Here is a 72089-nt window from a genome sequence, read left to right on the forward strand (position 1 = left end):
ATTTTGAAAAAGATAAGATAAGAAGATATTTTTTTGAAAAGATATGATAGAAATTAGTTTTTGAAAAAGATTTGATTTTTAAAATCACAATTAATGACTTGATTCATAAGAAATCACAAGATATGATTCTAGAACTTAAAGTTTGAATTTTTCTTAACAAGCAAGTAACAAACTTCAAATTTTTGAATCAAAACTTTAATTGATTATGTTATTTTCGAAAATTATGATATAAAATAAGAAAAAGGTTTTTGAAAATTATTTTTCTGGAATTTTCGAAAATAATCATGAATTTTGAAAAAGATTTTGAATTTTGAAAAAGATTTTGAAAAAGATAAGATTTTCAAATTGAAAATTTGATTTGACTCATAAGAAACAACTTGATTTTAAAAATTTTTGAAAAAGTCAATCCAAATTTTCGAATTTGATGAGAGAGAAAAAAAAAGGAAAGATATTTTTTGATTTTTTAAAATTTTTATGAAAAACATGAAAATTATGCAATGCATGAAATTTTTAGATCAAAACATGTGATGCATGCAAGAATGCTATGAATGTCAAGATGAACATCAAGAACATAATTTTGAAAAATTTTAATGCAAAGAAAACATGCAAGACACCAAACTTAGAATTCTTTAATGCTTAGACACTAAGAATTCAAGAATGCATATGAAAAACAATAAAAGACACAAAACAAAAAATCATCAAGATCAAACAAGAAGACTTACCAAGAACAACTTGAAGATCATGAAGAACACTATTAATGCATGATATTTTCGAAAAAATGCAAGATGCATATGCAATTGACACCAAACTTATAACATGACTCAAGACTCAAACAAGAAACACAAAAATATTTTTGATTTTTATGATTTTCTAATTTTTTTGTATTTTTATTTATTATTTTTTTTTCGAAAATTATTGTGAAAAATAAAAATAAGGATTTCAAAATTTTTTATATGAAGCTCCAATCAAAGGGTCAGGCATGGCTTAATAGCCAGCCAAGCTTTAGCATATAATTACATGGACTGGAGTGATTAGTTGAATGCCAATCCCAAAGTAGTTTGGGTATGGCTTTACAGCCAGATAGGCTTCAACATGCTTCATGAAACACTAGAATTCATTCTTCAAAATTCTGAAGAAAAATAATATTTTTGAAAACATTTTTTTTTTCGAAAACAAGTGAGAAAATTTTGAAATATTTTTGAAAAATTTTTGAAAAGAAAACAAAAAGAAAATTACCTAATCTGAGCAACAAGATGAACCGTCAGTTGTCCAAACTCGAACAATCCCCGGCAACGGCGCCAAAAACTTGGTGTTGTTGCCGGATCCAAACTTGGCACTGATGTTACCGGACCAAAAGCTTGCCGAAAACTCAAACAATCCCCGGCAACGGCGCCAAAAACTTGGTGCACGAAATTGTGATCTCTGGTAATGGCTCCAAAAACTTGGTGCTCTAATCTCAATTCATAAATTGTCACAACTTTGATACAACTAACCAGCAAGTGCACTGGGTCGTCCAAGTAATACCTTACGTGAGTAAGGGTCGAATCCCACGGATATTGTTGGTATGAAGCAAGCTATGGTCACCTTGTAAATCTCAGTTAGGCAGATATAAAACAGTGATATAGTTTTCGAATAATGAATAATAAAATAGGGATAGAGATACTTATGTAAATCATTGGTAGGAATTTCAGATAAGCGAATGGAGGTGCTTTTCGTTCCTCTGAACCTCTGCCTTCCTGCTATCTTCATCCAATCAGTCTTACTCCTTTCCATGGCTGGCTTTATGCAAGGGCATCACCGTTGTCAGTGTCTACATCCCCTCCTCTCAGTGAATAATATGCTCACGCACCCTGTCACGGCACGGCTATTCATCTGTCGGTTCCCGATCATGCTGGAATAGGATTCACCCTCCTTTTGCGTCTGTCACTAACGCCCAGCATTCGCGAGTTTGAAGCCCGTCACAGTCATTCAATCATTGAATCCTACTCGGAATACCACAGACAAGGTTTAGACTTTCCGGATTCTCTTGAATGCCGCCATCATTCTAGCTTACACCACGAAGATTCCGGTTAAGAGATCTAAGAGATATTCATTCTAGCTAATTTCATGTAGAACGGAAGTGTTTGTCAGGCACGTGTTCATAGGGGAGATGGTGATGAGCGTCACACATAATCATCACCTTCATCACGTTCTTGGGTGCGAATGGATATCTTAGAAGCGAAATAAGATGAATTGAATAGAAAACAGTAGTACTTGCATTAATCTTTGAGGAACAGCAGAGCTCCACACCTTAATCTATGGAGTGTAGAAACTCTACCGTTAAAAATACATAAGTGAAGGTCCAGGCATGGCCGAGATGGCCAGCCCCCTAAAACGTGATCAAAGGATCATAAGGTAATCCAAAGATGCCTAATACAATAGTAAGAGGTCCTATTTATAGTAAACTAGCTACTAGGGTTTACATAAGTAAGTATTTGATGTATAAATCCACTTCCGGGGCCCACTTGGTGTGTGTTTGGGCTGAGCTTAAGTGTTGCATGTGCAGAGGCCATTTGTGGAGTTGAACGCCAGTTTTTGTGCCAGTTTGGGCGTTCAACTCTGGTTTTGGATCCTTTTCTGGCGCTGGACGCCAGATTTGGGTAGAAAGCTGGCGTTAAACGCCAGTTTACGTCGTCAATTCTTGGCCAAAGTATGGACTATTATATATTGCTGGAAAGCCCTGGATGTCTACTTTCTAACGCAATTAGAAGCGCGCCATTTCGAGTTCTGTAGCTCCAGAAATTCCACTTTGAGTGCAGGGAGGTCAGAATCCAACAGCATCAGCAGTCCTTTTTCAACCTCTGAATCTGATTTCTGCTCAAGTCCCTCAATTTCAGCCAGAAAATACCTGAAATCACAGAAAAACACACAAACTCATAGTAAAGTCCAGAAATGTGAATTTAACACAAAATCTATTAAAAACATCCCTAAAAGTAACTAGATCCTACTAAAAACATACTAAAAACAATGTCAAAAAGCGTATAAATTATCCGCTCATCAGTGGCTAACAAAGGTAATTGAAAGGGTTGGCTTTATTTGGATAAGTGAGCTAAACAAATAATGGCCTCAATCATATGCAAACATATAAATATAATAAACATTGGACATATAGGATGAAACAAAATATAGATTACAATTATAGAGAAGTAAACACACAAGAATAAAATAATTATGGTTAAATAATATAACCATTCATAAAGGCTCAAATCTCACAGGTTGTGTGTTCTTTAGCTCAAAAATCATGTTCCAAATACAACTTCAAGCAAATTTAACATATAAGTTTTAATTAAAATTAGTGAAATTTTGTTCCAAAGATAGGGTCTTAGAAGAAACTTATTGTCTTTTCAATCAAGCAGAACATGCATGCAACTAATCTATTACTATGCAATTTATCCTATTCTACAAAAGAAAAACTAACTAAATATCCTAATTTATTGGTGCTAGGGAAGAAAAATTACCTCCGGAAGTCAGGTACTGACCTACCTCCCTACACTTAAGGCTTTGCACCGTCCTCGGTGCCATCTGTCAGGAGCAAAGGTGGGCTGGTAGTAGTATCTCCACAGTCGGGACCATCATGGCTCCCTGTGCTGGTAAAGAAAGTGGAGTCCGGGGTGTCTGAGTCCTTGAATTTTCCCATAATCAGCTCCTTGAGGTATGTGAATCGGCACTTGTTACGGCGCTCTCTCAGCTTAGCTTTCCGTTCCTGCCGATCCAACTTTTTAAGTATCTGATGGAGCAGTTGGGCTGTTGTAGGTGCTTGTGGTGTTAAAGAAGGAATATCTTCAACTGGTTCAGTAGGCTGGATAATAGTGGCTGCTGGAGGTCTAAGGTACTTCCCGTTAGGGACATACTGATCATCCCGTGGAAGCATGGCTTTGGTGTCCCCAGCTTTGTAAGAGACTCCGGCTGCTGAGACAAGATCTGAGACCAGGGCGGGAAAAGGTAAGTTGCCTGCAATTTGTACGTGTCCCATGGCATTCCGGATATGTCTTGGTAGATTCAGAGGTTGGTCTGTAAGGATGCACCATAGTAGAACGGCCATGTCCGCAGTGAAGGAGGATTCGTGAGTGCTCAGAAAGACGTAATGGGACATGATCTGTGCCCATACGCGAGCCTCCAAGGTAAGTGCTGAAGCCAAAATTCCCTTAGGGCGGGTACGATGGTATCCGTAGATCCATCTGTTGCCAGGTAGTGTGATAACTCTGAGAACGGCATCCCAGTCAAATTGGTACATCTGGCGCTTGAGTGCGGCTTCTTGAAAGGCATCCAATCCTTCTGGAACAGGGGGAAGACCTAGAGCTTTTTGAATGGCTTATTCAGTAATTGGGACTTGCTTCTAACGGACATAGATAGACTGCAGGGTTGGCAGGTGGAAGTTGGAGTAGAATTCGACTACCCAAGAAAGATTGACCTGCCTTGGCTATCTCTGTAGGAAACCCCATTGTCTTCGGGCAATTTGCGGCTCAACAAAGGTAGCAATATTGGGCGGGAGGAGAAGAAGGTATTCGTTATTGTAACTCCTTTCAGCCAGGATGGGAACATCTTCTCACAGTTGCGATTGGGGAATCGCGTAGTGTCCTTTGCTGGGAAGGCTTTTTCTTTATCATCAACCTTTATGATCCTCTTAATATTCTTTGTTGAGGGATTTACCGCAGTTGAAGAGGGTTCTGCCACTAATGCTCTCTTTGTTCCTCTTCTTGCTGGTTGTTTGGGGGTAGCTTTCTCCTTTCCTTTCTTGGTGGCCATCCTGAAAAAGGGAAGAGAAAGTAAATTAAATTTAAAGGGGTGAAGCAAGGAAGAGGGTGATGTAAGTGATAATCAATGCACAATAAAGAAGAATGACGTTAACACATGGTTCGGATTACATGTGAAAAGTTCATCAATGGAAATATAGCAAGTGCATGTAGGACAATGAAATGCAAGAGGTTTATTGGCATGCAGGCAAAGGCATGAGTAGCATAGATCAAGCATTCAATGTCCAATTTAAATATGTTATCACTCGTAACTAACCATCACATTTGTATTGACAATTAAATTCAATGAATAAAATATTAAAGGAAATTTGTGAAAAGCAAGCATTGAATATTAGAGTAGAAAAATGTAAAGAAGTTCATAATGCCATATGGGCCTTTTCACAAACACATAGCATGCATGTAGAAGAAGCTCTTGAAAATAAGAATTTGAACATGCAAGTAATCCCTTAAAAAGCAAAATATAATTGTCACACAAATTTACAACAATCCACAAGCATATAATAATAAATAATGACTCACATAAATTGATAACACCAAGTAAAAAGGAGAAAGAAAGAAAAAGAAAATATGAATAATGAAGGTAAAAAGAAAAGAAAAGAAGATGGCATATAAAAATAAGAAGAATAATAGAAAAGTAAGGAGGGAAGGAGAAAGAAAAACCTTGTTAATGGGGGTGAGAGAGAAAAAAGTGAGAAAGAAGGAAGAAGGGAGGAAGGGAAGGAGAAGAAATAAGGAGGGAAAAGAGAAAATAGGATTTGGGGAGAAAAAGATAAGATAGTTGGCAAATTAGGGGGGCTGTGCAGCATAAGCGACGCGGTCGCGTGGGGCACGTGGTCGCGCGACTTGCGCTGAACTGACCGCGTGACCCGTTTTAGGCTAATGGCGCAAGGGTAGCCTCGCACTGGCACAACTCTCCGTTCAAAATCATATTAGTGCCAAATTTTAAGTGACGCGATCGCGTGGGGCATGCAATCGCGTGAGTGGGCTTTAGAATGATATGACGCGGTCGCGTGGGTCACACGGCCGCGTGGGAAGGATTATGCGTTCAGCACCAATTCAGCACCACTATCGCACAACTTTCGGTCGTGCACCCTTTTTACGTCGAAATCCAGGTCACGCGGCCGCGTGGTGCACGCGGTTGCGTGGGAGGTTATTATTCCTATATGACACGATCGCGTCAGTGACGCGGTCGCGTGGGACAATTTGTGCTATTGGCACACCTCCAGCCACGCTCTCGCGTGACTCTCTATTAAATTTATTATTCTCTCCCACACCTACGACGCGGATGCGTCAATGAGGCAGTCGCGTCGTGTGAATTTTTTTTTAATTAAAATAAAAGTATGGAAATGTAGATGCACGAAATGTACTAATGAAGAGAAGAGTTATTGAATAAGAAAACTAAAAATAAAGAAAAGAATGATCATACCATGGTGGGTTGTCTCCCACCTAGCACTTTGCTTTAACGTCCGTAAGTTGGACGCTCCACTAGCTCAGTCTTCGGCTATGTGGGGATCTTCCAAGAGGAAGATCTCAAGCTCCTTGTTTTTCTTCAGCTTCTCGCCATGGTACAGCTTTAAACGATGTCCATTAACTTTGATAAGTTCAGAGTTTGAAGGATGGCTTAGATGATAAACTCCGTACGGTTCGGCCTTCTGTACTCTGTATGGACCTTCCCATCTTGATCTCAACTTTCCTGGCATGAGCCTCAGTCGAGATTTATAAAGGAGGACTAAGTCCCCAGGTTGGAACTCTTTCCTCTTGATGTGCTGATCATGTACAGCCTTCATCTTCTCCTTGTATAGTCTTGAGTTCTCATAAGCTTCTAGGTAAAGGCTTTCCAGTTCCTGCAGTTGCAACTTCCTTTCAGCTCTGGCTTTTTCAATTCCCATGTTGCATTCCTTTACTGTCCAGAAGGCTTTGTACTCTACTTCAACAGAGAGATGACAAGCTTTTCCATAAACTAAGCGGAAAGGACTCATCCCAATGGGTGTTTTGTATGCTGTTCTGTATGCCCAGAGTGCATCTTGTAGCCTGGTGCTCCAGTCTCTTCTATGAGGTTTGACTATCTTCTGCAAGATACGCTTTATCTCTCTATTTGACACCTCGACTTGCCCATTAGTCTGAGGATGGTAGGCTGTTGCAACTTTATGAATTATCCCATGCTTCTTCATTAGTCCTGTTAGTCTCCTGTTACAAAAATGGATGCCTTGATCGCTCACGATTGCTCGTGGTGATCAAAAGCGACAAATAATATGGTTTCTCACAAAGGAAACAATAGTGTTAGCATCATCAATGCAGGTAGGAATTGCTTCCACCCATTTGGAAATGTAATCCACAACTAACAATATATAGAAATAACCATTAGAATTTGGAAATGGACCCATGAAGTCAATGCCCCAAACAAAAAAATTTCACAGAAAAGCATAATTTGTTGAGGCATCTCATCCTTTCTGGATATATTACCAAATTTCTGGCATGAAAAACAAGATCTACAAAATTCAGCAGTGTCCTTAAAAAGAGTAGGCCACCAGAATCCACAGTCTAAGATTTTTCTAGCAGTTCTTTGAGGGCCAAAATGTCCTCCACTCTCAGATGAGTGACAGGCCTCTAAGATGGACTGGAATTCTGATTGAGGCACACACCGTCTAATTACCTGGTCAGCACCACATCTCCATAAATAAGGGTCATCCCATATATAATATTTAGACTCACTTTTCAGCTTGTCTCTTTGATGCTTAGAAAAGTTCGGAGAAAAAGTGCGGCTAACTAGATAATTAGCTACAGGTGCATACCAAGGGACTATCTCAGATACTACTTGCAGGTTATCAAATAGGAAGTTATCAGCTATAGAAGTGGAGTCATCTGTAATATGTTCAAGGCGACTCAGGTGGTCTGCCACTAAATTCTGGTTACCACTCCTGTCCTTAATTTCCAAATCAAATTCTTGTAATAGCAGTATCCAACGTATAAGCCTTGGTTTGGACTCCTTTTTAGCTAATAAATACTTTAGAGCTGCGTGGTCTGAATACACCACTACTTTAGTACCAAGTAAATAGGCTCAGAATTTATCCAGAGCGAAAACAATAGCAAGAAGCTCTTTCTCAGTAGTAGTGTAATTCGACTGAGCGGCATTTAAGGTTTTAGACGCGTAAGCAATAACAAAAGGATCCTTACCTTCGCGCTGAGCCAGTGCTGCTCCTACGGCATGGTTGGAAGCATCACACATTATTTCAAATGGTTGGCTCCAGTCTGGTCCTCTCACAATTGGAGCTTGAGTCAGGGTGGTTTTCAGCTTATCAAACGCTTGTTTGCAATTTTCACTGAACTCGAACTCAATATCTTTCTGCAGTAGCCTGGATAAGGGAAGTGCTACCTTACTGAAGTCCTTAATGAACCTCCTGTAAAAACCTGCATGGCCAAGAAAAGAACGGACCTCCCTCACAGAAGAGGGGTAAGGTAAACTAGAAATAACATCCACCTTTGCTGGATCTACAGAAATGCCTGTGTTAGACACAACATGTCCTAGTACAATCCCTTGTTTAACCATAAAGTGACATTTTTCAAAATTTAATACCAGGTTTGTACTGACACATCTATCTAATACTCTAGATAATCCATCTAAGCAAAGGCTAAAGGAATCGCCATAAACACTAAAATAATCCATAAAAACCTACATACAGTCCTCAATAAGATCAGAGAAAAGACTCATCATGCACCTCTAGAAAGTAGCTGGTGCATTGCACAAGCCAAAGGGCATTCTCTTGTAAGCATAAGTCCCAAAAGAACATGTAAAAGTAGTCTTTTCCTGATCCTCAGGAGCTATATGAATCTGGAAATAACCTATGTAACCATCTAAAAAATAATAATGCGATTTACCTGACAGTCGATCCAGCATTTGATCAATGAATGGAAGAGGATAGTGATCCTTACGAGTTGCTTGGTTGAGGCGTCTGTAGTCAATGCAGACCCTCCAGGCGTTCTGAACTCTGGTTGTCAGGACTCTCCATGCTCATTCTTCACTGTAGTGGCTCCAGACTTCTTTGGCACCACTTGTACTGGGCTTACCCATTCACTGTCTGAGATGGGATAGATGATATCTGCCTCTAGTAGTCTGGTCACTTCCTTTTTGACAACCTCTAGGAGAGTGGGGTTCAGTCTTCTCTGGGGTTGACGGACAGGTCTTACTCCCTCTTCAAAAAATATCCTATGCTCACAGACTTGAGGATTTATGCCTACTATGTCTGCCAAACTCTACCCAATTGCCTTCTTGTGCCTCCTCAGCACACCAAGTAGCTACTCTTCCTGTTGAAAAGTGAGTTCCCTTGCAATGATAACCAGAAACTTCTGCCCGTCTTCAAGGTAAGCATATTTGAGGTGTGGAGGAAGGGGTTTTAATTCTAACTTCTGATCATGGTCAGGCTTGAGGTTGTCTGGAGCTGGTAACAGTGGTAAGGAACTGTCATTGTCCTCTGAGAATGTCCCCACACTTGGACCTTGTCCTGTGTGCTTCTCTTCAAATTCCTCCTGATGGACTTCAGCCACGGTTTCATCTATAATGTCACACTTGAGGATAGAGTGATCCTCTGGTGGGTGCTTCATAACTCCGTTCAGATTGAAAATCACTACTCGGCCATCTATTTCAAAAGAGTATGTTCCTGAAAAAGCATCTAATTTAAACTTTGAGGTCTTCAGTAATGGTCTTCCGAGTAAGATTGATGATGGCTTATCTGAGGCATTCTGGGGCATCTCCAGGATATAAAAATCAATGGGAAATGTGAGCCCCTTAATGCCCATTAATACATCTTCAGCAACTCCAGCCATTGTAATAATGTTTTTATCTGCTAACACAAAATGAGCTGTCGACCTTTTTAAGGGAGGGAGCCTCAAAATATCATATATAGACAAAGGCATTATACTTACACATGCTCCTAAATCACACATGCAATCAGAAATTATCACACCACCAATAGTACAATTAACTATACAAGGACCTGGGTCACTACACTTTTCAGGTAAACCTCCCATTAAAGCAGATATAGAACTTCCTAAAGGAATAGTTTCTAATTCATTAATTTTGTCTTTATGTCTACATAAATCTTTTAGAAACTTTGCATACTTAGGTACCTGTTGAATAACATCAAATAGAGGAACAGTTACCTCAACCTTTTTGAATATCTCTACCATTTTGGGATCAGGTTCCAGCTGCTTCCAGGGCTTCCTTGCAAGTTGTGGAAATGGAATAGGAGTGGTGTCTTCTGCAGTGTCTGCGCCTTTTAGTGCTTCCTCTCGTGGTTGCACTTCTTCTTTTTCAGCCATGTCCTGTATGTCCTCTTCCTCTTCAACATCTTTTATTTCCACTACCTCTTCAGCTGAGGCGTGTTCTGGTGGGTTTGGCTCCTCCTGGTTCCTCTCCTGCAGTGTGGTTCCGGACCTTAGGGTGATGGCATTAATACCACCCTTGGGATTAGGTAATGGTTGAGAGGAAATTCCACTGGAGCTCAAAGGTTGGTTATTGGAGTTGTTCATTGATCCAATCTGGGAGACAAGAGCCTGCAAAGTAGCGGTCAGACCATTTAGAGTTGCATTAATGTTATTTTTCATGGTCTGCTGTCTCCAATCAATAGATTGTAGTAAGTCATCATTAGCAGATGAAGAAGGATAGGTAAATTGAGAGGTCTGCTGTAGGGCATTCTGTGGTCCTTGGGATTGCCTTAGGTGAGGTGCTCTGTAAGGCTGATTCTGATTCTGCTACCTGTTGTTGTTGTTATTCCACCTCTGATTTTCCTAATTATCTCTGCCTCCTCTGTTGTTGTTGTTCCTCCAATTCTGGTTAGAATTGTCTTGCCATCCATGGTTGTAATTGGCACCTTGATTGTACCCTTGGTTGGGGCGGTCATAGAAGTTATGTGTGGCTGCCACGGTGTTGTCTTCCTGCTGGAGCTGCGGACATTCATCAGTATAGTGGCTATAATTAGTGCAGATTCCACAAACTCTCTGTGGGACTAACTGTTGGTTTTGCTGTGGTGGAGAAGGTTGAGCTTGCTGAACTTGTTGTTGATTCAATTGCATCTGCTTCAGCAAGTTAGTCATTTCACAGATACTCTGAGTTAAAGCAGCAGTCTCTCTGCTAGAGGATACTTCTGCAACGGCTTTTGCACGGCCTTGTTTCTGCCTGTGATTTCTAGTAGATTCAGCTAAGTCACTGATCAATTGCCATGCCTCATCAGTGGTCTTGTACTTTTTCATAGACCCATTGCTAGCACTTTCCAATGTGGTCTTATCTTGGGGCCTCATACCCTGTGTGACATAACCGAGTAACACTATCTTGTCAATCATATGGTGGGGGCAAACTTCCAGAAGGTTATTGAAGCGCTCCCAGTACTCATAAAGAGTTTCAGAGTCATCCTGAACAATCATGGAAATGTCTTTCCTCAGTTTATCAGTAACTTCAGCTGGAAAGAAATTTTCCAAGAATTCTCTTCTCAGTGTATCCCAGTTGGATACAATTACTGCTGGTTGAGTGTAGTACCACTCTCTTGCCTTCCCCTCAAGAGAAAATGGGAAAGATTTCATCAAAATTAAAGTTTCATCTGCACCATCACGCCTGACAGTAGAACAGGCTGCCTGAAAATCCCTCAGGTGCTTGATAGGCTCTTGAGCAGGTAAGCCATGAAACTTGGGCATCAAATTGAGCAGTGCAGTCTTTATTTCAAATTCTGTAGCCACCGCTGGGTGATGCGCTTGAAATGGTTGCATTGTAAAATCAGGGGCTCCAGCCTCCTGGATAGTAACTCTCCTAGTTGCTGCCATGTTATCTGCACGTAGAACAACCAAATCAGTAGAATGGGGGCTGGTTTCTTTCTCAAGTGACGTTTCAGATCCGCCCTCAGAGAGGACTAACCGACGCCGAGTTTGCCTTACTTGGAAAACCAGTCGAACCGGTGGTTAACCGGTAGAATCGGCCAATTTTTTGAAGGGTTTCTAGTTCGAAAATAAACCCTCCAAAATTGTACCGTTTTGTCTTTAGGAAAAAAAAAGAAGAAAATCCTAAATCCCTTTCATCACCCGTAACCCAGTCACAGTCAAACACACTCCTCTCCTCTCCTGTCCTCTCTGAAACTAAACCAAAATTTTGAAATTGAGAGAAGCCACCGTAGCCCACAATCGCGTAGCCACCGCATCAACGGTTTTAACCGCTGCAGCCTCACAGCCCCACAGCACCGCGTCGTTGTCATCGTCAAGCTCGCTCTCTCTGTGTTTGCCAGTGTCACCTCCCCTATCGTTGCCGTCGCTCGCCTTTCTTCTCGCCACCAGTAAGCACTGTCACTTGGATTTTGATAATACTTGGATGTCGATAATACTAAGTTTGCACTTCTCAGCCATCTCCTCGTCGTCTATTTGCTAGTTTAGGGTTTAGTAATTGATTTTGATAATACTTGTTATTTGTTAGTAATTGATTTGCTAGATTCTGATTTTGTTAATAATTAGATTTTGCTAAATTTTTTTGTTGAGGTTATTGATTTATGTCTGTTCATGATTTTGTTAATAATTGGATTCTGCTAAATTTGTATGCATATTGCTATACTTAATTGCTATACTAATTTATTTACTATGATTAATCACTTTCACTGCGACGGAGATTGAAGTTAAGAAAATTTAAGTTAGTTATACATCACACGATGACTTTCTTTAGGAATTTTCTAAATGATAATGTCTTCTATAGCGTCATTAAAGATAAAGACGAAGAACAGAATGTTGATAGAGTACTTATTTCTGTAGGTAATGATTGTGTGGATGAAACGTCCGGTGAGGAGGAATTAGATATGAATATAGTGGCACAATACCAGAGTGATGGTGAGCCAGATTGGACAAATTAAAGTTTGTTATAGTAGAACATTATGGTCACTATGTGCATTTTGGTTGTTTTTAGTTATGAACTTTTATGTTTGAAGTTGTTTGTGAACTTCTAATATTAAATTATAGATAATTTATTATGTGAAATTGTGAAATATTGAATTTTATTAAGTTAGAAATTATTAAATTTATATATTTGAAATTATATATAGGTTTTTTAATAATTTTATTTAATATTTAATTAAATCGGTTGAACCCTAGTAGAACTCCAGTCGAACTAGTGAACCAGTAAACCAGTGACCTCATCCATTTATTTTACCGGTCCTATTCTTGCAACCTTGGTTTTTGTTGAGGATTGGGTATTTTGACTGCTTGTTCAATAATGGTGGCGGAAATTGGCGAATTAAGAATGATTATAAAATATGCGTTGCAAGTATAGTTCTCAACCAACCAGAAATCCGCTTATCAATTTAGAAGGGTGTCACAGAAATTAAAATTAAAATACTGGGAGTATGAATCGCAGGTCGTCTCCCAACGAGTTGCAGAAAAGTTTGCTATTTTATTAATCAGATGTTTTCAAAAAGGTTTGAGTTGAATGGCAGAAAATTAAATTAGAGAATTTATATAAATTTAAATAAAAGCCTTGACTAGGAGTTGATTAGATGGAAGCCCTATTCTTGTTGGAGTACTCTCAAGATTAATTGACAATTGAGGGTTATTATGTTTAGTTGCCCCTTACTAAGTAAGGGAAAGTTAAACAAGTTGGAATGCTGTTTCTATCCACAAGTTCCAATCCGCTCTTGGGAGGATTGGTGTTAGTGACTAGAGAGCAATCCAACAATAAACCCAATTGCAATTTTTCTCTTGAGCATTCCAACTCAAGGGTTCCTTTCAATCAACTCCCCATCAAGTTAGGGAACTACTCGCTCATTGTAAATGTAAAATTCATAACATAAGAAAGGGAATTAAAGAAAGACATGATAAATAATGATCAAAAGATTAATCAAAAATAAAAGTAACTCTTGTATTAATAAATGCTAAAATAATCCAATAGTAAAATTAAGTAAATTAAGGAACATGGAAGAGTAAAAGACAAGTAAAGAGAACGAACTAGAATGTTGAAGTCTTGATGAGGCAATAACTCTTCTCAATATCCCAATGCAAAAACAATGAAAATAACAAATCCTAAAAACTATGAATGTGTAGAGAGAAAACCTAGAGGAGAGGAAAACTAGATCTAAAAACTAAAAACTATGCGGAATGAATGTTGTTCTTGATTTCTGCATGTTCTCTGGCTCTAGTTTGCTTTTCTGGGCCGAAAACTGGGTCAAAATAAGGCCCGAAATCGCCCCCAGCGATTCTGCAGATTATGCAGATCGCGCATGTCACGCGGACGCGTCATTCAGGCGGACGCATCATTCGGCGTTTCGCTTTGCCACGCGGGCGCGTCATCCACGCCTCCGCGTCACTTGTGCAGTTTCCAATTCGCGCGGCCGCGTCATCCATGCGGCCGCGTCATTGCGATTTCCTCTCTTCCGCGCGGTCACGTCATCCATGCGGCCGCGTCGCTTCTCGCTGGTCATCTCCTCAATTTCTTGTGTTCCTTCCATTTTTTGCAAGCTTCCTTTCCAATCTCTAACTCATTCATGCCCTATAAAGCCTAAAACACTTAACACACAGATCACGGCATCGAATGGAATAAAGGAGAAATAAAATACATAATTAAAAGTCTCTAGGAAGCAAGTTTTCAATCATGTAATAAATTTAGGAAGAAAATATAAATGCATGCTTATTTAATGAATAAGTGGGTAAAGATCATGATAAAACCACACAATTAAATGCAATATAAACCATAAAATAGTGGTTTATCATTCAAATCTGAACTAATTTCGGTTCATATCTTAGTTCATTTTGCTTCTAAAAATTCATACAAAAAGTTTTGATTTAAAATCAGGATGAACCTTAATTCAAAATGAAACAAACCAAAATTTTTAAATGATTGCAACATACCATCCATATTCAAAAACAAGTTAATTTGGGTTCAGTTCTTTGTTTATTTCGGTTCATATGAATAAATTTCTTTCAATTGTAGGAACATGTTGATGCTTTCAGGTATGAATATGATCCAACCATTCTCTTGGACAAGATAAATAAATTGAGAGACAAAGTCATCGAGGGATTTGAAGGCATAAGAATCTCAAAGCCATCTACTGCCAATGCAGCCCAACCATTTCAAACAAATAAATCAAAAGAAATTTAAGAAAATATATGTATATATATATATATATATATATATATATATATATAGAGTTCAAGAATGTCAATAGAAATTCCTTACAATTTAGAAGATTGAACGTATTTACTTTCTATATCCCCAGATGAGAATCTCCAAAAAGGAGTTAAGAGGATCACATTGAATAGATTGAATGTATTTATCAAACCTCAACAGTGGCAAAAACACAAATAAACCAAAATTTCGTCACAAATGAACCAAAAGGTATTCTAATAAACACAAACTATTTACCACAACACAATTGCAGAAGTTGATTTAAAAAACAAAAAAGTGACTATTCAATAAAACATAACACAAATCAGAAAATTAACCCTCATTTTCATCAAAGGGGAGAGTAAAATATAAATGAACCAAAATTTGTTTTACTAAATACCGAAACTTCTATCATAGTGTGTCATGTGCTCTCCAGGATAATTCATATCTTATGCATCATAAAGGCTAAAGCTTAGCTGAATCATTAATCCACCATCTAAAAAGTTCAACTGCAAAAGAAGTAAATCATATATTAGCAAATGTACTAACATGCACAAACACATTTTTGCCTAATCAAAAGCAAATCAATGTTACCTCACTTAGAGCTGCTTTTTATTTTTCTTTAATGCATTTGCGATCCTTTTTTTCGTATTCGATCCTAGTCTATTCTTGGGACGTCTTCTTGTCATAACACATGGGAGATTCTGAAGATTGTTAACTGGTGCACGAAACTGGCTCCGCAGAATTCGCACAGATAGAGCGGCAAGTATACCGGGTTGTCCAAGTAATACCTCAGGTGAGTGAGGATCGATCCCACAGAGATTTTTGGTTTGAACAAGCAGGGGATACCTTGCAGATCTTTGTTAGGCAGATAGAAAATATAGTTTGTCACGAAAAAAGCATAAAACAGATAAATAACTAAATGTTACTGGATAGAAAAGAAATCAATGGCGATAGAACGGTTGAGGCTTCGGACATGCTTTGTCTTTCCGGATAAACTTTTCTTGCTGTTTTCTTCAATAACTTTCTGATTCCTTTAATGGCAGCCGTAAGTGATTAACTCATGTCCTCTCATCGAGTTAACCTCCTCCACTGCAGCAATCCAACACGTTGAGATGACTCATGTCCTCTCATCAAGCCACCTCTAGGTTTCTCACTGTAGCAGAAGATGAAGCTCTAAGCAATCCACTTCCCTTCGCGATCTTACTCAAGGTGCCACAGATAAGGCATATCTTCTGGATCAGAAAGTGCTGCTTCTCTGACTCTAGCCTTAGCGCCACAGAGACCTCACGCACTCATAGTCAACGGGATTTCATGTCACATATCCAAAGTTGCTCATATGCTACATTGGAATCCGCAATGCAATCTCTGGCTTTAGTTCAATGCTATCCGGGTCAGGAATCGCACGGAACCCATGTAGAACAAGGGTGATTGTCACGGGTCACCCTCAATTCATAAGATGAAGAATGAGGTTCCATAAGAGAATAGAATTAGACATATTGAATTAGAACAGTAATATTATTGATCCATGAAACTCAGCAAAGCTCCTAACCTTAACCTTAGGATGTTAGTGACTCATACTGTACATAATGTTCGAATGGGCAAAGATCTAAAAGTCCCTTAACAATGGTGATCTTTGTTATTTTTATACTAGTCTGCTAACTAAGAATTACTGATAATCCACTTCTGAGTCCCACTTGGTGAGTGTTTGGGCTGAACTTGAGTGTCTCCCATGAGCTAGTACCCCTTAGGGGCATTGAACGCTGGCTAGGGACTCCATTCTGGGCGTTGGACGCCAGCTGCTCCCCTGTGGGTGCTAGACGCCAAGAATGGGGCTGGTGGCTGGCGTTGAACGCCAATTTTAGGCCTTCATTTCCAAACCAAAGTATGGACTATTATATATTTATGGAAAGCCCTGGATGTTAGCTTTCAATAGCCATTTTGAACGCGCCATTTTGACCTTTGTAGCTCCAAAAAAGCTCCTTGAAGTGCACAAAGGTCAGATCCTAACAGCATCTGCAGTCTTTTCTCTGTCTCTGAATAAGACTTTTGCTCAAGCTCCTCAATTTCAGCCAGAAAATACCTAAAATCACCATAAAACACACAAACTCAAAGTAAAATCCAAAAATGTAAATTTTTCACTGAAACCTATGAAAACATAATAAAACTTAGACAAAACATAATGAAAACTATATGAAAATAATGTCAAAAAACGTATAAAATATCCGGTCATCAGAACACCAAACTTAAACTGTTGCTTGTCCCCAAGAAACCATAAACAAAGAAGGATAAAAAGAAGAGAAGGATGCAATAAATTTCAGAGTTCTCAATGAAGCTCAGTTTCAATTAGATGAGCGGGACTAGTAGCTTTTTGCTTCTAAATAGTTTTGGCTTCTCACTTTCCATTAAAGCTCAGAATAGTTGGCATCTTCAAGAACTTAGAATCCAGATGATACTATTGATTCTCTTAGTTAAGTTCTTTTTCTTGAACACAACTTCTTTAGAGTCTTGGCCGTGACCCTAAGCACTTTGTTTTCCAGTATTACCACCGGATACATAAATGTCATAGACACTTAACTGGGTGAACCCTTTCAGATTGTGATTCAGCTTTGCTAGAATCCCCAGCCAGTGGTGTCTAGAGTTCTTAAGCACACTCTTTGCTTTGGACCACGACTTTAACTGCTCAGTCTCAAGCTTTTCGCCTGACACCTTCACACCACAAGCATATAGTTAGGGAAGCAGCTCATTTAAACTGCCTAGGCTAAGATATTTCTTTTAGGCCCTCTTAACCATTGATACTCAAAGCCTTGGATCCTTGCTCTTACCTTTTGGTTTAAAGAGCTATTGGCTTTTTGCTCTTGCCTTTTAGTTTAAAGAGCTATTGGCATTTTCTGCTTTTTATTTCTTTTTCTACTTTTTTTTTTTTTGCAAAATTTTTTTTTTTGCTTTTTGCTGCTTTTTCTTACTTCAAGAATCAATTTTTGAATTTTTTAGATTATCAATAATACTTCATTTTTATTCTCATTCTTTCAAGAGCTAACATTCTTAACTCCAACATCAACTATGCACTGTTTATTCATACATTCAGAAAACAAAAGCAATGCCACCACATCAAAATAATTGAACAATTCTTAATGTATAACTCAAAATTCATGCATCTTACTTTTCTTTAAATAAAATTTTCTTTTGAGCAAGGTGATAGATGCATGGAATATTTCATAGCTTTAAGACATAAAGATGACCATGCACTAGAAACAGACAATAAAACAAAATATATGAAAAACAGAAACAATTAACCTAGGCAACAGGGGAGTAAAGGGAACGAATCCACCTTAGTGATGGCGGCTACTACTCCTTCTGGAGGATCCAATGGAGTGCTTGATTTCCTCTATGTCACGCCCATGCCTCTGTTGTTCTTCCCTCATAACTCTTTGTTCTTCCCTCATGACTCTTTGATCTTCTCTTATGTCATGGAGGATGGTGGAATGCTCTTGATGTCCCATCCTTAGTTGATCCATGTTGGAGCTCAATTCTCCTAGAGAAGTGTGCAATTGGTCCCAATAGTCTTGGGGAGAAAAATGCATCCCTTGAGGCATCTCAGGGATTTCTTGTTGAGGCAGCCCTACATGCTCTTGCTGTGGTCCAATTGCTGGCTCTCTAATTTGCTTCATCCTCTTCTTGGTGATGGGCTTGTGCTCCTCAATAGAAATGTCTCCTTCTATGACAATTCCAGCTGAATTGCATAGATGACAGATAAGGTGGGGGAATGCCAACCTTGCTAAGGGGGAAGGCTTTTCAGCTTTCTTGTATAATTCTTAAGGTATTACCTCATGTACCTCCACCTTACTTCCAATCATGATGCAATGAATCATGATGTCTCTGTCAATGGTCACTTCTGACCGATTGCTAGTAGGAATGATAGATCATTGGATAAATTCCAACCATCCTCTAGCTACGGGCTTGAGGTCAAGCCTTCTCAGTTAGATAGGCTTGCCTTGAGAATCCCTCTTCCACTAAGCTCCTTCCACACAAATTTCTGAAAGGACCTGGTCCAGCCTCTGGTCAAAGTTGACTCTCCTAGTGTAAGGATGTGGGTCTCCTTGCATCAGTGACAAATGGAGTGCCAACCTTACACTCTCCGGGCTGAAATCCAAGAGACGCCCTCGGACCATGGTATGCCAATTTTTGGGACTTGGGTTCATACTTGTATCATGGTTTTTCGTGACCCATGCATTGGCATAGAACTCTTATACCATCAAGATCCCAACCTCTAGGATAGTATTGGTTAGGGCTTCCCAACCTCTCCTCCAAATTTCTCTTCGGATCTCTGGGAACTTATTCTTTTTGAGCCTAAAGGGGACTTCAGGAATCACCCTCTTCTTTGCCACTACTTCATAGAAGTGGTCTTGATGAGCTTTGGTGATGAATCTCTCTATCTCCCAAGATTTGGAGGTGGAAGCAACAGCTTTCCCTTTCCTCTTTCTAAAGGATTCTCCGACTTTGGGTGCCATAAGTGTGAATGGAAAGAAAAATGCAAGGCTTTTCCAACAACAAACTTAAAAGCTTTGCTAGTCCTCGAGCAAAATATGAAAAAAAAAGGGCAGAAAAGAGTAGAAGAAGAAGAGAATTGAGGAGATGGAGAAGGATAGTGGATTCGGTCAAGTGTGGCTCTAGTGTATGAATAGTGTGTGTATGAAGGGTAGGAAGAAGGGGTATTTATAGGAGTGGGATAGGTTGGGTTTAAATGAATGGGTGGGAATTGGATGGAAAATTTTGAATTTGAAGTGGGTGGGGGTTGGTGGAAGTTATGATGGTTTTGTGAAGTGATATGGATGTGATTGGGTTAGGGTTTATAGAGAAGAATATGTGGGGAAGAGAGAGAAGAAGGTGGGGTAGGTGGAGATTCTGTGGGACCCACTGATCCTGAGGGGCTAGGAAATTCAAGTTCCCTGCCCCCTTGTGGGCGTTGAACGTCTAGCTCTTGCTTCTGGTTGGCATTCAACGCTAGCTATATGCCTCTCATTGGGCATTGAACGCCCTTGAGGGACCTCCTTCCTGGCGTTCAACGCCAGGTCTGTGCCTATGTTGGGGCGTTGAATGCCCAGGTTCTAACCCCTGACTGGCGTTCAACGCCAGCAATGTGCTCCCTGGCTGGTGTTCAGCGCTAGCAATGTGTTCCCTAGCTAGCGTTCAGCACCAGCAATGTGCTCCCTGGCTAGCGTTCAACGCCAGCAAGGTTTCTGCTCCAGGGTGTTCTGTTTCCAGCTCTAATTATTTCTGTTTCTGTTCTAACCACTGCACATGATCATAAACTTAAACAAATATGAAAATTAAACTGAAATAAATTAGATAAACTTAATGAAAAATAAGAAAACATTAATTATTAATGGGTTGCCTCCCAACAAGCGCTTCTTTAACGTCACTAGCTTGACGGTTAGCTCCTTATGGAGATGGATAAGGGCTCAGAATTTTGCACCTTACAGTGAACTTCTTGCCCGTACTATCATGGATAAGTTTCACATGTTCCAGAGACAGGATCTTGTTCACAATGTGTGGAATGACTGGATTGTCTGTGAAGACAACTCTCATGCCAGGTGAGAGGCCTTTAATGGGGATTTTCTTATCCCTCTAGCCTTTAGGTACGTTCTTCTTAGTACCTTTGTACTCAGTGCTTGATAATGGTTGCCCAACACCAAACTTAGAATTGGTGTCTAGGGACTCTATATAACTTTGCACTGAGAGAGAGGGTTGGAACACTAACTGTTGCACAACTGTTTCTTTGTTGTTAGCGGAAGAGTTAGGGTTAGGCATCTTGAACAAGATGTGGTCCTCCCATAACTGTAGAATCAGCTCTCCCATTGCTACATCAATAATGACATTGGCAGTGGCTAGGAAGGGTCTTCTAAGGATGATGGATTCATCATCTTCCTCCCCACTATCCAAGATTATGAAATCTGCAGGGATGTAAAGGTTCTCAACCTTTACTAAGACATCTTCTACACGACCATAAGCCTTTTTCATTGACCTGTCTGCCATCTCTAGTGAGATTCTTGCAGCTTGTACCTTAAAGATTCCCAACTTCTCCATTACAGAGAGTGGCATAAGGTTTATGCTTGACCCTAGGTCACACAGAGCCTTATCAAAGGTAACGCTGCCTATGGTACAGAGAATCAGGAAGCGTCCGAAATCCGGCAGCTTCTGAGATAGTTTTTGCTAAACCAAGGCATTGAGTTCCTTGGTGAGCACTGGAGGTTCTTCTTCCAATGGCTCTGTGCCAAACAACTTGGCATTCAGCTTCATTAGAATTCCTAGGTACCGAGCAACTTGCTCTTCCGTAGTTTCCTCTTCCTTATTAGAGGAAGAGTACTCTTCAGATTCTATAATCTTCAACCAAGCATTTAAGGGAACTTTAATGGGCTCCTCATGAACCTTGGGTTCCATCAGTTCTTTAATAGGGAAGTTCTCAGTGGGCTGAGGGTTGCCAACTATCCCTATTGTGGCATTCAATGCTAGGACTTGTGTTTCTTTGGGCGTTGAACGCCCATCATGGATATCTTCACTGGCATTCAACGCTAGCTTTTGTGCTGCCTTGGGAATTGAATGCCCATTAAGGTGCTCCTTACTGGCGTTCAACGCTAGTGATGGTGGCTGTTTCGGTGTTGAACGCAACCTTACTGGCATTCAACGCCAATGATGGTGGCTTTTTGGGCGTTGAATGCCCAGTAACGTCTTCCTTACTGCCGTTCAACGCCAGTGATGGTGCCTCCTTGGGCGTTAAACGTCCAGTAAAGCCTTCCTTACTGGCGTTTAACAGTAGCTCATCCCCTTCAGGTTCGGCCTCTATCTCTACAGTAATGGCCTTGCACTTTTCTCTTGGATTCACTTCAGTGTTACTGGGAACATTGTTAGGAGGGGTCTCAAGGATTCTCTTGCTCAGCTGACCAACTTATACCTCCAGATTTCTGATGGAGGACCTAGTTTCTGTTATGAAACTGTGAGTGGTCTTAGAGAGCTCAGAGACAATGGTTGCTAAGTCAGAAAGGCTCTGCTTAGAAGTCTCCATCTGCTGCTGAAAAGATGGGAATGGTGGTCTATTGTTGAACCTATTCTGGGTTCATCCACCTTGATTATTGTTGAAGCCTTGCTGAGGCTTCTGTTGATCCTTCCATGAAAGGTTAGGATGATTTCTCCATGATGAGTTGTAGGTATTTTCATAGGGTTCTCCCATGTAATTCACCTCTTCCATCATGGGTTGATCTAGATCATAGGCATCTATTTTATAGGAGGTGTCTTGAGTGCTGCTAGCTACAGCTTGCACTCCAGTCAAGTGCTGAGAGATCATATTGAACTGTTGGGTCAATATCTTGTTCTGAGCCAGTATGGCATTCAGAGTGTCAACTTCTAGGACTCCTTTCTTCTGAGCTAACCCATGGTTCATAGGGTTTCTCTCAGAAGTATACATGAATTAGTTGTTTGCAACCATTTCAATGAGTTCCTGTGCCTCTTCAGGCGTTTTCTTCTAGTGGAGTGATCCACCAGCAGAATGATCCAAGGACATATTGGATATCTCAGATAGACCATCATAGAAAATTCTTAGGATAGACCATTCTGAGAGCATGTTAGGAGGACATCTTCTGATCAGTTGCTAGTATCTTTTCCAAGCTTTATAGAGGGATTCACCCTCTTTTTGTCTGAAGGTTTGTACTTCCACCCTAAGCTTGCTCAGTTTTTGAGGTGAAAAAAACTTGGCCAAGAAAGCATTGACAAGCTTTTCCCAAGAGTCTAGGCTTTCTTTGGGTTGAGAATCCAACCACATCCTAGCTTTGTCTCTAACAGGAAAAGGGAAAAGCATAAGTCTGTAGACCTCAGGATCTACTCCATTGGTCTTAATAGTATCACAGATTTGCAAGAATTCAGATAGAAACTGATATGGATCTTCCAGTAGAAGTCCATGGAACTTGCAATTCTGTTGGATTAGAGAGACTAACTGAGGCTTAAACTCAAAGTTATTAGCTCTAATGGCAGGTATGGAGATACTTCTGCCAGAGGTCAGAAGTTGGTGCAATGAAGTCACCAAGAACCTTCTTTGCATCTCCTCCATCGTTCTATTCGGCTGCCATGTCTGTATTCTCTGTTTTTTGTTCGAAAAGTTTTGTGAGATTTCCTCCGGAGTATTGTGCTTTAACTTGTTGTAAACGCCACCATAGGATCCTCTCAGGTTCAGGATTAGGATCAAAGAGAGTTTTTTTATCTCTGTTCCTGCTCATAAATAAGAAAAAGAAAATAAGAAAGAAGAAGAATGGGAGCTCTATGTCAAAGAATAGAGGACTCCCTGTGAGATGTGAAGAAGAAAGAAGAATGAATATGGAGAGAAGAGAAGAAGAATTCGAATAAAGGGGGTAAAGAACTTGAAAATTAGAATAAAAAAAGAGAAACTAGAATTAAAATATTTTTGTTTTTATTTTATTTATTAATGAAATTCAAAAATAAAAGCTAATTAACTAAAAAAATTTGAAAATTGAATGATGAATTTCGAAAAAAAAAAGAGAGAAAAAGAGAAGAGAAGTTTTCGAAAATAGGAGAGAGAAGAATTAGTTAGGAAGTTTTAAAGAAGATAGAAAGAGAAAACAAATAATTAATTAAGAAAGATTTGAAAATAAGATAAGATAGAAGATTAGAAAAAGATTTAATTTTGAAATTTAAAATTAGAAAAGGTAAGATAAGAATTTGAAAAGATTTGAAAAAGATTTGATTTTGAATTTTGAAATTGAAACAAGATAAGATAAAGATTTGAAAATAAATTTGAAAAGATAAGATATGATGAAGATTTGAAAAAGATTTAGTTTTTGAAATTTGAAATTTTAAATTTTAAATTTGAATTTGAGTTTTAAAATTTGAATTTTGAAATAAGATAAGATAAGATTTTTGAATTTTAAAGAAAGATAAAAAGATAAGATAGTGATTTGAAAAAGATATGATTTTTGAAAATATTTGAAGTTAAGATAAGATAAGATAATAATTTTGAAATTAAAATTTTGAAATCTTTTTGGAATTTTTGAAAATTATTTTGAATAAAGATAGAAAAGATATTTTTTTATTTTTTGAATTAATGAAGAAAGAGAAAAACAACCAAAAGATACCAAATTTAAAATTTTTAGATCAAAAGAGTACTAATTTTTGAAAATTAAGAAAACAAACATCAAAAGATAACAAACTTAAAACTTTAAAGATCAAGACAAGAAAAGAAACAAGAACAACTTGAATACCAAGAAAGAACACTAAGAACAATTTGAAAATTCAAAGGAAACAAAGAACATACAAAGGACACCAAACTTAAGAATTGACACTAGACTCAAACAAAAGACACTATTTTTGAAAATATTTTTGAAAAGAAAGCAAGAAAATTCGAAACTTTAACAAGAACAAAAACAAAAGATTCAAACAAAAGATAAAGATTAATAAAGAAAACAAAAGGTTTTGAAAAATTTTTGAAAAGAAAACAAAAGACTCAAAACAAAAGTAAAAAGTACCTAATCTAAGCAACAAGATAATCCGATTGTTTGTCAAATCCGAACAATCCCTGGCAATGGTGCGAAAAACTCGGTGCACGAAACTGGCTCCGCAGAATTCGGACAGATAGACCGGCAAGTATACCGGGTCGTCCAAGTAATACATCAGGTGAGTGAGGGTCGATCCCAAGGAGATTGTTGGTTTGAGCAAGCAGTGGATACCTTGCAGATCTTAGTTAGGCGGATAGAAAATCTAGCTTTTCACAAAAAACGCATAAAACAGATAAATAACTAAACGTTACTAGATAGATAAGAAATCAATGGTGATAGAACAGTTGAGGCTTCGGAGATGCTTTGTCTTTCTGGATTAACTTTTCTTACTATATTCTTCAATAACTTTCTGATTCCTTCAATGGCAGTCGTAAGTGATTAACTCATGTCCTTTCATCGAGTTAACCTCCTCCACTACAGCAATCAACCACGTTGAGATGACTCATGTCCTCTCATCAAGCCACCTCTAGGTTTCTCACTGTAGCAAAAAATGAAGTTCTAAGCAATCCACTTCCCTTCGCGATCCTACTCAAGGTGCCACAGATAAGGCAGATCTTCAGAAAGTGCTGCTTCTCTGACTCTAGCCTTAGCACCACAGAGACCCCACGTACTCAGTCAATGGGATTTCATGTCACATATCGAAAGTTTCTCAGATGCTCTATTGGAATCCGCAATGCAATCTCTAGCTTTAGTTCAACGCTATCCGGGTCAAGAATCACACGGAACCCATGTAGAACAAAGGTGATTGTCACGGGTCACCCTCAATTCATAAGATGAAGAACGAGGTTCCATAAGAAAATAGAATCAGACATATTGAATTAGAACAGTAATATTATTGATCCATGAAACATAGCAGAGCTCCTAACCATAACCTTAGGAGGTTAGTGACTAATACTGTACATAATGTTTGAATGGGAAAAGATCTAAAAGTCCCTTAACAATGGTGATCTTTGTTATATTTATATTAGTCTGCTAACTAAGAATTACAGAAAATAAGATAAACTAGTCTTGTAGTGCAAAAATCCACTTCTAGGGCCCACTTGGTGAGTGTTTGGGCTGAACTTGAGTGTCTCCCACGAGCTAGTACCCCTTAGGGGCATAGAACGTTGGCTAGGGACTCCATCCTGGGCGTTGGACGCCAGCTGCTCCCCTATGGGCGCTGGACGCCAGGAATGGGGGTGGTGGCTAGCGTTGAACGCCAGTTTTGGGCCTTCATTTCCAAAGCAAAGTATGGAGTATTATATATTTCTGGAAAGTCCTAGATGTTAGCTTTCCATAGCCATTGTGAACGTGCCATTTGGACCTCTTTAGCTCCAGAAAAGCTCCTTCAAGTGCACAGAGGTCAAATCTTAACAGAATCTGTAATCCTTTCTCTGTCTCTGAATCAGACTTTTGCTCAAGCTCCTCAATTTCAGCCAGAAAATACCTGAAATCACCATAAAAGACACAAACTCAAAGTAGAATAAAAAAATGTGAATTTTGCACTAAAACCTATGAAAACATAATAAAACTTAGACAAAACATAATGAAAACTATATGAAAATGATGCCAAAAAGCGTATAAAATATCCGCTCATCATTAACATAATTCAACGTAGCATCTTCATGAGATAACGAATATTTACCTTTACTTTTCGCTTAGTATTCTTGCATCTCAGCCATTTATTATCAAAAGCGTGGTGCAAAATTCCAGTGAACTCCTTAGATTTTGATGCAAATTCACAAATATTGTGCAGGCGAAACACCAAATCATCAAATCTCTTGCTTCTTGGCTCCAATAAAGGCTCATCTTGGCTGCTCTTGATATTTGTGTGCCTCCTCTTTACATTCTTACTCCAGCGTTACAATATATATTTCGGTGCCACTTTATCTACTCGCTCAAAGCTTAAGGCACTCAAAGAATGACGGCACAATATATCCCTTGACTCAAACAATAAGCACTAGCATTTTACTTTGTATGATATTGCATCATATGTAACAACAAACTTGTTGAACCTTGAGTTAGAAACCTGTTCTACAATTTCATATGTTGTAAACCTAGAGTAGACTGCGTTGATCTTGTGATGCCATTCACCTTTATTCATGAATATACACATGTTGAAATTGAGCATTTATTGATGATTTTATTGCACACGATATGACAGTATAAAAATCTGCAATATCAAATTCTCTCTCTTTTTGCTCTCTGCTTCCTAGGCAATTATCATATTGCTTCACAAATTGAGTTAAGGAGCTATTGCATGTAATAAACTTGTTAAAAAAAATGCATGCTCTCACTTCTTTGTGTGCTTCTCATCCTAGTCCAAACGTGGTGATAAACTAAAATCCATAAATGACGATCTTCAAATAACTCTGCAAATGAACCGAAATCAGACACAAAATGAACTGAAAGTTATACCCATTTTCACCAAAAAAATAACATCAATTAATTCGAATGAAAACACCATTACCTGAAAGCCACTTATTGCCTCCAACATCATACTTCATGTGAAAATCATTCCAATTTCTGTCAAATGCATTTTTTATAAATGAGTTATAAACAACATGACTGATCTCTTGTTCAATTTCTCTGTGTCTCTTGTAGCCATTTAATTTATGTGGAATCTTCATAATATGCCAAATACACCACCTGTGAATTGTTGTTGGCCTACAGGTCTCAATAGTCCTTTTGCATCGATGCACATTAATCGATAAGAATCTCTTTTGGTCATTTCCTCCAATGCAATGAAGCCAATATTCAAATCACCATTTGAATGACTGAATATTCTTATTTTTCATCAAAGCACATCCAAGAAGTGTCGACTGACTATGGTGATTCACACCCACAAAATAACCAAAAACCAAATTGTACTTGCAATGGACATCAAAAAGGGAAATCCGTTATGAACCGAAACTAATTATGCGCATGAACCGAATACTATATCACAATGAACCGAAATTAGAATGGCAAAAATTACCTGTTTGTGTTGTAAGTTGTATCAAATGAAATATCTCAAAAATACTCATCCACAACTTTGCTTCTTACATCAACCTAAAATGCATTTTCGATAGAGTGATAAACTTCAAAATTAAGCTAAAAAAGTTTTGATTCTTCTCTTTTATTTTTAATAAGTATTTCCTAAATTCATTAGCATCATCTTGTTTAGAAACATTATGTACTTTCCTTGTAATATAATTTCTCACATCATTTTCAATAAAACTTAGTCCATGATGACCACCCATTACTGCTACAAATGACTGATATGTTTTACTCGGTCTAATTCTGGCTTCCTCATTATTTTCAATGGTACGATGCACAAACATACTTAGCTCGCTGTGTTGTTTAAGCATCTCTATTCGATCTGGACAGCAAGGATGTGAATGATTCAGAACAACTTTAGAAATGATCCAAAGACCAACGTCCTTCAATATATGTACGTAAATCCTGGCTGGACAGTTTATTCCTGCTGAGGGGTTTGTCTTCAGAGTTGGAGATATCTTGAATTTCCATTTCCCCTCTCTACTACATGTAATATTGATTCTTAATTTCATCTCTTTTCCGAGTAGTGTTCCTTATTTTCATAGAGAAACAAGCAAGTTTGGAATAATCTTTGTAAAGCTTTCAGCTTCTTCAAGTGTCTTGAAAGTCATCCCAATCTTTGGGACAAATTGTTCATCGACAACACACCTGGATTGCAAAATGAACCGAAATATTATTATAAAAATACCATTGTGTAATAACAAATAAAGCAAAAATTGTGCATTCTATAAATTCAGAAATTCTTGCATTCTATCTAAATTCAAATTCATAAACAACACTGATTTTAGCAAAGAAGGATAAAATTATTCATAATCACTTTATTCAATTGCATTCTATTCCATTCAATTCAAAATTGTTGAAGAATGAACCGAAATATTATCATAACAACACCATTGTATAATAACAAATGAATCGAAAATTGTGTTCATAAACAACACTGATTTTAGCAAAGAAGAATGAAATTATTCATTATCAGTTTATTCAATTGCATTAGATATCATTCCATTCCATTTAATTCAAAATTGTTGAAGAATGAAATTAGATAAAATTAAGAACGATCCAAGCCTCGTCCACTTGATTCGATTCTGAAGAATAATCCAAATCACTCTCATTAAGAACTTGAATCATTCATTGTTTTGGAACACCAGTCGATTTAAAAAAAACAAATGCAGATCGAAGCCAGAAGAAAAAGAATAAAATTAGAGGAAAACACAACGAAATGGAAGAAGAAAACAAAAATCTAAAGAGAAAGAGACAATAATCAGACAAAATCACAGAGAAGTCAAAGAAGAAGAAAATGTTTACGTTGATGAGGAACGAAAAAAGAAAGATTTACATTAAATCTGTTATAAGTGGCATGGCAGATGACTCTAAATCACTTGGTTAAATTTGATTAGTAAAATCACATGAATACAGAGCATTATTGATTTTTTATTATATTAGAACCCAGTTAAATACAAAACACATACATATTAAATGATTATTGAATAAATATCGTATCTAAAATATATCCAACGACAATTTAACAAAATCTCTGTCAATCATAGTACATTATTGTTTTCTATCAAGGTCAAAGGTCAAAGTTGTAGGACCAAGCACACTTGTGAAGTGTTAATGAATTACATCATGAAGGAAGTGTCTCAACATTTGACAAGATATTACACTAATTATATGTAGTTTGTGTGAACCACTATTGCTGTTATTTAGATTTATATACATTGAAGGAGTATATCTCCAAGAAGCACTTAATATACCACATTCTTCCTCTACACTACAAGAACCTCATCATTCACGAAACTTTCTGATGGTACACTACTCAGTCTTCAGCATGGTCTAAAATATGTTGGCAATAAAATAGCATGCAACAAAATCAACTTTTGTTCCAATCTTGATACACTGGCAAGCTTCCAAGTTTGAATTAATTACCAGATACCTGAAACAGCCAACAGAGTTAAAAACTACAGGGAAATGAGAATCTCACAAGAATCGATAAATATTCAACCTGAACTAGTGTGATAATGCGAGTTATGTCTTTTGTTTGTTTGTTTTTTTACTTTAGTGTGTTTCTTTTTTCCCTCAACACTTACAGATATCATTGGTGTAGCTCCAAGTATTCAAACACATCAACAGAATTAGTTTCATTTTAGTTAGTTTCATTTTAATAATTTTAATATAGTTCCCTTTCTAAGTAAATAACCTATGCAGCATGTTATCCAATCAAAACCAAATAAACAAAAATAATTACAATAAGCAAGAATGCTATTCAAACAATTAAGTTCAAGGAAATGATTTTACTAATCTATTTAATGCATAAACATATTCCAATTCTCGGCCTCATCAATCACGTTAATTTTGAGAAACCACTTGAAGTTTTTCCAGTCCCTTGTTGCACTTTTTGGCATGGAAAAGCAAAAGCAATCAATACACTTTGTTTTGGAACAAATAGAAAACACAAACCAATTCCTTGCACAACATGGGCAAAGTTTAATTTTTGTATCCTACTTAGAATGAATACATCACAGCCTAATTTTAATGAGGAAAGCGTGTCCACCTTTATCTATCTACAATTATGAATTTGTTAGCATATGACATACCGTGTAGCTAAAACAGGATAAAAAGTTTCTTGAAGAACATAACTTGCATTCGGTAAAGCTATTGACAATTTGACATAACAATCATAACTAGCTAGAATGCATTGATTATACAAAATACATACCAATAAAGTTGAGGAAGGTATAAGTGATCATCTATTTGAATGATTTTGATTCCGAGCCTTGACCTGTAACACCACAATGAATTGATTGAAAGACAAGATTCAACTAAGGTCCATTACTCCTCTAGTTGCCAAAACAGATTGAGATAGATGCATGAATAAAATCCCATCCCACATGATAACACATCTAGCATAGTCCTTCCCCGGATTCTGTGCTAACGCAAGATGCTTGTACACCGGGCTGCTCTTTTTTTATTGCTCTTTATCTTCTCACTCAACTAATACACTTAAAATAACCGTCTAAAAAAGTTAGTCAGCAGACCTAAACAGGAAATACAATTTTCATCTGATATAGTGTCTCCCAACACATCTCTTGAATCTCCCATATCTACAAATCACCTAGAGCAATTTCCACCTTCTTGTGCGAACCGAATAGAAGCAGAATAAATTAAGTGAACTAAAGCTTCATCAAATTCTTCAAGATCACTAGAATCTCGTAATTGACGATATGAAGGAGCCATGAAATTCGCTGCAATGTCAACCAACTTCCACAAAGAGAGATTGTATGCCATTTTGATTATCCTAGCAGACAAGTGCCTGGCAGAATCAAGGCAAGACACAATCACATTCCAACTAGCTTCCTGAATACTTTCCAACATCCAAAACTCAGCAAGCCAATTAAGTTCCACATATGGTTGCAGATTGAATAGCTTTCCTTCATCATCCATATTATCCCACAAACATCCAGCGGGAGGATTTGGCAGATTATTGGAATAAAACCACTGTACTAGTTTGATCAATGCTTCCCAGCTAATAGCAACCTTGATGACTTGTGAATGACTGCAAAAATAATTAGAGATTGAAGACAAACCGCAAGGGAAACACAGAATAAATGAAAATGATAAAGGCAACAAAAATTATAGCAACCTGAGAAGGCTCATACAGATTCTTATTAGAAACCGAAAAAAATCCTTGCATAATCGGCCATGAAGCCCTAAACATGAAAACTTGAGAGTTCAAATGCACTTAGAATATATGTACATAATGCAAAAAGTGACAACACTGGACATGATTCCCAAATAAGTCACTTCCAACCAATTCTGGTATAAAATTATTTATAACTTTACAATCAAGAACATGCATCTTCCTGTATCAAACACTATTATATTAGAAAATATTTGTGTGGAGAATAGTTGCACAGAGGCAGGGCCTTAACCAGTATATAAACACCGAACAGTTTACATCAAGTCATCAACCTTTGCCCACTTAGAATGACATGAAAGCATACAATCACATCTTCCCTTATGATAGAAACCCAAGGGGTACTAAGGGATTTTATTAAAGTCTTCAAAGAGGAGACAATATGCTGCGAAGATAGAGAAGGATCTGCAGCAGCATCAAATGCGGACCACAGCTTCCTCACTCAGTATGTAACCGCTGCACTGTGATATTTGGGAAGCAGGGAATATCGGGGGAAAAATTCACTGTTCTTTTCCAGGAAAAAATTGAGTTAGACCTGAGCATACACTATGCTCTCGTTCTTTCTTTCACCATTAACTTCTGTTTTTGACTTTTTCCCTCGATTGGTCATCTTTTTTAAACACGCATTCATATACATTTTTTGGTTGTTAGCTTAATGATTATTTCCATTTACCAATTCTATTATATGATCATGTATTTCAATGTTCATGAGTTCCAGCCTCAATAAGGCAAAGGAGCAAACCACAGAACTTAATTTAAATACCGGGATGTAATTTTTACAATTTGCATATTAGAAAAGCTTTAAAGTAAAAGAAATATAAACTCTCAAATTCCAGATTATATAGGAGAGCAATTTGATAATCACCTCTCTTGCATTCCTGATCGGAATAAACCTTGTAAATATTCACAGCCAGACTGCAATATAACTTTGTGAACATGCGAATGTGGCACTGAGTTAGAACAAAAATTGCATGTCCACCCAACGAGTTCATTTGTTTCAGCTTCTAATATGACATCCCTGAAAAGAGAAATCGATATAATTAAAATTCCTCTTCAAAACTCATTTGAAACAAATATTAGCAACATCTAAGTTAGGAATGACTGTTTAGCAAGTTCAAATTAATGACTATTTTTATTATCCTATGTCAAACTATTTAAAGGATTATTGCCCTTTCAGTAACAGAATATCCATTAGAAGTTGTAATATATAGAATGAACAACAAAATATCTATATCAACTTAAAAAAAAATGAAAATTTGAGATAAATAAAGATTGAAATAGACATAAGAAAAAGAAAACACAAGATTACACCAATCACATGCTATTCTAAATGTACATAAGAAGCTGATCAAGAAGCAAACCATACGAAAAACAACTTCCAACAGAATTGAGAGCTGAAGTAAGATTCAAGCTGGGGAAAGGTGTGCCCCACTCAGGACATTGTCTATAGAGTAGTTGCAGAAAGGGCTGCAGATTGCAGCGTTTAGCAAGAATTTTCAACTTTTTTACCATATCTTCCTCTGCCTGCAAGCATCCGAAGTAAACATATTCCAACAACAGCACCAATGCTTCATAATCAACGTGAGCAGATAAACGAACCTCTCTCATAGTCTCTCCATATTTATCTGTTCCCTCTTTACAATTCTTGCTACTAGTCAAGATTTCACGAGGCAGAAGCGATGGACATCTGACAGCAAGAATAACACCATTAACATTGACAGAAGCCCCATTTGCCACAATGAGTCGCAAATCCGCATATTCTTCCTGATTAAGGGATTTCCCAATCCATTTTGCTAATTCATTAGGGAAACCATAACATCCAAAATAGCTTAGAATATATGAAGCATACCATCTCACTCCAGGACTTAAACAGGTGCTACTACAAGTCTCATGAAGCTTGTTGAGTAATTGAGCTTTAATGTATGTCACTGCTGTGGTGAATTTCTGAGTATGATCTTGTAAAAGGCTACACTGATGAACAAATGAAGACAAGGCCCACAAACCATAAAAATGGAGCACATTGGAACCTTCCCAATCTTCTTTATCAATGCAGCAACATGACCTTTCATGAAATGATGTAAGCAAATGAGGAGCCATGCTAGGCCTTTCCATATGAATGTCATTACTTAAACATCGTTTGACAATAAGAACAACTGCTTTCATTGCTTTGCTTTCGATGATACATTTTTGATATTCAGGTAAACTTGAAAGAGAATTTAACCCAATCAAGTTAATAACAAGTTGAAGTTTATCGGATGACCCAAAGCTTGCCAGGGACGATGTGTAATCTAGAGTATGTATTAAGCTTTTCAAGCACGGAATACCTATTACTTTCATTCTATCAGATAATACAAGCCTTGCATGTGAAGAAATGTGATTACATGGAGAATAAATCATCATTAATACAGCCCTTGATACTGGTTCACTTTGGAAACTATCATCATCATTTTGACATATTCGGCACCATTTTTGAATTGTGTCAACAAAAGTCAGACTACAGGAAAAGGAGACTCGAATTAGCAAATTTAGAAAGCACAAAAAAAAATCAAGGCATAGTATCAATGCTAACAATCATATTAAAATCTCAAGAAATGATTATAGAAGGAATATAATTTACCATGCACATGTAATTAGTGTGTTGATGTGGAGCTCACTTCCATAGGTATAAGGGTTGAAATTTTCTCCACAATGTATCATAAGGCACCCAAGAATGTCCCACAGATAACTCCTCAGACCAAGATGATAATTAGATTTTAAACCCTTGTTTGCTGTGGATATCTGTTCTTCCAAAGACAAGACATGCTCAGATGGCTTATCTTGAATATTTTCTAGTACAAGATTAAGGAGGACTCTATCAATACCATGTTCCCAAAACCTGATATGATGATCACCATCCCAACGGGTAATTAGACCCAATTGACATGCTTCCAATAATAAGGAACCATGGTTGATCCCTCCCTTTTTGGAACTCAATCCTGTTTCCCTCATCCCACAAATTATGGCATTGACAAGTGCATCACCACACAAATTCCTCATACGTATGAAATTCTCTTGGCATCTCTAAGCATCAAAACTACTTTGTTAGTGACAATACTATATATACTGGAATGTTTATTAGAGAGAATATGAATTATTAGTTTATTACCAATAGACATCGAGCGAGCTTAAACCCCTCTATTCGAACAACCTGAGGGTTTGATTTTTCCATGGCCTGCACAACCATCTCTACAAATACTCCATCTTCTATAAGTTTTTTGGCTACAAAATCGCATAAAGCTGGTAAAACAAATAGTAAATTAGTTTACATAAATAATGGAAGACAATAAAGCAAGCATCATTATACATCAGGGGATGGTTCAGGGATATGTTAATACCTAAAGATGTGTACATCTTTAAAAGTACAAGTTTAATAGAACTATCTGTCACCATGTGCATGTCTGCTAAAGCTTTCATAAGTTTAACATCACTCAAAACAGGGAACCTAGATTGAGGCCACCGCCACAGGATTGTGCTCAATAGTGAACCCATCTGTTCAAAATACTCAATTTTTTTTGCACCACCAGCAAAGTCTTTTATATTTCCAACAATATGAGTGGCAATCCCTGTGTCTTTGAGGGCTTCCATAACTGTCCTCTCACTTGTAGCACTCAAATTAGAGACCACCAAATTCAAGGCATTAGCACAATCTATTGCAACCTCTACTTGGTGCGAAGAGATTAAGGATGATAGGCAACAGACAAGTTCCACTATACGAGATTGCAATAGTGAATTCGGCAAAATACTAACTAACTTCACTGCAACATTTGATGCCATGCTTAATAAGGGACCACTTTTGCCTTCAAGAATACATAATAATGCTCCCAAAACATCAGATACAGATTCCTGAAAAATCATAACACAAGAAATTACTGTTTCATTGTGATTGAATCTCAAACATCAGGCCAAGGTCAACACTGTATAAAGTATAAATCCATCTATGAAAATAAAAACAAAAATAAAAGATATCACGTATATTTAAGAAGTTCAGTAAATTGGCAGAAAATCCAAGTTTATATGTTCATACAATGTATGATTATAGCAAAAGAAAATAAAATTTGCAAGTCCCAAACCTTTACAATAGTATGACGCGTGGCACGTGCATCTCCTGAGATAGAATCAAGAAATGCATTAATTGACCGAAGAACATTCTTCTGCACTTCAATGTTAGCGCATTGCCACTTCCAAGTATTTGTCTTCTCATCAAAATATCTGCCACAATTCACATTTCACACGGCGAAAAATAAATAACTAAATAAAAATTCAGGAACAAATAACAATATTCTAAACAACAACCACTATTTTTAATCCCTTCAGGCAGAATTTAAATGAAGAGCAAACGTCCAAATTGGTCTTCAGAAGAAACGTGGGGCATGAAAATAATTCTTTACGAAGATTTCATAACACTAATTAGGTATTGAAAACACAAAATAGCGAAAAAAGATAGCATGAATAGAACCAGAGATTAACAAAGGAGCTGCGGTTTGAGTTGGAACCTGGTTCCGAGGTTATAGGCACGAAGGAGACGTTGATGGAGGGTTTGGATTTGCACACTGATGGAACGACTGTTGATTGGTTTCATTGTGGAACTGCAATCGTTGATTAAACTATACACACTGTTCTTCGAGTTTGTGTGAAGAACAAAGAAGGGAAGAATACTCAATATTTGGGCCTTTTCGAGAAGCTCAGCGTGCGTTCCGCGTGAGGCCTTACTGGAAGTTGAAACACCGCCATGCCATTCAGGATTTCAGATAAACCGTGGAAATGATTCAAATGAGTCAAATTGCAAACTTCGAAAAATTATATAGAGCCCTGCAGTCTGCATAGGTATGGGATTTTATTTTCAAATAAATAATTTATTTATTTTAATTACTAAAATAAATAATTTGTAGTGTATTTGTTCATTTACATTATATTTATTTAATTTATTTAATAAATGAGATAATTTTAAATGTAATTTGTTTACATCGTAAAATATACGTTTAAATTATTTTTTTTATTATGCAAACGAGATATATGTATTTATAAATAATTAAATATAATTTTTAAAAATAATAAAAAATTAATAATTTAAATTAGACCATATTCTTAAAAATGGATAAATTAATAAATTATTAATATTTTTAAAAATTTGATCTAATTTAAATTATTAATATTTTTTATTATTTTTAAAAATTATATTTAATTATTTATAAATACATATATTTCGTTTACACTGTAACCGAGATAATTTTAAACATATCTCATTTTATAAACGATATATATATATCGTTTATACATTTAAAATTATCTCATTTAAATAAAATAAATAAATATAATATAAATTGATAAATATGCTACAAATTTTTTATTTTAGTAATTAAATTAATTAAATTATTTATTTAAAAACAAAATCCCAGAAGTTCGTGTCCAAATAATACGCATCCAGAGTCCAAATTACATATTCAATGCGATATTAATTTTAAGAATTTACGTCGACAAAAAAATGGATAAACTAATAAAGTGAAATATTAATTAATATTAAATTTAGATTAAATTATAATGTTGGTCTTTATATTTTTATTAGAATTACAAATTGATCTTTATAATTTAAGATTTGTAATTGAATCCCAAATAAAATTAAATTTTGTAATTTAATCCCATCATTCAAACAACATTTAATTTAACAGAATATTTGGTGCTACCAAAAACAAGCAATGTTATGAATTGTTTTGCATTAAGAGTTCTCGTGAAAGTAGACTTGACTACTAAGCTTGCAAAGAGAGAAAAATATGCACATGTTTGTGTTCAGATTAATATTGGGTTGCCGGTAATCAAATATATTATCGTGGAAGGCATGACTCATGAAGTGGAATACGAGAATTTACAATTAATTTGTTCTACTTATACACGGTATGGGCATAATAAATCGTTGTGCATAGAAAAGTTCTCGGAAAGGAAGGATGATTCTTTTAGTAATGGAAAGAATCATGAAGCCCCGACACTAATGCCACACAATGATCATGAAATTCAAAAAAAGGTTGAATTGAAAGCTTGTGATTTGGGTGAGAATTCTCGTGATTTGGACGATAATTAGGAGTTGTTAAAGGGAATGATGCAATTACGGAATTATTGGCTCCTCAAGTGCCTGATGGTCATGCTAATGAGGCGTGCATGAATGATGGAAAGGGCTGGCAACAAGTGCGGCATAAGCTAAAATTTACAATGGACATCCGTCAGATTTGAAGGACTAAGATGGAAAGCAGCACAAGTATGGTTCGAGAAGTCCCAAGGTCCAATTTGTATGGTGATAAAGGAAAATCAATTGACATTAGGATAGGGCAGCGAAAAAAACATGAAATTGTGCTATCTCCATCGCATCGAACTCCTGCACATCATGGAATTTCTCTCCAGAAGCAGCCGCAGCCTTTCTCCCTGCAGAACTCGCCTGGCTGCGCAACAGAGGGAACCTTAGTAGATGGAAGCCTGGCGGATGCAGCGTTAGGGGTCTGATGGTCGCAATTATTGAGGATCAGATTACGCCAGTACCACAGGACAAACCATCTATTGAGGTTGGTGATTCTATTTAGAGTATTATGTTCTTATTTATTCTGTCCCTATTATTTATGGATAGTTTAAATATGATTGTTTAGAACATTAGGAATGCTTCAAATAAGTTAGTCCAGGTGCATTGTAAGGAACTTGTTAGGAAATTTAGACATGTTTTCTTTATTATGGTTGAAACTCACTCCCCTTTTCAGCATTTAAAATTATTTTGAAAAAGGTTGGGGTATCACTCTGTTTGTATAATGGAAGCGGAAGTGCATAAGAGGGTATTTGGTTTCTATCCTCCATGCAAGGTGTTTGTTGTCAGTTCATTGATGCTTTTGATTAGAGTGTCTCTGTTGAGATTCAATTTGATAATTTAATTTGGAGGTGCAGTAGTATTTATGGTAGTCCTCAATTTAATAAAAGGGTTCTCCTTTGGGATTATCTTGTTGCACAATCCATGATTTTTCAAGGACCTTGAATTGTTCTTAATGATTTTAATGAAGTCATATTTTCTCATGAATCTAAGAGTTGTCAATTTTCTCATCAAAGAGCAGACAGGTTTGCTACTTCATTAGGGGATAGCGGTTTGCTTGATTGGAAGACTATTGGGAGACGATTTTCTTGGTACAAGAAGGTAAAAAATTATGTTAACGTAACAAAAAAGCTTGACCGAGTCAGTATAAATAGTGGTTGGTTATCTATCTTTCCAAAGGTTTATGCAGATGTTATAAATAGGCTTCAGTCTGATCATTGCCCTATTTCTGGTGCATTGTAAAGGTCGTCCTCAGGCTAAAGAGAATCGACCTTTCCAATTTGTTGCTGCTTGGGCTACTCATCCCGAGTATAAGGATATTATGAATCAGTCATGGTGGTTTGATAATAGAGGGATTGATGGCAAGCTTTTGGAAGTGCACAAGAATTCTTTAGAGTTTAACTCGAAGGTGTTTGGTAACATTTTTGTTAAGAAATATGAATTAGAGCATGATGAAGAGGATTATGCCGATTCGGAATTTCTCAAAATAAGAATCACTTCGTTGGTAGCATAGTCCAAACCGACAATCTATCCTCTCAAATCAACGTTTGATTTTTCAAATAAAAATAATTAACTGAGAGTAATTCAACCTCGGGTCGTTCTCCCTAGGAATGCAAATTGGGGTATCACACTTTTGGTTGTAAAGAAAAAGGCAGGGGGTGTTTGGAATCAAAGAACGAAATATTAAAAGAACTTAAAAGATAAAAGAACTAACAAATAGTCAAAAAGGAAATCAATGCAATTAAAAGAGAAAATAGGGTCAAAACTTAGTGAAAATGCTTAAATGCATGAAAGGGGCCTTGACTTGGGAATGAGAATTAAGGAATCCTATCATGGCCATAACCACAACTATGATAATTATGATGAGTCAATCTCGCTTCGTCAACCCCTAACATCGAAGAGTTAGTCAAGCAAGCATAATTGACCTTAATCCATAAGTCCTAGCTAACTTACCAATTAACTTGGTAAAAAGCTAGCGTCAATGAAAACAAGAGTCAACTAACTATCCAAGAATTACCACTAAATGTCAGACATTATGACTCTAGTATCCTAAGAACTTATTTCCCAAGCCAAGGTGTGAAAATGTACTCAAAATTACTAAGTGGTATTTTCACAAACACTTGGTGGGCATAAAACCAAAACATGAGAAATTGCAAAGAAAAATAAAAACTATAACTAAACTATTCACAAAATCAACAATAAACATGCAATCAAGCAAATATAAATCATAAAAGACCAAATTCATAAGCAAAAGATTCAAGAAATCAAAATTGCATATATTAACAAGTAACTTGAACTAAGAGAAAAATGTAGCAAAAGTATTGTAATTAAAGAGAAAATTTAGAGTACTTACAATCAAGATGAGCAAAATCCAAGATCGAAACTTAACTATAAAATGCTACAATGGAAATTTAGTAAAACCCTAAGAGAGAATTTTCTACTCTACACTACTCCTACTCCTAAATTATCTATGTATGTAACGAGGCCTCATAAACTAATGTAAACTAATGCCTTCATATGTGATGTTATCCCCTTCATATAGTACTTCAAACCAGCCTTCAGCCTTCTAAAACTAGGTCAAGAGGCCCCCAAAATCGCGAGCCACGTGCCTCATTAATGAAGTCACGCGCTATTACGTGTGCGTACGTACAGATGTGTATGTATGCACACTTGCTAATTTCTTTACTTGTGCGTACGCACACTTGCTGGTTGCTGCACGTGTGCGTACGCACAGGTGGTTGTACGCACGCACACGTCAGTGTGTGCTTCTTGTAAGAACCGCAACTAATCAACCGGTTAATTAAGTGATAATAATGCCCAAATTACGTTCCAAAAAGTTAGAGTGAGAATTTGAGGATTTAAATGTGATTTTTAGACTCAGTAGGTCTTTTTGAGTCTGCCCGGTACTGCACGAGAAAAAGTGAAAACCGTCAAAAACCTTAGAAAAATATTAAAAGTTGAAAACCGGGAGTTAATTTTAAAGGTTTGGCCCGAAGTTGGGCCAAACGGGCAAAATACGCTAACGGGTTGGACCGGGCCCAAGTTGGGCCCAAGTCCAACATATAAAAGGTTCATTTAATGAACCCATGCAGCAACAACACACATTAAATACAACACACACGTCAGAATTGAAAGAGGGAGAGGAGAAGAGATTGAGCACTATTCACTTCAATCTTCTCAAGCTCATATCTTGAGCTACAGAGCTCCGATCGTCGTACTGTTTGTGGCTACGCATTCCTTGTGAAGAGCTCTGCAAGACCTGTATAAGAAATTGGTAAGTAAAGCTCGAAATCCCTTCAGTTCTTCTCCTCAAAATTTTGGTTTTAGGGATTTGGGATTAAGTGAGTTTTTGTGATTTTGGATGTTTAGGTTCACTCTAATCCTTGCTTAGCATTGGATTTTGGTTATCAAAACTGTTGAAAAAGGTAAGAGGCATTAAACCCTTATGAGATTATGTTTATGTTGAACCCTAGGTTGATTTGTGGTGATTTGTATGTATATAGCTTGATTATTGTGAATTTGGGAGCTATTGGAACATATTGGTGCTTGTTGAAGTGGAATTAAAAGCTTGGTTTGGAGTTGAGAGATTTCTTGTGCTCATTTTGGGTTTTGGTGCATATAGGAAATCGGCCAAGGTATGGTTTCGGTTTCCTCTATGTAGTATATAATATTAATGGACACCTAGGCTAGTGACCTATAGGATAGGGTTGGAAATTTATATGTTGTTGACGATTGTTTGGGTTGATGATGTATAATGAATTGATGTTGTTGTTGTGGTTGAATGATGAAGTTGAGATATGATGGATTTGGATGAATGAATATTGTTGATTATTAATTTGAAGCATGGTTGAGTTGATGATAAAAATTGATAGAGATATAATGTTGATTGGTGAATATGTGATATATATGATATTAAGGTTGAGAATAATATGTGAAGGAAAATGTGGAAAGAATGGTGCAAAATGTTATAAAGTGTAGGTTTTGATGAGAAATGGAGTTTTGGAATGGTTCTATTTGGTATTGGTTGGTTTGAGTTGTGAGAATAAGTAATTTGGTAAATTGTACACTTTTGGTAAAGGTTGGTTTTTGGTGAACTTTGTTCGATCATAAATTTTGCCTCAGTTTTCAAAATTGATTGGAATTTGTTTGAAATTAAAGCTTATTGAAAATCCTTCAATTTGATATAAAGTTTGTAAAATTTGGGTTTTTGTAGAGGAAGTTATGATCATTCAAAGTTGGTGTTAAAAATCTGAAATTCTGCAAAGTTGCAGAATTTGGTGAATTCTGGTATGTGCGTACACACAGCCTTGTGTGCGGCGCACACCTCTGCGAGAATTGTGACCTGTGCGCACGCACAGACTTGTGCATATGCACACGCAGAGGAAGGCAATTTGCTTGCAGCGCTAGCACAGCTTGTGCGCGCACACACCAATGAGAAATTGCAACATATGCCTACGCACAGACCTGTGCGCACGCACACGTTGGGGAAGCCAGTCTGTTGGGAGCGCTAGCACGGGTTGTGCGGGTGAACAGACATTATGAATTTTGGCACCTGTGTGTACGCACACTGTAGAGCGTGCACGCGCATAGTCCTGTGAGTACGCACATGCCCTGTTTCTCAAATTTTATTTGTTTTCAACTATTCTACCTTTCCAACAAGGTTGTAAGCTTCTCTAACACCATTTTAGGATTCTTGGGCCTAGTTTTGGACATTTAAAACATTGGGAAAGAATTTAATGGTTTTAGATGATATTATTTGGAAAACTTAGATAATGGAGGCCTAGGTTTCTGGCGTGCTGAGGATGGTTTGATGTCATGTGATGAATGGTTGATGTATAAGATGAGAATTAAGGAACTGTTAAGTTCGGAATAAAAATGTGAATTGACAGTGACTAAGATGAGTCGAGGACTCGAATGTATGATGAGGAATCACTGATGTATTGAAACTATTTTCTAAAAAACCACTGCACTATTATTTTATATTGAGATTATGAGACGCTATGCGCTCGGCAGGGACGACGGTTGGATCTCGCCTGTCGAGGTAGCAGCGGTGGTGTAAGGGCAGTGGTTTGTTCCTCTTGCGTTGAGATGTGAGGTCTGTGGCAAGAGTATCCTGCTTGCATCCCTTTGGATCAATAGAGCGTGCAGGCGCAAATACCTGGACAGTGATCCGAGTACTATATCTTGGGGGTTCCCATATGAGGATTCTGAAGGGCGACGTCTCCATGGAGATGTGTCGGGTTGGCAGTTGAACTGACAATGTGATATCACAGCCAATAGGCAGACATTCATCATATGCATTTGCTATCTATTTGTATGCTTTGACTACTTGAAATGGCTTGCCTATTTGTATAACATGCCTAATTTCTATTTGGATTAATTACCTTATATGTTTCTACTTGTGTTTTACTTGTATTGTATACTACCTGTGTTTTCTACTGGGATTGAGGATGTTCGGAAGGCGGTGGCGATGGGATCGCAAGGAGGATCTGTTGGTGAAGGCTGTGGGACAGTGGTGTTTGGTTAGAGTAAAAATCCCCTAAGATAGAGTACCCTGTTTATTTATGTTAAGATTTGTATAATTATGCTTAATTGTTTTAGTATGCCTTAAGATTGAATCTTGTGATGGATATGAAGTCTAGGATTGGCTTTAGCATCCTGGGGTCTTATATCCTACATCACTGGGCACTGTTACTATACTGAGAATCTCCAGTTCTCATACCATATTTTTGTTGTGTTTTTCAGATGCAGGTCGCAACCCACATCATCGAGTTTTCTAGTTGGTGATAGAAGCGGAGGATCCGGATATCTTTTTGAGTCTTTTTGGCTTATTTTGTATATGTCTCTCACTTTTGTATTTTGTTTTGCATAAAGGCTTGTATTTAAGAGAACAAAACTTGTATAAGCTATTTTTACTGTCAGGTTTCTGTTTGTCTGTATATATGACTAGCCGACATAAACTCCGCGAGTCGTGGCTAGATTCTTATGATATTATACTATTATATTTTTATATATCTTATCTGTATCTTGTGCTCTAAGTTAGTAGCTTCGTAGTACGTTTTGCGCTCTTAAAATCCTATTTTGAGCTATATCGTTCATCGGGCTTCTAGATTATACTATTCTTTCTATATATATCATATGTATGAGCTTAGAACTGTCGTAATCTCTGGTTAACCTCTACTTTACGATGCGAGGTAAAGCTTAGGCTAATTAGGGTATTACATTTCTCCTTTGTTTTCTTCGTGTTCTCCCTTCTTGCATGCTTTCTTCCACTTTTGCCTAGCCATTCTTGCCCTTAGGACCTGAAATCACTCACACAATATATCACGACATCGAATGACATAAAAGTGGAATTAAATTGCTCAATTTGAGCACAAAAATGCATGTTTTCACTTTTAGGTTCAATTTAGGAATAAAACACAAAAGTATGCTATTTTGGTGATTAAGTGTGAGTTTATATGATGAAATCCATCCAATTTAAGTTAAAAATTATCGTCAAATATGAACTCATCAATTCTCCCACACTTAAATAATAGCATGTCCTCATGCTAAACACAAACAAGGAGAATGATCAAAGGGTGACAACTTATTGAATGCAACTATTTATATGCATGCAAGTATACTAAATATTATATATATCTATCTATCTATAATATCCTATTGATTTGGTGAAAACAAACAAACAACTTTCCAAGCAAGAATATAACATATATAGGGCTAAGCAAAGAAATAATTCAATGCAATCAAAATCCAAAAAATTGATTCAACTCATTAAAATGAAGCAACTTGCAAGAATACATGATAAGAAAGGTGGAGACATAGAATTGAGTAATCGAACCCTCACTAGGTGTGTATACACTCTCAACGCTCAGTGCTTAAAGTCAATTCACTCGAGTCTCCTCTAATTATGCTTTCAAGGAATTGCTTTTCATCTAACAATCAACAAACATGTGATGCATGAATGCAATTATCATAAGGACTTCGTAGGGTTGTAATGGGGTTAGGGTTAAGGTAGGACAAATATGGCTAAGTGGACTAAGATTGAATCCTTGATTAGTTTAGGTATCCCACTCAACCTATATCAATCCAAATCACAAACAATGCAACCTAACCTTCCATAACCTCTTTTTACACACATTCATGTATGCTCGTTCATTCATATCACATATACATTCCTTATTCATTTCTTTTCTCTTTGGAAAAACTTTTGTCCCTTTTATAATTGGAATTTTTTTTTAAGAAACCAAAATTTGCATATGGTTTTAGAATTTGTACATGAATGCACCCATTTCAAAATTTCTCAATGCACACCCAAAATTACTCTTAATCTTTCTTCCAAAGCTCCTCCAAAATTCCCCCACTCTTAAATGCAACATATTTCTCAACCTAAACTAATCAAGGATACAAATTAAGGCAAATCATAGTTTTTCACTTAAGGTTGTGATGTGGTGATATAAAAAAACATGGGGGGTAAACAAGGCTCAAAGGAGTTAACAATGGTGAATGCAAGGGTATGGCCATATGGTTAGTGAGTTTTAATTCAAAAATGGCCTCAATCATGCCAAATATATTCAAACATCAACTATTGGAAATAAAAAATCAAGCAAAACCAAGATCACAATCATTAGAATGTGTAACCATTCAAGATAAGCTCAAAATTCACAAGGTATTTTGTTCTATCTCTCTTCTATGTTCCATAAAAATCATTCAAGCAAGTTTAAAAATAATTTTCCAAATCAATTCAATAGAATGCCGTAAAGCAAAATTCTTGGAAATCTTTGTTGTTTTTCACCAAAATTATTTCCTATATGTATGTATATTGTGATGGATGCAATTTCATAAAAAAAATTTCCTAGTTCTTTCCTTAATTTTCAATATGCAAAAACCATTGTGAACAATTAGGACCAAAATTGAACTAGGTACTATGCTATTCACATCATCCAGTTACAACTTCTATTTATAAAATATATACAATGCAAAAGTAAAAATGCCAAATGCAATAACTGGAAATAAACTAAGATATATACCAAAAGAAAATGCAATGCAACAGTAAAAACACTCTAAATATCTACAAGAAACATAAGAAAAGACAACAAAAAATGAAGTGCAAAGTGTTCGAAAAAGAAAATTTACGCCCCAAAAAAAAAATTTGCATGGAGATCGCCAAGTCCAATGCATTCTCGGCATCTCCATCCTTAGTGTCCTCCTCCTTTGCCGGCTCCTTGCCTTCACGGCTCATTGATTGGAAGCAGAAGCTGATGAATTAAAAAATTATTAGAATTGATACGTTGCAAATATAGTTCTTAATTCACCGAAAATCTGCCTATCAATTTAGAAATGTGTCACAAAGAGTTTAAATCAAAATTACTGGGAGTTTTAAGTTCCAGGTCGTCTCCCAACGAGTTGCAGAGAAGGGTGCTATCTTATTAATCAGAGGTTCGAAGAAATTGAGGTAAGTAAATTGGAATATAAACTGAGGAAAATTAAATGATATGAATAAAAGCCTTGATTGGAAATTGATTAGTTAGAATCTCTATCATTGATGGAGTGATTTTTAAGATTGATTTATAATTAACGGTTACTCTGTTTAGTTATCCTTTACTAGGTAAGGGAAAGTCAAACAAGTTGGATTACTAGATCTGTTCACGAGTTACTACCCACTTAGTTCAAAGGGATTGACGTTGGTGACAGGGTAGCAATTCAACAATTAACCCAATTACAAATTTTCTTTCAATCCTTCCAACTCACGAGTTCCTTTTCAATCAATTTCCCATCAAGTAATGAAACTACTCACGCATTGTAAATAATAAATCCATAACACATAAAAGGGAATTAAAAGAAGACATGATTATTGGAATTGAAATTGAATTAAAAAGAAATAATCCTTGCATTAATTAATCATAAAAGTATCTGAATGACAAAATTGAACATAACAAAGAACATGGAAGAATAAAACCAAGTTAAGAGAACAAACTAGAATGATGAAGTCTTGATGAGGAAATAACTCTTCTCAATGTTCCAATGCTAAGGCCAATTGAAAATTAAAATTCTAAAAACTAGAGAGAAAAAAACCTAAGAGAGTGAAAAACTAGATCTAAAACTATTGAATGAATGTGTGTGTTGTTTCTGCATATTCTCTGACTCTAGTCTGCTGTTCCGGGCCGAAAACTGGGCCGAAATAAGGTCCAAAAATCGCCCCCAGCGAATTCTGCAGATTATGCAGATCGCACATGTCACGCGATCGCGTCGTCCATGCGGACGCGTCGCTTGCGCTTTTTTTCTCTCCACGCGTTCGCGTCGTCCACGCTACCGCGTCGCTTGCGCTTTCCAATCCGCGCGGCCGCACAAGCCATGCGGCCGCGTCACTGCGATTTGCGCTTCTTCGCGCGGTCGCGTGAGCCATGCGACCGCGTCACTTCTCGCTGGTTATCTCCTCAAATTCTTGTGTTCCTTCCATTTTTTGCTAGCTTCCTCTCCAATCTCCATCTCATTCATGCCCTATAAAGCCTGAAACACTTGACACACAGATCACGGCATCGAATGGAATAAATGAGAATTAAAATTAAATAATTAAAGACTCTAGGAAGCAATTTTCAAACATGTACTGAATTTAGGAAGGAAATCTAAATGCATGCTAAATTGATGAATAAGTGGGTAAGGATCATGACAAAACCACACAATTAAACACAATATAAACTATAAAATAGTGGTTTATCAACCTCCCCACACTTAAACATTAGCATGTCCTCATGCTAAATTGAAGGAGACAAGGAAATAAGTATGAACATGTAGAAACTCATGAAATGCAATGCAATCCTACATATATAAATAAATGCAACTATATGATTATTGTCCACTTGATCAAAAGTAAATAAGCCCTTCAAAACAATTACAAATCAAATTCCACTAATTCTATCATTATACAATAAAACCGATAAAAGTGCAAGAAGATAGCTTATGAAAGCAGGAAACATGAAAATTCAAGCATTGAACCCTCACTGATAATGTATGTACGCTCTAATATCTAGTGTATAGGGCAATCACTCTATTCTTCTCTAGTCATGTTTTCTAACTTTTGTTTTTCTCCTAACCAATCAACAATAGTTAATATACCAATGCAAACTTCATGAGGTCTTTTCAGGGTTGTAATGGGGCCAAGGTGCAGGTAAGGGTGTACATATGGCTAAGTGAGCTTTATAAATTAAATTTTTAATTAACCTAAGCTCTCACCTAATATACATATATTCTATATACTTTTAAATTCATGCCTAGCTACCCATAATTCCCTTTTTCAACACATACTCATATTTCAACTTTGTATTTTAATTCTATCATATGTGCATTGATCTTTGAATTTTGAATTTAACATTGGGGTAATTTTGTCCCCTTATTTATTTGTTTATCGTTTTTTTTTAATTGAAATAAATAAAGCTTATTAACACACATAAATTTTTCATTCTTATAGTTTCACATGAACAGGTATCCAAATTCCCTTTAAATTTTCATGACATATTCCCTTAACAACTTTTGTTCCCACAATTTTCCATACTTAACTAGCACACACAATTCTATCTTAAGCTAACCAAAGATTCAATTTGGGATATGCAATTGTTTTTCAGCTTGAGGTTAGTAATGTGGTAAAATATAGAACAAATGGGATTTTAAAGGCTCAAAGTGGTTAACAAAGGTAATTGAAAAGGGTAGGCTTGATTTGGATAAGTGAGTTTAAACAAATAATGGCCTCAATCATGTGCAAGCATGTAAATATAATAAATATTGGACATTTAAGATAAAACAAAATATAGATTACAATCATAGAGAAGTAAACACACAAGAATAAAATAATTATGGTTAAATAATGTAACCATACATAAAGGCTCAAATCTTTCACAGGTTGTGTGTTCCTTAGCTCAAACATCATGTTCCAAATACAACTCAAGCAGATTTATCATAAAAATTTTGAAAAATTAGTGAAATTTTATTCCAAAGATAGATTTTTAAAAGAAACTTATTGTCTTTTCAATCAAGTAGAACATGCATGCAACTATTCTAACCTATGCAATTTATTCTATTCTATAAAGGGGAGAAAATCTAACTAAAATATCCTAATTATTGGTGTACAGAGAAGAGAAATTACCTCCGGATGTTAGGTACTAACCGACCTCCCCACACTTAAGGCTTTGCACCGTCCTCGGTGCCATCTGTCAGGAACAGGGGTAGGCTGGTAGCAGTATTTCCATAGTCGGGACTATCATGGCTCCCGGTGCTGGTAAAAGAAGTGGAGTCCAGAGTGTCTGAGTCCTTGAATTTGCCCATGATCAGCTCCTTGAGGTATGTGAATCGGCGCTTGTTACGGCGCTCTCTCATCTTAGCTTTCAGTTCATACCGATCCAATTTTTCAAGTATCTGCTGGAGTAATTTCTCAAATGTAGATGCTTGTGGTGTTGAAGAAGTAATATCTTCAACTGGCTCAGTAGGCTGGCTTGTAGTGGCTGCTGAAAGTCTGAGGTATTTCCCGTTAGGGACATATTGATCATCCCGTGGAAGCATGGCTTTGGTGTCCCCAGCTCTGTAGGAGACTCCGGCTGCTGAGACAAGATCTGAGACCAGGGCGGGAAAAGGTAGGTTGTCCGCGATTTGTACGTGCTCCATGGCATTCCAGATGTGTCTTGAGAGATTCAGAGGTTGGTCTGTAAGGATGCACCATAGTAGAACAGCCATGTCTCCAGTGAAGGAGGACTCATGAGTGCTCGGAAAGACGTAATGGGACATGATCTGTGCCCATACGCGAGCCTCCAAGGTAAGTATGGAAGCCAAGATTCCCTTAGGCGGGTACGGTGGTATCCGTAGATCCAATGGCTGCCAGGTAATGCGATGACTCCGAGAACGGAGTCCCAGTCAAATTGGTATCTCTGGCGCTGAAGGGTGGCTTCTTGAAAAGCGTCCATTCCTGCTGGAATAGGGAGAAGACTCAGAACGTGCTGAATGGCCTCTTCTGTGATGGGGACTTGTTGCTGCCGGACATAAATAGACTGCAGGGTCGGTATGTAGAAGTTGGAGTAGAACTCAACTACCCAAGAGAGATTGACCTGCCTCGGCTGTCTCCGTAAGAAACCCCATTGTCTTCGTTCAATTTGCGGCTCAACAAAGGAGGCAATATTGGATGGGAGGATAAGAAGGTATTCATTGTTATAGTTCCTTTCTGCTAGGATAGGGAACATCTGCTCACAGTAGCGATTGGGAAATCGCGCAGTGTCCTTTGCTGGAAAGGCTTTCTCCTTGTCGTCAACCTTTATTATCCTCTTAACTCTTTTTGTTGAGGGCTTGACTGTGGTTGAAGAAGGCTCTGCCACTAATGCTCTTTTAGTTCCTCTTCTTGCTGGTGGTTTGGAAGTAGCTTTCTCTTTTCCTTTCTTGGTGGCCATCCCGAAAGAAGGGAAGAGAAAGGAAATTAAATTCAAAGAGATAGAGCAAGGAAGAGGGTATTGTAAGTGATAGTCAATGCACAATAAAGATAAATGGCATTAACACATGATCCGGATTACATGTGAAAAGCTCATCAATGGAAATATAGCAAGTGCATGTAGGACAATGGAATGCAAGAGGTTTATTGGCATGCAGGCAAAGGCATGAGTAGCATATATCAAACATTCAATATCCAATTTAGATTACCATTTGTAACAAACTAGCCATCACATTTGTATTGACAATAAATTTAATTAATAAAATATGAAAGGGAATTTGTGAAAAGCAAGCATTGCATATTAGAGTAAAATAATGTGAAGAAGTGCATAATGCCATATGGGCTTTTTCACAAACACATAGCATGCATGTAGAATAAGCTCTTGAAAGTATGAATTTGAACATGCAAGCAATCCCTTAAAAAGTAATATATATGATTGTCAAACAAATTTATAACAAACCATAAGCATATAAAGATAAATAATGACTCACATAAGTAGATAACACCAAGTAAAAAGGAAAAGAAAAGAAAAGAAAAGAAAATAAGAACAATGAAGAAAAGATAAGAAGATAACATATGAAAATAAGAAGAATAGTAGAAAAGTGAGAAAGAAGAAAAGAAAAACCTTGTTAATGGAGGTGAGAAAGATAGAGAATGAAAGGTGAGATAGAAAGGGGAAGGGAAAAAGAAGAAAGAAGGAGGGAAAAGAAAAATTAGGATTTGGAGGAAAGAAAGATAAGATAATTTGGCAACTGAGGTTGAGCTGTGCGGCGCATGCGACGCGGCCGCGGAAGGCACGCGTTCACGTGGTTGCACTCCAGGGAAGGTGACGCGATTGCATCGGTCACGCGGTCGCGTGACCTATGTTGCGCTGCTGGCGCGGGTGCAGCCTCGCTCCAGCACAACTCTCTATTCGATTCATTTTAATTGCCAAAATTAGGTGACGAGATCGCGTGGGTCACGCGATCGCATGAGTGTGCGTTATAAAATGGGTGACGCGGCCGCGTCAGCAACGCGGTCGCGTGACAAGGATTGTGCTTCCAGCACCAATCCAGCATCACTCTCGCACAGAATGCGACTGTGCACCCTTTTACGTCGAAAACTCAGGGCACGCGGCCACGTGGGGCACGCGGTCGCGTGGGAGGCCATGATTTCCATGCGACGCGGTCGCGTGGAGTAATTTGTGCCATTGGCACGACTCCAGCGCTGCTCCTGCGTAACTTACTGTTCATTTTTCTTTTTCTTTACTCCCCCTGCCACGCGGACGCGTCGTTGGTGCGATCGCGTCGTGCGGCGAAATTTTTTTTTTAAAAAGAAGTATAAGGACATGTAGGTGTAAAAGCATGAAAGTATTAATAAAGAGAAGAGTTATTGAAGAAGAAAAAAAAATAACTAAAAGTGAAGAAAAGAACGATCATACCGCGGTGGGTTGTCTCCCCCCAAGCACTTTGCTTTAACGTCCGTAAGTTGGACGCTCCACTAGCTCAATCAGCTGCTATGTGGGGATCTTCCAAGTGGAGGATCTCAAGCTCCTTGCTTTTCTGCACCTTCTCATTATGGTACAGCTTCAGGCGGGGTTCATTAACCTTAATAAGTTCAGAGCTTGAAGGATGGCTTAGGTGATAAACTCCGTACGGTTCAGCCTTCTCTACTCTGTATGGACCTTCCCATTTTGATCTTAACTTACCGGGCATTAGCCTTAGTCGAGATTTGTAAAGGAGGACGAAATCTCCAGGTTGAAATTCTTTCTTCTTGATGTTTTGATCATGCATAGCTTTCATCCTTTCCTTGCAAATTCTGGAATTCTCATAAGCTTCTAGGCGAAGGTTCTCCAGTTCCTGCAATTGCAACTTCCTTTCAGCTCCGGCCTTCTCAATTTCCATGTTTCACTCTTTAACTGCCCAGAAGGCTCTGTGTTCGATTTCAACTGGGAGATGGCAAGCTTTTCCATAAACTAAGCGAAAGGGACTCATCCCAATGGGTGTCTTGTATGCTGTTCTATATGCCCATAGTGCATCTTGTAGCCTGGTGCTCCAGTCTTTTCTATAAGGCTTCACTATCTTTTGCAAGATATGCTTAATTTCTCTGTTCGACACCTCGGCTTGCCGATTAGTTTGGGGATGGTAAGCTGTTACAACTTTATGGATTATCCCATGCTTCTTCATCAATCCTGTTAGTCTCCTGTTACAAAAATGGGTGCCTTGATCGCTCACGATCGCTCGTGGTGATCCAAAACGGCATATAATGTGGTTTCTCACAAAGGAAACAACAGTGTTAGCATCGTCAGTGCGGGTAGGAATTGCTTCCACCCATTTAGAAACATAATCCACAGCTAACAATATATAAAAATATCCATTAGAATTTGGAAATGGACCCATGAAGTCAATGCCCCATATATCAAAAATTTCACAGAAAAGCATATAGTGTTGAGGCATCTCATCCCTCCTGAATATATTACCAAATTTCTGGCATGGGATACAAGATTTGCAAAACTCAGCAGCGTCTCTAAAAAGAGTAGGCCAGCAGAATCCATAGTCTAAGATCTTTCTAGCTGTTCGTTGAGGGCCAAAATGTCCTCCACTCTCAGATGAGTGACAGGCCTCTAAAATGGACTGGAATTCTGATTGAGGCACACAACGTGTAATTATCTGGTCAGCGCCACATCTCCATAAATATGGGTCATCCCATATATAATATTTATACTCACTTTTCAGCTTGTCTCTTTGATGTTTAGAAAAATGTGGAGGAAATGTGCGGCTAACTAAATAATTAGCAACAGGTGCATACCAAGGGACTACCTCAGATACTGCTTGTAGGTTATCAAAAGGAAAATTATCATCTATAGGAGTAGAATCATCCTTAATATGTTCAAGGCGACTCAAGTAGTCTACTACTAAATTCTGATTACCACTCCTATCCTTTATTTCTAAATTAAATTCTTGTAGCAGCAGTATCCAACGTATAAGCCTCGGTTTGGACTCTTTTTTAGCTAATAGATACTTTAGAGCTGCGTGGTCCGAATACACTACTACTTTGGTACCAAGTAAATAGGCCCGGAATTTATCCAGAGCAAAAATAATAGCAAGAAGTTCTTTCTCAGTAGTAGTATAATTGGACTGGGCAGTGTCTAAAGTCTTAGACGCATAGGCAATAACAAAAGGATCCTTACCTTCACGCTGAGCCAGCGCTGCTACTACGGCATGGTTGGAAGCATCGCACATGATTTCAAACGGCTGGCTCCAGTCGGGTCCTCTCACAATTGGGGCTTGAGTTAGAGCAGTCTTCAGCTTATCAAATGCTTGTTTGCAATCCTCACTGAACTCGAACTCAATGTCCTTCTGCAGTAATTTGGATAAGGGAAGTGCCACCTTACTAAAGTCCTTAATAAATCTCCTGTAGAAACCTGCATGGCCAAGGAACGAACGGACTTCCCTCACAGACGAGGGGTAAGATAAACTAGAAATAACATTCACTTTTGCTGGGTCCACAGAAATACCATTATTAGATACCACATGTCCTAATACAATCCCTTGTTTTACCATAAAGTGGCATTTTTTGAAATTCAGTACAAGGTTTGTATTAACACATCTATCTAATACTCTAGATAATCCCTCTAAGCAAAGGGTAAAAGAATAATCATAAACGCTAAAATCGTCCATAAAAACTTCCATACAGTCCTCAGTAAGATCAGAGAAAAGACTCATCATGCACCTTTGGAAAGTAGCTGGTGCATTGCATAAGCCAAATGGCATTCTCTTATAAGCATAAGTCCCAAAAGGACATGTAAAAGTAGTCTTTTCCTGATCCTCAGGAGCTATATGAATCTGGAAATAACCTGTGTAACCATCTAGAAAGCAATAATGTGATTTACCTGACAGGCAATCCAGCATTTGATCAATGAATGGAAGTGGGTAGTGATCCTTATGGGTAGCTTGGTTGAGATGCCTGTAATCAATGCAGACTCTCCAAGCATTCTGAACTCTAGTTGCTATGAGCTCTCCATGCTCATTCTTCACTGTAGTGACTCCAGACTTCTTGGGCACCACTTGTACTGGGCTTACCCATTCACTGTCTGAAATGGGATATATGATACCGGCCTCCAGTAGTCTGGTCACCTCCTTTTTGACAACTTCCAAGATGGTGGGATTCAATCTCCTTTGGGGTTGACGGATAGGTCTTGCTCCCTCTTCTAAAAATATTCTGTGCTCGCATACTTGAGGGTTGATTCCCACTATGTCTGCCAAACTCCACCCAATTGCCTTCTTATGCTTCCTTAGCACATCAAGTAACTGCTCTTTTTGTTGAGAAGTCAGTTCTCTTGCAATAATAACCGGAAGCTTCTGCTCATCCTCGAGATAAGCATATTTGAGATGTGGAGGGAGAGGTTTCAATTCTAACTTTTGATCATGGCAGGCTCTGGATTATCTGGGGCTTGTGAAAATGGCGAAGTGTCCTCATTGTCAGTTAAGAGGGTTCCCACACTTGGACCTTGTCCAGTGTGCCTCTCTTCAAACTCTTCTTTTTGAACTTCAGCCACACTTTCGTCTATGACATCACACTAGAAGATAGAACGATTTTCTGGGGGGTTGTCAATGACTCCATTCAGCTTGAAGATCACTATGCGGCCATCTATTTCAAAGGAGTATGTTCCTGAAAAAGCATCCAATTTGAATTTTGATGTTTTCAGGAATGGTCTTCCAAGTAGGATTGATGATGGCTTATCTGAATCATTATGGGGCATCTCCAAGATATAAAAATCAGTGGAAAATGTGAGCCCTTTAATGTTCACCAAAACATCTTCAGCAACTCCAGCCACTGTAATAATGCTTTTATCTGCTAGCACAAAACGAGCTGCCGACCTTTTTAAGGGAGGGAGCCTCAAAACATCATATATGGACAAAGGCATTATACTGACACATGCTCCTAAATCGCATATGCAATCATAAATTACTACACCATCAATAGTACAACTAACTATGCAAGGACTTGGATCACTACATTTTTCAGGTAATCCTCCCATTAAAGCAGATATAGAACTACCTAAAGGAATAGTTTCTAATTCATTAATCTTGTCTTTATGGATACATAAGTCTTTTAGAAACTTTGCATATTTAGGTACCTGCTGAATAACATCAAAAAGGGGGACAGTTACCTCGACCATTTTGAATATCTCTACCATTTTAGGATCAGGTTCCAGCTGCTTCCTGGGCTTCCTTGCAAGCTGTGGAAATGGAATGGGAACAGTGGTTTCCGTGGTGCCTGCGCCTTTTGGTGCTTCTTCTTGTAGTTGAGCTATCTCTTCTTCAGCTATGTCCTGTATATCCTCTTCCTCTTCAACATCTTCGATTTCCACCACCTCTTCAGCTGAGGCGTATTCTGGTGAGCTTGGTTCCTCCTGATTCCTCTCCTGCAGTGTAGTTCCAGACCTCAGGGTAATGGCATTAATGCCTCCCTTTGGATTGGGTAATGGTTGAGAGGGAATTCTAGTGGTGCTTGAAGGTTGGTTACTGAAATTTTGTGCTGAACCAAACTGTGTCATAAAAGCTTGCAGAGTAGAGGTGAGACCATTCAGACTGGCGTTAATACTATTCACGATGGTACTTTCCATGTCCAGTTGTCTTTTCTCAAAAGCTTGTAATAAATCTTCATTAGAAGATACAGAAGAATGAGTAAATTGAGAGGTTTGTTGTTGATTGTTCGGTGGTCCTTGGTTTTGCCTCAGGTGAGGTGCTCGGTAAGGTTGATTTTGCTGTCTGTTGTTGTTATTATTCCACCTCTGATTTCCCTGATTATCTCTACCTCCCCTGTTATTGTTGTCCCTCCAATTCTGGTTTGAATTGTCCTGCCATCCATGGTTATTATTTCCACTTTGATTGTACCCTTGGTTGGGGCGGTCATAGAAGTTGTGAGTGGATGCCACCATGTTGTCTTCTTGTTGGAGCTGCGGGCATTCATCAGCGTAATGGCTGTAATCAACACAAATTCCGCAACTTCTTTGTGGGACTAGTTGTTGGTTTTGCTACGGTTGAGTTTGCTGAGCTTGTTGATTCAACTGCATTTGTTTCAGCAGGTTGGTCATCTCACAGATGCTTTGAGTTAGAGCAGAAGTCTCTCTGCCAGAAGATACTTCTGCAACGGCTTCTGAACGACCTTGCTTCTGTCTGTGGTTTCGAGTAGATTCAGCTAAATCACTGATCAATTGCCAAGCTTCATCAGTGGTTTTGTACTTCTTCATAGATCCATTGCTGGCACTTTCCAATGTGGTCTTATCTTGGGGCCTCATACCTTGTGTGATATAGCTGAGTAGCACGATCTTGTCAATCATGTGGTGGGGGCATGCTTCCAGAAGATTATTGAAGCGCTCCCAGTATTCAAAGAGAGTCTCATTGTCGTCCTGAACAATCATAGAGATATCCTTCCTCAGTTTATCAGTAACTTCAGATGGAAAGAATTTCTCCAGAAACTCCTTTCTGAGAGTATCCCAGTTGGATACATTTGCTATAGGTTGAGTGTAGTACCACTCTCTTGCTTTTCCCTCAAGAGAGAACGGAAAAGCTTTCAGCAGAATTGAAGTTTCATCAGTGCCGTCACGCCTGACAGTAGAACAGGCTGCCTGGAAATCTCTCAAGTGCTTGATAAGCTCTTGAGCAGGTAGGCCATGAAACTTGGGCATCAAATTTAACAGTGCGGTCTTTATTTCAAAATCTGTAGCTACCGCTGGATGATGCGCTTGAAACGGTTGCATTGTAAAATCAGGAGCTCCTTCCTCCTGAATGGTAACTCTTCTAGCTGCCATGTTTTCTGCACGTAAAACAACCGAATTAGTAGAACGGGGCTGGTTTCTTCCTCAGATTCACTTTCAGATCCGCCCTCAGAGCGAGCTAACCTACGCTATTCTCACCTTATTCGTGAAATAGTCCTTTCAATTTCAGGATCGAATATTAGCAAGCGCGGATCAGGAAGTGAACGCGTCATTTGACGGAAGAAACATGCAGCTCATAGTAGCAAAATTAAATAAAATCCAAATAAATAAATTCTAATTAATAAAATTAGCACTCTATTGCAACTCCCTGGCGACGGCGCCAAAAATTGATGGGAAGCAGAAGCTGATGAATTAAAAAATTATTAGAATTGATACGATGCAAGTATAGTTCTTAATTCACCGAAAATCTGCCTATCAATTTAGAAATGTGTCATAAAGAGTTTAAATCAAAATTACTAGGAGTTTTAAGTCCCAGGTCGTCTCCCAACGAGTTGCAGAGAAGGGTGCTATCTTATTAATCAGAGGTTCGAAGAAATTGAGGTAAGTAAATTGGAATATAAACTGAGGGAAATTAAATGATATGAATAAAAGCCTTGACTGGAAATTGATTAGTTAGAATCTCTATCATTGATGGAGTGATTTTTAAGATTGATTTATAATTAACGGTTACTCTGTTTAGTTATCCTTTACTAGGTAAGGGAAAGTCAAACAAGTTAGATTACTAGATCCGTTCACGAGTTACAACCCACTTAGTTCAAAGGGATTGACGTTGGTGACAGGGTAGCAATTCAACAATTAACCCAATTACAAATTTTCTTTCAATCCTTCCAACTCACAAGTTCCTTTTCAATCAATTCCCCATCAAGTAATGAAACTACTCACGCATTGTAAATAATAAATCCATAACACATAAAAGGGAATTAAAAGAAGACATGATTATTGGAATTGAAATTGAATTAAAAAGAAATAATCCTTGCATTAATTAATCATAAAAGTATCTGAATGACAAAATTGAACATAACAAAGAACATGGAAGAATAAAACCAAGTTAAGAGAACAAACTAGAATGATGAAGTCTTGATGAGGAAATAACTCTTCTCAATGTTCCAATGCTAAGGCCAATTGAAAATTAAAATTCTAAAAACTAGAGAGAAAAAAACCTAAGAGAGTGAAAAACTAGATCTAAAACTACTGAATGAATGTGTGTGTTGTTTCTGCATATTCTCTGACTCTAGTCTACTGTTCCGGGCTGAAAACTGGGCCGAAATAAGGTCCAAAAATCGCCCCCAGTGAATTCTGCAGATTATGCAGATCGCACATGTCACGCGATCGCGTCGTCCATGCGGACGCGTCGCTTGCGCTTTTTTTCTCTCCACGCGTTCGCGTCGTCCACGCTACCGCGTCACTTGCGCTTTCCAATCCGCGCGGCCGCGCAAGCCATGCGGCCGCGTCACTGCGATTTGCGCTCCTTCGCGCGGTCGCGTGAGCCATGCAACTGCGTCACTTCTCGCTGGTTATCTCCTCAAATTCTTGTATTCCTTCCAATTTTTGCTAGCTTCCTCTCCAATCTCCATCTCATTCATGCCCTATAAAGCCTGAAACACTTGACACACAGATCACGGCATCGAATGGAATAAAGGAGAATCAAAATTAAATAATTAAAGTCTCTAGGAAGCAATTTTCAAACATGTATTGAATTTAGGAAGGAAATCTAAATGCATGCTAAATTGATGAATAAGTGGGTAAGGATCATGACAAAACCACACAATTAAACACAATATAAACTATAAAATAGTGGTTTATCACTCATCCTAAAAAAGAATTAATAAAGTATAATTAAGAATCATAGGGCAAGTAGCACAAAAAGGTAAAAGGGGGAGCAAATACATTGTATACTTGTACCCAAAAGAAAAAAAAAAGCATTTAATTGAGGAAGTTTGCATAGTGGTGTGGTATGATAAAAATTAGCCCTGTGTGTATTCCAATTATGCGCGCGGTTGGAACACACACAATGGCCGGTTAAAAAGGCATCCACACCGTCAAAATTTAAGCATGAGTTCCTCAATTAAATGGCTTAAGTTGCAACCAATTAGTAGGCATTAATTAAACACAAGCAAGCTTAGGTTTACAACAAAAGTGAATTGAATTTAGACATATTGGATATTGACATTGTGCAAGTGAAAGTGCAAGATTGATATAAAATTAACACAACATACAATAACCAATTCAATAATGAAAAAAATCCACTTATCCATCCTTAAGAATAATGAAATAATCACATGGTTAAGGTGCTTGTTACAAAAAGGTGTCAAACTTGATAAGAATCAAGTCAAGTCAACTCAAACAAATTCAAAGCATTAACAAGAAACAAGGACCTTGTTATATGATTATATTGATTTAAAAATCATGATGAACAAGCAATTCAATTCAATTCATTAAATTCGATATGCACTTGTTTAAAATTTCACCAAATAAGGAACAAATGTCAATTTCCATAGCCATTTTGGTGCTAGAAATTCAAGCAATAAACAAGTACATTATTTAAATTTCAATCCAAAATAACATCATAATCATTCAAAGATGCACAATTCTTGATTAGAATTCCAAATAAGGATATAGTCCAGCACATATGGTAGCTACAACATATGAATTAAATTCAAAGTTCATTCAGGCATTATATCAAACACATGGTATGTAACACCCTAATTACTCTAAGTCTTACCTCGCGTCATAAAGCAAAGGTTAATCAAAGGTTACGACAAGTGTAAAACTCATACGTATCTTTATATAGAAAGAAATAATAATTCTAGAAGCCCAATGAAGGATTAAGCTAAAAAAATAGAATTTGAAAAGCGCAAAACGTTCACAAGTAGCTACACTAATTGAGGCACAAGATATACATACAGATATCAAGATATATATAGATATATAAGGGTATAAGAGTCTAGTCGCGGCTCGCGGAGTTTAAGCCGGCTAGTTATATACAGGCATACAGAGTTTAGAAAAGTAAAACAACTTATACAGAATTTCCTCTCAAAGTAAGCCTCTAGGAAAAATAAATACAAAAGATGAGAGAACTAAGCAAAATAAACTAAAAGACTTCAAAACATAGCCAGGATCCTCCGCTCTGTCACGATCAAAGTAACTCACCGAGGTGGGTTGCGACCTGCATCTGAAAAACAACAATAGAGTATGGAATGAGAACTGGAGGTTCTCAGTATGGTAACAGTGGCCAGTGATGTAAGATATAAGACTCCTGGACGCCAAAGGCAATCCTAGAGCTTCATATCTATCATGAGATTCAGACTTAAAACATAAGTAAAACTTTAAAACATAACTTAAAACCATGATATTAAAGGGGTAATCTAACTTAGTGGAATTTCTAATCTATTTGTTTCACCGCTGTCCCACAGCCTTCACCAACCTATCCTCTATGCGATCCCATCGCCATCACCTTCTGAACCTCCTCAATCTAGTAGAATACATAGATAATAGCAATGCAAGTAAAGCACAAGTATAAGCATGTATATCAAGTAATTCAGATAGGCAATTAGACATGTTACACAATTAGGCAAACAATACAAGTTGGCAAAGTAAGCAAACAGATAAAAGATACACATGATGAATGCCTGTCCTATTTGGCTGTGATATCACATTGTCGATTCAACTGCCAACCCGACACATCTCCATGGAGATGTAGCCCTTCGGTCTCATATTGGGAACCCCCGAGATATTGTAAGAACCGCGAATTAATTAGCCAATTAATTAACGTAAAATAATGATAATTTAATTTCCCAAATTAGGTTTAAAATTTTATAATATTAATTAGAAAATTTAAATATAATTTTTGGACTCAGTAGATTTTTCTGAGCTGGAAAAAGTAATTTTCTTTGAAAAATTGCGTAAAAACGCATACCGGTAAATTAACTGGCAATACTAGCTTAAGTCTATCCAGTGCTGTGCAAGAATAATAAAAACAGTATAAAACCTTAAGAAAATATTTAGAATTAAAAACTGGGCACTAATTTTAAAATTTTAGCCCGAAGTTGGGCCAAACGGCCTAAAAATGCAAACGGGTTGGACTGGGCCCAAGTTGGGCCCAGGCCCAACATATAAATACACTCAGATGAACACATTTCAGCCACATTCATCCTCATAACTTAAACACAACAGCAGCTGAAGTGAGAAGAGAGGTGAGAGCTTTCTACCATTGTCACTATTTACTCCTCTCTTCCGGTCACCATAACTCGAGCTATGGTGTTCCGATTCACGTGCTGTCAGCGGCTACGTAAAGCTCTCGCTGAACCTGTCACTTCTAGCTAGATATTGCGGTAAACTTTTCACTCATCTTTGCCCAGTTTACTGCCCTAAGAATTTTGAGTTTGTGGGTTTTGGTTTTGAGTGAAATTTGTGTTTTGGTTGTTTAGGTACTAATCATTAGAGAGAGATTGTTGGGTTCTATTCCAAATTTCAGTGGATAAGATAAGGTTTCTCAAGAACCTTTGTAAAATTGATATATTAGGAGTATTAGGTTTTGATTTATATGAAATATATGATGTTTGTTTGAATATTGGAGCTTGTTGGAATTGTCTTGGATAATTGGGAGCATTTGGAGTTGGATTGGTGACTTGGTTATGTTTGGAAGCTTTATTTTTACTCAATCTTGGGTTTTGGTGAATATTGGGAATCTGGTTTCCTCTATGTAATATATAATATTTTTGGACACTTAGGCTAGTGACCCACAGGAGAGGATTGGATTAAATTGGTTGTCGAATTTGTGGTATGATGATGTATGATGATTTGATGATTTTAGGTTATTTTGATGGATTTTGGTGTTGATTTTGATAAATGATGTTGGAGATTGAAATTGAAGTTGATTTTCATGATTAGTAGTGATAGAATGATGATTTATGCGTTTGTTATTTGAGAAATGGTTTAGAGCGATATAATTGATATTTGGGTTTGAGAATTTGATGATATGAGTGGTGGAATGTGATACGAAAGGGTAATTCTGAGGTAAATTGGTGTTTGGTGTGGTTTTGATTTGGTTTTGGTTATGAGTTTTAAGGATTTGAGAAATTAGTGAACTTTGGTAAAAATAAATTTTTAGTGAAATTTGACGGATCATAACTTAAGCCTCAAGACTGAAAATTGAATGAAATTTGTTTTAAATTAAAGATGGCTTTGAGTGCTTTAAATTGATATAAAGTTTGTAGAAAATGAATTTATATAGAGGAAGTTATGACCGTTTAAAGTTTCGTGTCAAAATCTGAATTCTGTGATGTTGCAGAATTTTATGATTTCTAGTTTGTGTACTCATGCTTTCATTAGTGGAAAATTTTGATTTGTGCGCATGCATAGCCTTGTGCGCACGCACACCTTGTGTATTTTTGAAAACGTGCGTACGCACACTCTTGTGCGCACACACACAACCTACGAAATTTTGCAAGTTGTGCGCACGCACACGCTGGGAATGGCAGTCTATTCAGGGAAATCGCACATATTTATGCACCCATTTAAAATGAAAACTTTTACCTTCTGTGCGTACGCACACTTCTATGCGTACGCACACTTCTTGAAAATCTTTCTGTGCATGCGTATGCACACTGCCCTGTTTTTCAATAATCATATTGTTTTTAACTATTTTACGCTCCCGGTAAGCTTGTAAACTTCCATGACACTTATCTAAGATCCTTTAGCTTGTTTTTAGGTGTCAACACATGGAGGATGCTTTAGGTAAGTTTAATTAGATATGTTTCTTGTAGAAAGTTTAGAAAATGGAGAATTAGGTTTCTGGAATACTGACAACGGTTTTGGTTGTGTAAGAAGGTGGAGTAATGTGTTGATGATAACTGACTATGAATTTGTGAAAATTTTGAATTGATGGTGGTTGAGACGAGTCTGGAACTCGGAATGGAATGATGGATCCATGATATATTGAAAAATGATTTCTGAAAACCACTGAATCACTGTTTTATAATGAGATTGTTGAGATGCTATGCGCCTGGCAGGGACGGTTTGGTTGGATCCCACCTGTCGAGGTCGCGGTGGCGGCGTAAGGGCGGTGGTTCATCCCGCTTACATTGAGATGTGAGGTTTGTGGCAAAAGTATCCCGCTCGTATCCCTTCGAAATCACTATAGTGTGCAGGCACTGACATCCTAGACCGTGATCCGGGCACGATATCTCAGGGGTTCCCATTATGAGACCGAAGGGCGACATCTCCTTGGAGATGTGCGGGTTGGCAATTGAACTAACGATGTGATATCACAACCAATAGGATAGGCATTCATCATGCGCATCTTCTATCTGTTTGCTTGCTTTGCCGACTTGAATTGCTTGCCTAATTGTATAACATGATTAATTACTTCTTGAATTTCTTAATATACCTGCTATACTTGTGTTCTTACTTGTATTGTTACTACTTGTGCTTTCTATTGGGATTGAGGAGGTTCGGAAGGCGGTGGCGATGAGATCGCATGGTGGATAGGCTGGTGAAGGCTGTGGGACAGCAGTGAAATGATAGATAGAAATCCCTGATAAACCCCAATTTTGTGGTTTATTTTGTGCTTATTCTGGGGGATTTTATCTCCTTTTCCCACATTTATTCAATGAAATAGCATGGTTTTGTAATTCTCCCGTAATTTGTACTTAAGTGTAAAAACATGCTTTTTAGGCCCTAAATTGGTGATTTTAATTCACTTTGATTCCATTCGATGCCTTGATGTGTTTGTTGAGTGATTTCAGGTACATAAGGCAAGTATTGGATGGAAGAAGAGAAGAGAAGAGCATGCAAAGTGGAGAATGCATGAGGAAACAAGGATTGGGAGTAAATCAATGGACGCGCACGCGCCGCACGCGCCACAGACGCGCGCGCGTGGAAGTTAAGTTGCAAGGCAACGCGTACGCGTGGATAGGAAATTACCAAGTGACGCGTACGCGTCAAGCACGCATACGCGTCGATGTTCGCACGTGACCCACTTAAAGTGAAATCGCTGGGGGCGATTTCTGAGTTGCCCAGGCCCAAATCCAACTCGTTTCTAAGGGTATTTGATGCAGAATTGAAGATTGAGCAAGGGGGAAGTACTTAGTTAGTAATGATGAGCCTTTAGTTAGTTTTCTAGAGAGAGAAGCTCCCTCTTCTCTCTAGAATTAGGTTAGGATTAGGTTAATCTCTCTCAAATTTGTCTCTCAACTCTTGTTTTGATTTCAATTCTCTTTATGATTTAGTGTTCTATTGTCTTAATCTTCTTAGTTTCTCTTGTTAATTTCTTATTAGGCTCTCTCTTGTATTGATGAATAATTGTTGGATCTTGATTCCTTTTAATGCAATTTGATATTTCCATGTCTCTTTTATGTTGATCTTGATTGTTATTATTGATTTCTTGCTTATGTTAGTTGTGGGTTTCTTTAATTCTTGCATTTGTGATGTTTACTTTTATTGCACACTAGGTGTTTGATAGAATGTTTCCTCTAGTTATTGAGTATATCTCTTTACTCTTGGCCTAGGCTAAGGGAATTGAGTGGCCTTGAGTCATTGAGTCTTATTGAATTGGTGATTTGAGAACCCTTGGTGGTCGATTTGATAACCATTGATACTAGCCTACTACTAAGTCAATTAGTAGCCGGGTTGGGACTTATGGATTGATGTTGATCGAGCCATTTAACATACATCAAGCATAGAAGTACACTTAATGAGCTTGGTTCCTCATAATTGTCAATACATGGTTTGTAGACAAGGATTGTGATCTCAATTACCTATGTCTAGCCAAGAGTTCTTTCCCGTTTATTTTATTAGTCCTTATCATTTACTTTCTTGTTGTTTATTTTTCTTGCCAACTATAAAATCATACCCCCTTGCATTTTCATAGCCAATAATTGACCACTTCATTGCAATTCCTTGTGAGACGACCCGAGGTTTAAATATTTCGGTTAATTTTTATTGGGGTTTGTACATGTGACAACCTAATTTAATTTGATTTGAGGATTGACTATTGGTTTAGACTAAACTAACAACGGAATTATTTTGTGGAATTCTAAACCGGAGTAAATCCTTACATCAATCCCTTAAGTTAGTTTATCCCTTTTTATAAAGGTTTTTAAGTTATGGTTTTAATTTTAGTTATGCTTTAAGTTGAATCTTATGACTGATATGATGCTCTAGGATTGCCTCTGGCGTCCTAGGATCTTATATCTTACATTACTGGGCACTGTTACCATACTGAGAACCTCCGGTTCTCATTCCATACTTTGTTGTTGTTTTTTAGATCCAGGTCGCAACCCACCTCGTGAGTTGCTTTGGTGGTGACAGAGCGGAGGACCTTTATCCTGTCTTGAAGTCTCTTTTGATTATTTTGTTTAGTTTCTCTCGCTTTTGTATTTATTTATCCTTAGAGGCTTACTTTGAGAGAGAGATACTGTATAAGCTGTTTTACTTTCAAGACTCTGTGTTAGTATTTAACTAGTCGGCCTAAACTCCGCAGGCTTAGACTAGTATCTTATGATTATTATACTCTTATATAACTACATATATCTTGTTATCTTACATAGTGGATCTTGCTTTTACGCTTGTAACTTTGTGTGGACATTTGCGCTTTGTAATTCCGTATTTGAGCTTATTTTCTTCATCGGACTTCTAGAATTATTATTCTTTCTATATATATTTATGTATAAGCCTTAGGATTGTCATAACCTTTGATTAACCTTTGCTTTACGGCATGACGTAAGGCTTAGGGTAATTACGGTGTTATAGATATCATGCCCGGATCACGGTCCAGGATGTCAGTGCTTGCACACTATAGTGATTCCGAAGGGATGCAAGCGGAATACTCTTGCCACAAACCTCACATCTCAGCGTAAGCGGGATAAACCTACCGTCCTTACGCCGCCACCGTGACCACAACAGGTGGGATTAACCTACCGTCCCTGCCAGGCGTATAGCGTCTCAAAAAATCTATGTATATAATAGTAATCCAGTGGTTTTCAGAAAATCATTTCTCAGTATATCAATAATTCATCATTCCATTCTGAGTCCCAAACTCATCTCAACCACTTTTCAATTAATAATTTCCATAATTTCTTTATATCAATCGCTATTACAGTACTTCGTCATCTCTCTCAGCTAATCCGTCTTTAGTACAACAGAAACCTAAGTCTCTGTTTTCTAAGTTCACATAAAATTCACTTATTTAAGTTCTTAATTGTCCTCTATTAGTCCTTAGACCTAATCATAATTTTACCCTTAATTTACATCTAAGGGAAGTTTAGAAGGATTAGAGAACCTTTTGAAAACATGTAAAATCAATTTTCTGCAAAACAGGGGTCTCGCATACGCAAGCCCCTATCTCGCGTACGCATGTTGTTTGAAAAGGGGTGATCGCGTACGCAACCACCAACTCGCGTACGCGAGTGTCTCAACCCGAATGGGTTGCTCGCGTCGCGTGTTGAAATTCACGTACCCAAGGGTTAAAATTTGCTTGCTCGTGTACGCAGGCAATGTTTCGCGTATGCGAGTTACCCAACCTGAATGGGTTGGTCACGTCGCGTGCACCCTATCGCGTACGCAGCCCATACCAGACTTAGAAAAATTTTAAATGCTGCAGAATTCAGTTTTTGGCACCAAACATTGAATAGTCATAACTTTTCCTACAAAAATTCATTTCCTATAATCTTTATATCAATTTAAAGCTCTCAAATCCACCTTTAATTTAAAATAAATTCTATTCAATTTCAAGCTTTGAGGCTCAAGTTATTCTCTGTCAAAGTTCACCAAAAACTAGTTTTTACCAAAATCCCAGGTTCTCAACTTTCTAAAATTCATAACCAAAACCAAGTTAAAACCAAACTAATTCCAATTCACATCAAATCCTACCCTTTTGGGTCACAATTCACCACTCTTACCAAATTTGCACTGACATTATACACTCTTCAACTTCAATAATCAATTATATTACACTAAAACAATTCCTCACCCAACACAATCATTAATCATCATTATATTATTAACAGTCATCTCAATCAATCTCATTTGTTCTCAACAATAATATTCAATATTATTTATCCACATCAACATCATTATTCATCAAAATCACTCAAAGTCATCAATTCATCATACATCATTAATCATCTAATTCAACAAGCTATTTCAATCTGACCTATCCTATGGGTCACTAGCCTAAGTGTCTAAAAATATTATATTTTACATAGAGGAAACCGAAACCATACCTTGGCCAATTTTCAATATGCACTAAAACCCAAAATTGAGTACAAATCAAGCTTTCACAAGTTCTCAAGTCACCAAATCCACTTCTAAGCTATTCAAGTCACCGACATTCTCCATACAACACCAATTCAAGCTATATACACATAATTCATAACTAAATCAACCTAGGGTTCATCAAAATCACAATTTTACAAGGGTTGAGAATAAACTCACTTTATCCAAGATTGATTGGGTTAAACCCAATAGGAACCAAAGGCTAGAGTGTACCTAAACACCCAAAATCACAAAATTTTACTTAATGCAAAATCCAAAAACTCTAAATTCTTAGGGCAGGAAACTGGGCAAGGAATTTCGAGAAACTTATCACAAGGTTTAGCTAGAAGTGACGGACTCAGTGAGAGCTTCGCATAGCCGGTGACGGCATGCGAATCGGAGCACCGTAGCTCGAGATATGGTGGATTCAAGAAGAGGGTGAATAGTAACTCTTCTCCCCTCTTCACTCTCAACTTGCAGCTGTGTTTGGTGTGTTTGAGTGTAAAATGAGGCTGAATGAGTTCATTAATGAACTTATATATGTTGGGCTTGGGCCCAACTTGTGTCCAGTCCAACCCGTTAGTATTTTTGGCCCGTTTGGCCCAATTTCGGGCCAAACCTTTAAAATTAATGCCCGGTTTTCAGTTCTAAATATTTTCCTAAGGTTTTCTACTGTTTTTAATTATTCTCACACAGTACCAGACCGATTTAAGCTGGTAGTGCCGGTTCATTTACCGGTTCGCATTTTTATGCGGTTTTTTGCAGAAAATTATATTTTCCAATTTAGAAAAATCTACTGAGTCTGAAAGTCATATTTAAAATTTCTAATTCACATTCTAAATTTTTGGATCCTATTTTGGGTAATTTAATTATTTAATTAAACGGTTAATTACTTGTGATTCTTACATTCTCCCCACCAAATAAGAAATTTTGTCCTCAAAATTTGATGATTACATGAGAATAGCTCAGGATAATCCTTCCGCATCTCGGAATCCAATTCTCAAGTATGCTTTTCCACTCCTGCTCTCTTCCAAGCAACTTTAACCAGTTGAACTTCCTTTCCACGCAGTTTCTTCACACTAGTTTCGTCAATACGCACCGATGTTACTTGAAATGTCAAGTTCTCCCTCAACTCGACCGACTCGGGCTCTAACACATGAGCCGCATCCAACGTGTACTTACGGAGTTGTGACACGTGGTATACGTCATGCAAGTTAGACAAGTGAGGTGGGAAAGCTACTTGATATGCCATTGGCCCGAATCGCCACAGAATCTCAAACGGTCCAATAAATCTCGGATTTAGCTTCTTGGTTTTAATCGCTCTTCCAATCGTAGTTGTTGGTGTAACCCTTAGAAATACATGCTCTCCCACTTCAAATTCCAATAGTTTCCTTCTCTGATCCGCATAACTCTTCTGTCGGCTCTGTGTAGTCAAAATCCTCTCCCGAATCTTCTTAATTTTCTCAGTAGTCTCTGCTACCAAATTAGGACCTAAAACACTTGCTTCATCGGCTTGATACCAACACAGTGGAGATTGGCACTTCTGTCCATACAAGGCCTCATACGGAGCCATCCTAATGCTCGTATGAAAGCTGTTGTTGTACGCAAACTCCACCAATGGCATGTAATGGTCCCAACTACCTAGTTGATCCAAGACACACACCTTTAGCATATATTCGAACGTCTGAATAGTCATTTCTGACTGTCCACCCGTTTACGGATGATATGCTGTGCTGAGACAAAGCCTCATACCGAAAGCTCTTTGAAAAGCTCCCCAAAACCTTGATGTGATCGGGGATCACGGTCCGACACTATACTCGATGGCATACTGTGCAATCTTACGATCTCCTTGATATACAATCTCGCCAACTCCTCCGTTGAATAGTTTACTCGGTGACGGGTGGAAAATTGCCGATTCAGAATTTATAATGAAAATAGTATTGCAAGTATAGTTCTTAACCGACAAAAATTCCACTTATCAATTTAAAAAGAGTTGTCACACTTTAAGAATAAAATACTGGGAGTAGAATTCCCAGGTCGTCTCCCAACGAGTTGACAAAAGAGTGCAATTTATTGGTCAGGAATTTTCTGAGAAATTTTAGAGTTGGGGAATAGAGAAATAAATGACTATTAATTAAAGCAATAAAAATTAATAAGAGATTTTTATATAATTAAAATAAAAGCCTTGACTAGGAGAAGATTAATCGGAATTTCTATCCTTGTTAAATTTTCCCAAGTATAATAGTAAGAGGTTGTTGTTCTACTTATTTATCCCTTACCTAATAAAGGAAACTCAAGTAACTAACCAACTCTGATTCACAAGTCCTCATCCCTTCTCAGGAAAGGATTAGAGTTAGAGACTAGAGAGTTAGCCAACAACTTCCAATTACAAATTAACACTTGAGTATTCCAACTCAAGGGTCTCCTATTAATCAACTCCAAAGTCAAGTTGGAAGTCTACTCCATTGACATGGATGCCATTTTCGCAGACATGTGAAGGGAGTAGAAAGGAGACATGGTAATTAAAATCAAACAAATAATGAAATTAAATGTAAAAATAACTCTTGCATTAATAATTCCCAAAATCAAAGATATCCATATGTAACTCTGAACAAATTGAATGGAAAGCAAAAGAGTAAGGAAATAAGAAAGTAAACTATAGTGATAGAAACTTCAATCGGAGGTAGTAACTCTCTCAAGATCCAAAGTAAAAGCATAAAACTAAAAATCTATGAATGTGAAGAACCCTAGAGAAAGTAGTGTTTTCTATCTAGAATTCAAAAACTAAAACTGAAACTGTGTAAATGTGAATGTGTGTTGAGTCTCTGCTTGTCCCCTGGCTCTAGTCTGCATTTCTGGGCCAAAAACCGGGTCAAAAACTAGCCCAAAATCGCCCCAGTGTCTTCTACAGTTGCAGCACGTGGCGCATGTCACGCGTACGCGTGAGTCACGCATACGCGTCGATGGTCTTCTTCGCGTGTCACGCATATGCGTCGCTGTGCGACTTCGCTGGTCACGCGTACGCGTCAGTCACGCGTACGCGTCAGTCACGCGTGAGCCATGCGTGTGTGTCGATCCTCGCTGGTCATCTCCTTTGTTTCTTGTGTTCCTTCTATTTTTGCGAGCTTTCTCTCCATCCTTCAAGCCATTCCTGCCCTATATAGCCTGAAAACACTTAACACACAGATCACGACATTGAATGGTATAAAAGGGAATAAAGAATATACAATTTAAAGGCTTGGGAAGGAAGTTTTCAATAATGGAACAAAATTAGGAAGGATTTCTAAAACCATGCAATTTATACGAATAAGTGTGCGAAGAACTGATAAAAACCACTCAATTTAGCACAAGATAAACCATAAAATAGTGGTTTATCAATCTTCCCATACTTAAACATTAGCATGTCCTCTTGCTAAGCTCAAGGAGACCCAAAAGAATGAATGGGAGAAAGTAAGACTCATGCAATGCAACCTATGTATGTGAATGCAACTATATGCTAAGATGTTTCTATCTACTTGGTTAAAAGTAAACAAGTTCTCCAAGACCAAACATAAATCAGACTCCACTAATTCAAATCACACAATAAAAGACAAGTAAACTTGTAAGAAGATAGCTCTTGAAAGCCAGGAACATAGAATCAAGCATTGAACCCTCACTGAAAGTGTATATGCACTCTAATCTCTCAGGTGTCTAGGGTTAATCCACTCTAATCTCCTCTAGTCATGTTTTCTAAAACTTTGTTCTTTAGAACCAGTCAACAAATATCAAGTGTAAAAGTGCAAACATCGTGAGGTCTTCTCAAGGTTGTAGTGGGGCTAAGGTAAGGGTGAGGATATATGTATGGCCAAGTGAGCTATAATATGAATCTTTGACTAACCTAAGTTCTCATCTAACACACACACACTCTATATAATTCTAAAATCATGCCTAGCTACCCAAAGTCCCACTTTTGCATCACATACTCATGTATCAATTTTTAATTTCACCACATATGCGTTGATCTTTTTATTGGACTTAACATTGGGGTAATTTTGTCCCCTATTCATTTATTTCTTTTCTCTTTTTTTTTTCCTCTTTTTTTTTTTTTGAACATGAATGAAAACATAATATATCAATGCATATGGTTTTTCTGATTTCACATGAGTAAGCCCCCAAATTCCCAATATTTGTTAGTAGAAACACAACACATTCTCATCAACCCAAGTTCCCACAATTCCCCACACTTAGTTGTCACACAATCTCTATCTTAAGCTAACCAAAAATTCATATGGGATAATTAATTATTTTTCCGCTTAAGGCTAGTGATGTGGTGAAATATAGAACAAATGGGGGTTAAAAAGGCTCAAAGTGGCAAACAAAGGTAAATGGAATGGTAGGCTATTTGGGATAAGTGAGCTAATAACAAATGATGGCCTCAATCATATGTATGCATGCAAATACACTAAACAATGGACATATAGAATGGAACAAACTATAGATTGCAATCATAGAGAAGAAAACACACAAGAATAAAAAGTATGGTTAAATAATGTAACCATATAATTAAGCTCAAAATCTCACAGGTTATGTGTTCTTAGCTATAAACTATGTTCCAAATTACAATCTTCAAACAAGTTTAACACAAAATTTTTTTAATTTAAATTAGTGAAATACTATAGAATGGGGTCTTGAAAAGAAACTCATTACTTCACCCAAGCAAAACATACATGCAAGCAATTATTATCATGCAATCTATCCTACCTAACAAAAGAAAAATAAAATGTTGGTGTTAAGAGAGAGAGATTACCTCCGAAAGTCAAGGACTGATCTCCTACACTTAAGGCTTGGCACAGTCCTCCGTGCCATCAGTAAGGAGCAAGGTAGGGCTAGAAGCATCGCCTCCACTGGTTGGCTCGTCATGGCTCCCTGCGCTACTAGGTGAAGGGGAGTCCGGGGTGTCCTTCTGTTCCGGAGGTGGGTGAGTACTAACAATGAGCTCCATCAGATAGTTGTATCGGCGCTTGTTGCGGCGTTCTATTTGCTCCATCTGCTGGTCTTGCCGGTCGAACCTCTGGAGGATCTGAAGGAACATCTGATGGGTGGATGGTGCTTGTGGTGTGGATGATGGTGGAGTAGAAGAAGGAGGAGTGTCCAAAGATGGGCCTGGAGGCCAGCTCGTAGAAGGGACTGGGGGTCTGATGTACTTCTCATTCGGGACATACTGGTTGGCCCTAAGGATCATGGCCTTCGTGTCCCCAGCCCAATAGAAAACACCTGCTGCAGAGACTAAATCTGAAACCAATACGGGGAAAGGTAGGTTATCCATGATCTGCACGTGTCCCATT

At 37.7% G+C, this 72089-nt stretch overlaps 1 protein-coding gene and 1 non-coding gene across 3 annotated transcripts; one reads left to right on the forward strand and one right to left on the reverse strand.

Annotated features, from left to right (window-relative positions):
• Positions 1-29012: 29012 nt before the first annotated feature.
• Positions 29013-36001, reverse strand: LOC107613263 (BTB/POZ domain-containing protein). 2 transcript variants are annotated; one of them, XM_016315188.3, is made up of 9 exons: positions 35718-36001; positions 35295-35433; positions 34560-35067; positions 34331-34461; positions 33803-34245; positions 32552-33679; positions 32051-32203; positions 30208-31044; positions 29013-29424 (listed from the first exon to the last, which is right to left on the reverse strand). In XM_016315188.3, the coding sequence occupies exons 1-8, from the start codon at positions 35801-35803 to the stop codon at positions 30600-30602; spliced, it is 3033 nt and encodes a 1010-aa protein (XP_016170674.1). In that variant the 5' UTR covers positions 35804-36001; the 3' UTR covers positions 29013-29424; positions 30208-30599. The 2 variants fall into 2 exon arrangements, with proteins under 2 accessions (XP_016170674.1, XP_088353349.1); XM_088497223.1 differs by having other exon boundaries at positions 34331-34443; positions 35718-35996.
• Positions 36002-56067: 20066 nt separating this feature from the next.
• LOC148548407 (small nucleolar RNA R71) lies at positions 56068-56175 on the forward strand. Its single transcript, XR_015897964.1, has one exon. It is a non-coding gene; the product is annotated as a small nucleolar RNA R71 (small nucleolar RNA).
• The last annotated feature ends 15914 nt before the right edge of the window (positions 56176-72089 follow it).

This window comes from Arachis ipaensis, chromosome B8 (assembly GCF_059453495.1).
Source record: "Arachis ipaensis isolate K30076 ecotype BB chromosome B8, ASM5945349v1, whole genome shotgun sequence".
NCBI classification, from domain to species: Eukaryota; Viridiplantae; Streptophyta; class Magnoliopsida; order Fabales; family Fabaceae; genus Arachis; species Arachis ipaensis.

Excerpts from the sequence above, each read along its gene's own strand:
- LOC107613263 (XM_016315188.3), bottom strand. The coding sequence starts at position 35,803 with ATGAAACCAATCAACAGTCGTTCCATCAGTGTGCAAATCCAAACCCTC. Across the intron at positions 33,680-33,802 it reads ACACTAATTACATGTGCATG|TCTGACTTTTGTTGACACAA; the intron begins GTAAATTATATT and ends CTTTTCCTGTAG. Across the intron at positions 32,204-32,551 it reads TCTGTTGGAAGTTGTTTTTC|GGATGTCATATTAGAAGCTG; the intron begins GTATGGTTTGCT and ends TTCTCTTTTCAG.